This window comes from Akebia trifoliata, chromosome 13 (assembly GCF_017979445.1).
Source record: "Akebia trifoliata isolate Shusen 1 chromosome 13, ASM1797944v1, whole genome shotgun sequence".
Classification (NCBI taxonomy): Eukaryota; Viridiplantae; Streptophyta; class Magnoliopsida; order Ranunculales; family Lardizabalaceae; genus Akebia; species Akebia trifoliata.
Genome location: NC_141387.1, coordinates 31891850 through 31961879, shown reverse-complemented (window position 1 = coordinate 31961879; position 70030 = coordinate 31891850). Strand labels below are relative to the sequence as shown.

Here is a 70030-nt window from a genome sequence, read left to right as displayed (position 1 = left end):
GACTTGATGTGCATTAGTCTGGGCATCTCAACGACTGCATCACTATTTGCTTTGTTACTCAACTATGCTTATTGCCAAGATGGACCCTCTAAAATATCTTTTCGAGAAACCAGCGCTAACAGGTCGCACTGCAAAATGACAACTATTATTATCCGAGTTTGACATCACCTATGTCACTCAAAAGGTCATAAAAGGACAAGCCATTGTAGATCATTTAGTTGAAAACCCATTGTCCAATTACGAGCCATTAAAGATGAATTTTCTTAATGAAGCCATACTACTCACCGAGATTGAGCACGATGACGAAGAACCAGGTAGGAAAATGTATTTCGACGGAGCAACAAATCAGAAAGAAAATAGAATAGGGGCAATCTTGATCAAACCAGATGGGTCCCACGTGCCAATTGCAATCACACTGAAGTTCCAATGTTCCAACAACGAGGCTGAATACAAAGCATGCATAGCAAAGTTGAAAGCAGCACTAGAGCTCGAGGTAGATGAAATCCATGTGTTCAGAGATTCAAGCTTAGTAGTTTATGAAACGACTAGAGAATGGAAGACCCGAGAACATAGATTGATCCCTTACCATGAATATCTCGAAGAATTGAATTTAAGATTCAACAGGATTTCATTTACATACATGCCGAGAGCTAAGAATCAATTCACAGATCAGCATTTCAGAAAACTTAGTCATCGACCCCATTGAGATTGGAATTCAAGATGAGCCGGCCTATTGTCTACCTGTTGAAATAGAAAAGCCCGAAGATAAGCCTTGGTACTCAGACATTAAGGCATACCTCGAAGATCGAACCCTCCCATCTGATGCAATGCCAAATGATCGAAGGACCATTCAAATATTGGTAGGATAATTCTTCTTGAGCAATGACATTCTGTACAAGAAATTGCATCATGAGGTCTTACTTCGATGTGTGGCAGAAGTAGAAGCGAATCGACTAATCGAAACTATACATGGGGGAGTCTGTGGACCCTACATGAATGGTCACATATTTGGTAAAAAAATCATGCGAATGGGATACTATTGGTCAACAATGGAAAGTGACTGCTATCAGCATATTCGCAAATGCTATCTATGTCAAATTTATGCCAACAAAATCAATGCTCCACCTTCAGAATTGTATATTATGACCACCCCTTGGCCCTTCTCACTTTAGGAGATGGATGTCATTCGGCAGATCTTGTTGAAAGTCGCAAACGGGCATCACTTCATCTTAGTTACTATCGACTACTTCATTAAATGGATAGAAGCTACATCATATGCTAATGTCACGAAGAGCAATGTCCTGAAGTTTGTCAAGAACAATATTATCTGCAGATATGGGCTTCCCAACGGATTAGTAACGGACAATGCCAAGACCTTCAAGAACAAGGATATGATCAAGATATGCGAAGACTTCCAGATCACTCATCACAACTCTGTACCCTACAGACCTAAGATAAACGGAGCAGTCGAGGCAGCCAACAAGAACATCAAGAAAATTATCCAAAAGATGGCAATCACGTATAAGGATTGGCACGAGATGTTGTCTTTTGTATTTAATGCTTATCGATCCTCGTTCAGAACTTTGACTGGGTAAACGCCATATTCATTGGTGTATGAAATGGAAGCAGTCTTACCAGTCGAGGTTGAGATTCATTCCCTCCAAATTTTAAAAGAAACAGATTTAGATGAAACTGAATAGATTCAAGCTCAATTTGATCAACTAAATCTGATCAAAGAGAAATGCCTTGCAACTATTTGCCACGGATAATTTATCAATGACGAATAGCTTGTGCCTATAATAAGAAAGTCAAGCTTAGAGATTTCTCACCAGGAGACTTTGTTTTAAAAAAGATTCTACCAATCCAAGAAGACGTAAGGGGAAAATTTTGACCAAATTATGAGTGACCATTTATCGTACAAAAGTAATGATAGGAGAAGCTCTGATTCTTACAGAGATGGACGGACGAGTCTTCCTGCAATCGATCAATGTCAATACTGTCAATAAATACTGTAGATACGTGGATTTCGTCATTATAACGGCCACACCTACTATGATTTGGAGTCGCCACCATTTATGTTGTAAGTGGGTGTGAATGGTCACCCGATATACATTTTCCAAAAAATGTCATTTTTGGCATGTAGTGACTCGCATTGGATAGGGATTGATCAAACTTAGGGATTCGGGTAAGCGGCTCGGTTGGAGAAAAGGGAAGGTGTTAGGCATCATTTTCTCCCCGCCAAGTGACGGTAACCTCTACGTAACTTGATCATTTTGATTTTTTTTTTAAAGGTAAAAAATAATGTGCTACGTAGGTGCATTTGTACCCTAAGTAGGGATTTATTTTCGGCTTGATCATATGGTCATTTCATTGAGGGAAATGACCTTATAGACCTTTAGCCTTGGGGTCCATTTATCCTAAATCATCTAAAATAAAATGAAAAGGAGGGGGATGATAGAAGAGGGATGAGGAGAGGGGAGGAGTACACTTTGAACCACCTTGAAGCTTTTCTTTTCTTTCTTTCTTCTTCTATGTCTTTGAGTCATCTTGAGTTCTTCTTGAGTTTTTAGTGAATTATGAGAGTGAAACTTTCTTTTTTAGAAGATGATATGAGAGAGTAGTGGGGATAAGTAGAGAGAGTAGATTTTTTTCTTAAGAAGACTTAGTAACCATTTTTGGGATGAGGAGAGGGGTATTTATAGATATTTGGAGGAGGTTTAAGGGTATAATGGGGTGAAAGTTTGAAAGGAGGGATAATGGCATAGGTTTTAGGGGTGGAAGGTATGAAATTTAAAATGAAAGTGAGGGTATTTGTATACTGAGGAAAGTGGGTTGTGTTTTAACCCAAATGGTTTGGATCTTGCCCAAATCCATTTGGGTAGAGTGTTTGGTGGGGTGAGATGAGTTATGGTTGATGGAGAGAATGGGGGGTGTAAGGTGTTAGGTGTTTGATTGAGTGTTGGATTGATGGAAGAGGTAAGGTGTTTAGATTTGGAGGGATGGGTAGTGTAAGAGATTGGTTGGTTGGATTTTGGGAGAATAAATGAGGGAGTGACATGTGGCATATGTGATGAAAGAGTGTGGTAATGAGATTGGTTGATTGGTTAATGGTGGTTATTTGATTAGAGAGAGAGGTATGGGTTAGTTAGTTGATGATGATGGGAGTATGGGTTGAGGTGATTTTATTGGAGTGTTTTAAGGAAGATGATAGATAAAGATATTGGTTGTGATGTGGGTGGTTGATGATGTTAGAGAATGGGGATAAGTTAGGGTATGTAGGGTATGGGTTGTGATGTGGGTTGTTGATGATGTTAGAGAATGATGATGGGAGTAGGTGATTAGATAAGGGAGGTGAAAGGTAGTGATGACATGTGTCATCTTTTGATGTTTAAGAAGGTGATTGGTTGATGTGGCTAATGGATAATGGGTTAAGGTTGTGGGTTGGAAAATGAATTGGATATGGGTAGGATTTTATGGGCTTTGAGGTGTTGGGCTTGGGTTTTGGAAATGGTTTTGGTTTTAAGAATTGTTTGGGGCTATTTTAGAAATGGTTTTGGGAATGTAGGTTGGTTTTAGATTTTAGATGATGTGGGATTGATTTTAAGTTAGAGTTAAGGTGAGAAATTAATTTCAAAAAAAGGTTGAGGGTTGGTGGGCTTTGAGGCGTTTAGGGTGTTTGCGGATTCGGTGGTGGAGCGGTGGAAGTAGAGGAGGGGTAGGCATCCCAAGTCTCACATTTTTTAATTTATTAATTTTTTGAGATTTTTGTAATTGTCGGTTTGATAAAAAATGTCACGTGTTGACAAATCGGACTTTTTAGGCCCGCTGAAGGATTTTATTGATTTTTTTGGATATAAGTGTGGAGCGGTGGAGGTTGGGATAACATAGGATGGGTCTGATCCCTTTGGTGGGTCCCTTATATCATTGGGTGGTCTTAGAGGCCTTGGTTCAATTAAATTGTCACTTTTTAACTATTTGGGCTTTTGAGGCCCGTTGGCCTATTTTGTTGGAAAACCAATATTTTGAATTGAGCGGAGCATGCCGAGCTTTTTGGTGGACCTACTAACCCATTGAGAGGTTTTAGGGGCTTTGATTTTGGCGAAAATGTCATATTTCGATGACTCGGGTCATCAAGGCCCGTTGGCCAAATTTATTGAAAAATTACTATTTTTGGGCCCTTTTCTAGCGAAGGCCCGTTCAAATTGGGGTGTCTACAAATACTACACTTGAGATCTGACTCTTAGATGAAGAAATGTCATATTTGTTATCTTGAACAAACTATCTAACCCTAGTCAACCCTTTTGAGTCATCATGTTCATTTCTTAACCTAAGACTAGGGCAAGTCAACAATTACAAAAAAAAAAGTGACAAAAGAAAAGAAAATCAAAGAGAAACAAAAAAATCAAAAGCATCAAAATACTCCTGACCCACATCAGGATAACTGTGAACGGCTAAAAAATACAAAAAAATTGAAAAAGTCAAAAATTCGAACACTTGATCTTGAGTTCAACCCAAATCTCCAGCCTAAACAAGTTCGAGAAACACTAGGAGGAGACATAGATCACCTTTTCAAAACAAAAATAGACGAACCCCATGTCTAGCCCACTTTAGATAAACTAAGGCCCAGATGTTAACATTTTTGTATCCTTCCACTACCATTAGCCCAAGCCAACGTTTCGTCCCAACAAAAGTCATTTCTGATCAAGGAATGTTCTAGGACAACACAATGACAATAGCAGCACCAATGATCTTGCGACTTGGTTCGGACCTCAAAGTCTCATTAGTCGTTGGAAGACTCGAGAAGGGAACTCAGGTCAGATATTCGGAAAAAAAAAGTATTTAAAGTGTAGAGTACCCGATCTCGCAGCTCAACTTGAGTTGTCAAACCACGAATAGTCGTCAACAAACTTGAGAGGGAAATCTAGATCTATTACTCAAGAAAAAATGCCACTACAAGAATAGAGTCGCCGATCTCACAGCTCAACTTGAGTTACTAAGTAACAAAGACGCAGGGATTCCAACCAAGAATTGTAATATAAAAATCCAAAAAATACAAACATAGTCTGAAAGGGCATAGTGAAAATCTAAAAATGGCTCTATGAGTAAAAGAATCAGACTATGGCAAGATCAAAGCCACCGGCACGATGAAAATTCCAAAAAGGACATCTATGCGCAAAAATGTGGAAATCAAGTCTGGTAAAAATCGTAACTCGTGCCAGGGGCAATAAGAGTAAAAGAACAAAAAAAAGAGCGAAAAAAAGAACTTCTGGTCCGCAAGAGTATAAACTGTGAACGGCGAAATCTTTCCAAAAATCTTGAGATCCGAACAGAAAATAGTCTTCCAACACTAGGGCACCGGGGATGACTCTAAAAGAACCGAAAGAATAATTAACGCTTGTATCCCTTGTGTTTAGCAAAAATACTAATACCGTCACATCTAAAGATTTTACAAACTCTAAATTTTATCATACTCATTTGATAACGACATTTCATAAAATTTCAAAAGAAAAACTACTATTTTGGCTAATGACGACAAATCTAGGACATATTTAACAAAACTTCGTGTTTTCAAGAACAATAGATACACCTGAGGCCAAGTAAGTACAAAACCTATTTTCTCTGCATTAATCTTCCAATATTTTGCATAAATTCAGATAATGACAAGAAAATACAGAAAGTGGGAATACAAAGCAGTCAGTCAAACATCATGGTAAGAAATGAAAAAGGAGTCAAGGCATTCCTCCAAAGCACGGATCCGAGCAGTTTGGCTCATCTCACTTTTTCAGCATCAGAAGCATCACGATTTACCAAATTTGCTGCAAAGTCATCAAAATGAGGACACTGGGCAAGTCTGTCTCTCAACTCAACAACTTCGGCTAGAAGCTTAGCAACTTCACCACTATCACTAGACCCCTACTGTGAGTGAACGCATCCGCGAAAAGTCTGATCATGACCGAACTTACAAGCCGCGAGAGATTCGAACATCTCACTCAAAATCATGGGGGCCAACCGATGTCCTCCTCGAATTTGTTGAATCACATGAATAAGTGAAAGCTCCATGATATATTTGCCACCCGGAAACAAGAGTTGACTCATCACCATCAAAGTGAGGACATTAAAATGAATCAACGGCTTCGAGGGATCTGTAAGACGTTCAATCAAGAAGGATTTATACATTGTCTTTAAAATCGATCCATCATTCGGAATCTTCAAAAAACTTACGATTTATCCCCAAGAAGTCGGAAGCCTCGCCTCGATAACCATTACGCAAAGGCGGAATAACAACCACACCTGACATCTTGAGACCCAATAATACTTCAAACTCCTCAATGGTAGGAGTTATATCGTATTTCCCAAATCGAAAAAGTTTGAGTTCGGGAACCCAATACGTCAACAAAGCCTCGATCAAGCCTTATTGCAACCGGACCTTAGGCAAGGAATGTATGAACACCAGCTTGTTCAAACCCCATTAAACCATCTCGCAAAAAAAATATGAAAAAATACAAAATCAAATATCAAGAAAATACAAAAAATCAAAAAATATATATATACAAAAAAATAAAAATCAAAAATCAAAAAGAATTTCAAAAACCTTTCGAGTTGCACTCAACTCCAATTTGTCAAAACACGACCGAAGAAATATCCAAATTTCAAAACTCATTGAATTTTTGTCGAAATCTGAGATCTCACACGAGCTTTGAGCCATCGAGATCAAGGAATTAATAAGGTAAAACTATGTCAGACCCCATGCTTGAGTAACCATTTTCTACAAAAGTCATCGATTCAATCGATAATTCAAAGTTGTGTTTTATAAAGTTTTCTGTACCCGTACAAATAGGGGTTTAGTTTATTCGTTGCAATTCTTTGCATGCAATGCCTATAAAGAAGGATAACTGTAGACATCCCAATTTGAACGGGCCCCCATTCGAAAGGGCCCAAAAATACCAATTTTTCAACAAAATTTGTCAATGGACCTCAAAGGCCCAAATCATCGAAAAATGACATTTTGATCGAGCCAAGGCCCCTAAGACCTCCTATTGGTTTAGTGGACCCACCAAAGGGATTTAACCTACCCTACACCTTTCCAATCTTCACCGCTCCGCTCTCGAAATAAAAAATACATGAATTCTTGATAAAATCCACCAATGGGTCTAAAAGGCCCGACTTGCCAACACGTGACATTTTGATCGATCTAATAATTTTAAAAACCTCAAAAAATGAATAAAATTAAAAAAATGAGAGTTGTGACACCTATCACTTCCTCTATCCTTACCGTTCAATCTCTAAAACTAAAAATACTTCAAGCCCATCTACGGCCCACCAACCTTCAACTCTCTAAAATCAATCCCTCACCTTACTCCCTAACCTAAATCCCAAAATATCTCCAACACACCCAATCTTACCCTTAAACAAACCTTACCCAATCTCAAAATACTTACAACTTTCCTAAAGCCCAAGCCCAATACTCCTAAGCCCAAATCTATATCCAATTTATATCCAACCCACAATCCTAACCCATAAATCACTACCCATATCAACCAATCAGCCTTGTATCATCACAAGGTGACACATGTCTTCATCCCCTCACACCTCCCTCATCTAATCACCTACCCCCATCATCTTTCTTTAAACTCATCTAACCTCTCACCTCTCTCCAAAAATCACTTCAACCCATACCCTTCCCTAACTTACCCACCTTACCTTTCTCTAACATAATCAACCACCCACATCACAACCCATATCCTCTACACCCTAACCCGTCACATTTCCCTAATTACTCCACCAACTCACATCACAACCCACACCTCCCCTCATCATTTCTTACAAAAACCTATTATCTTAAACCTAACCAACATTCCTCCTCTTCAATCAAATACTTACCCTCACCAATCAATTCATCTAATCAACCCATCTCTATTTCTTTATGCCACATGTCATCATCTCCTTAATTCTCCCAAAATCCAACTAACCAACCTCTTACACAACCTATTACTTAAATCTAAAACACCCTACCTCCTCAACCAACTTAATACTCAATCAAACACCTAACCCCTTACACCACCATTCTCCATCACTCATCTCATCTCGCCAAACACTCCACCCAAATGGTTTGGGTAAGATCCAAATCATTTGGATCAAAACACAACCCACTTCCCTCATTACACAACTACCTTCATTTTCATTTAAAATTTCATATCCTTCACCTCTAAAACCCATGCAATTATATATTCTCCCAACCCTTCACCCTATTATATCTTAAAATATCCTCTCAACACCTATAAATACCCCCTATCCCTTTCAAAAAATTGTTATCAAGTCTTACCAATTCTCTCTCCTTAAGTCTCACAAAAAAAAAGACTACATTCATCTCAATTCTCTCATCACCTCTTCCCTACTCTTTTAATAGCACAAAAAAAAACAAAAAACAAAAAAAAGGACATTTCCTAAATCATTAAGGACCTTAAAAGATATTGAAGAAGAAGAAGAAAAGAAAAATTGAAGCTTCACGGTGGGTTAAGGCAAATTCCTCCATCCTCTTCTCTATCCTATCTCCCTCTTCTACTATCCCCCTCATCTATTTAATTTTATTTTAGAAGGCCTCTAAGATGTAATACTCCCCTCCCTTATCTCCGGTAGATTGGGCTTCGGTCTAGTCAAAAGTATAAGGTTGTAACCCATTTCAAAAATAAAATTAGTTTTAATCCTAAAAAACTATTTTGAGACAAGTTGGAATTCGGATTCTTCTCAACCCATGAAAATGAATCCGAAACCTTAATCAACATTTTTTTAATATCAACTACATCTAAGGCTAATGCCCTTTAGAATCATCTCTTCCAATGAGATGATCCTTACAAACTAAAGCCAAAAACAAATCCCTACTTAGGATACAAACGCACAACACGTGGCACTTTATTTTTCGCACTTTTTAATCAAAATGATCAAGTTGTGTTGAGATTACCGCCACTTGGCGGGGAGAGAATAGTGCCTAACACCTTCCCTTTTCTCCAATCGAGCCGCTTACCCTGATCTTAAGGTTTGATTAATTCTTATCTATCATGAGTCGCAAAATGGCAAAATGTCACTTTTTCGAAAAATATATATTGGGTGATCATTCACACCCACTTACTATATGAATGGTGGCGACTCCAATCCTTAGTAGATGTGGCCATCATAATTGAGAACCACGCATCTACAATGATTAAGCTCATAAAAATTTTAAACCAAAAAAATATATAATAATCTAGCAAAAAACATAAAGAGTTTCTATTGGCACCACAACTTTTATTTATGATTTTTTTCTAGGGTGTAATCAATAAAAGTTGGGGTACCAATAGTAAATCTCTGTTTTTATTTATAAATTTTTTTTTTAAATAATTTAAGATTAATTAATTATTCAGAAATTAAAAAATGATTGATTAAGCTATTTTTTTTAATAAAAATAATTAAGTTTTAACAATTTAAATATTTATTTTTTTATAATTAACCAATTTAAATATTTATTTTATAAATAAAATATAATTTTTAATGTAGACACCCCAATTTGAATGGACCTTCACTCGAAAGGGTCCAAAAACAGTGATTTTCCGATAAACTTGGCTAACGGGCCTCGAAGGCCCGAAGCATTAAAATCTGACATTTTTGTCAAAATCAAAGCCTCTAACCCCTCTCAATGGGTTAGTAGGTCCACCAAAAGGATTCGGCATGCTCCCTTCTACCTCGCTTCATTCAAAATATCAATTTTCAAATAAAATACGCCAACGGGCCTCTAAGGCCCAAAACATTAAAAAATGGCAGTTTTGATTAAATCGATGCCCCTAAGACCACCCAATGGTCTAAGGGATCCATCAAAGGGACCAGACTCATCCCACGTTGTCCCAACCTTCGCAGCTCCACACTTACATTCACAAAAATCGATAAAATTCTCCAACGAGCCCAAAAGGCCCAAATTGCCAAACACGTGGCATTTTTGATCAAACCGACAATTAAAAAAATCTCAAAAAAATTAACAAATTAAAAAATAGGAGACTTGGGATGCCAACCCATCATTCACCCTCCACCGTTCCACCTCGAAATCCACAAACACCTTAAGCCCATGCAAGGCCCATAAATCCTTAACCTTCTCCTAAATCAATTTCCCACTTTACATCCTAACCTAAAATTAACTCCATGTCATCTTAACCCTAACACCTATCTTCCCTCAAATATCCAACCCAAAACAAATCCTAATCAAGCCACAACCCTCCTAAACCCAAGCCCAATACTTAAAAGCCCATAAACCTATCCATATCCAATTATCCAACCTACAATCCTAATCCATCAACTACTACCCACATCAACCAATCACAATCTTCACACCAAAAGATGACACATGTCATCACCACCCTTCACCTCCCTCATCTAATTACCCATCCCCATCACCATTCTCTAAACACTCCATCTAACCCACATCACCTCTGTCCAAAATCACCTCAACCCATACCCTACCCTAACCTATCCTATCCTCATTCTCTAACATCATCAACCACCCACACCTCAACCCATACCCTAATCCATCACCATTCTCTAACATCATCAACCACCCATATCCCTTACATATCAATCCATAACTTTCCCTTAAAACACTCCAATAAAATCACCTCAACCCATACTTCCACCATCATCAATCAACTAACACACACCCTTCTCTCTAATCAAACAACCCCCATTAACCAATCTCATCACCTCACCCTCTCATCATGATTGCTACATGGCATCATCTCCTTTTTCCTCCCAAAAACCAATATACCCACCTTTTACATAACCCATTTTCCTAAATCTAAACACCTCACCTCTACAACCAACTTAACACTCATTCTCTAAACAACCCTCTTACACCCCCACTCCCCCCATCAACCATCACTTATCTCATCCCACCAAACACTCTACCCAAATGGATTTGGGTAAGATCCAAATCATTTGGGTTAAAACACTATCCATTTCCCTCATTACACAAATACCCTCACTTACATTCAAAATTTCATACCCTTCACTTCAAATACCCATGTCATTCTCTATTCTCTCAACTCTTCACCCCATTATACCCCTCAAACCATCCTCCAAACACTATAAATACCCCTTCCCTCCTTCCAAAAATGGTTATCAAGTCTTCCTAAGAAAAAATCTACTATCTCTACTCATCCCTATTACTCTCTCATATCATCTTATAACAAATAAGTTTAAGAATTCAAGAGAAGAAGAGAAGTCAAGAAGAAGAAGAAAAGAAGATCAAGAGTACAAGGTGGGTTCGAAGCACACCCCCCTCTTTCTCTCTCTATCTTCTCCTTCTCCCTCTTCTAACATCCCTTTATCCTCTTTTATTGTTATTTTAAATAAGTGGACCCCAAGGCTAAAGGTTCATAAGATTCATTTCCGTCAATGAAATGACCCTATGATCGAGCTGAAAATCAATCCCTATCTAGGGTACAAAATGCACACACGTGGCACTTTTTTTTTATATTATCAAATGATCGAGTTGCGTAGAGGTTACCGCCACTTGGTGGGGAGAAAAGGGTGCCTAACACCTTCCCTTTTCTCCAACCGAGCCACTTACCCGAATCCCAAGGTTGATTACCCCTTATCCATCGTGAGTCACTAAAATGCCAAAAATGGTAATTTTTCGAAAAATATGCATCGGGTGACCATTCACACCCACTTATAATTTGAATGGTGGCGACTCCAAACTTTAGTAGATGTGACCGTCGTAATGACGAAAATCACGTGTCTACATTTAACATTTTAATTCATTATTTTAAAATTTTAATGTTACGTGTGGTGGCAAATCATGTTCCTAAGGGGGAAGGTTAAGAAAATGATTTGCCGCTAATGAAGGAAAATAACGTGTGTTGGAAAATCATAATTTTTAAATTTTTAATGCATCAAACACTTTAAAATAATAGTTTTCTATGAAAGTACAATTTTTTCTTGATTTTTGTACAATCAAACGTACCCTTAAGATATTTCTTACTAGAAAATTTGTATAGAAGTCGATTGCTCGACTCCATGTTTGGTTATTGATTAGCCTAGGAAGCATCACCCTTGATCTCAACTTTGGTTTCTACTTTTACACTTGAGATGAGATGAATGTTATATGTTCCCACATTTGTTATCTAAGAGATTGTTTCTAATTAATATCTCTTTTCCCCCGATGTCTTGTTTAGTATGGGTCTGTGGTGTTGTATTTGTTACATAACAAAAACGGGTGAATCAATATAGTCAATTGATAAATAAACAACTTGTGAAGAAGATGAAACAAAGAGTCATAAATTAAGTCACTAAAAAGAATATAAAATTTGTAAAAGAAAAATGAATAATATTGAATTATTGAATTTTATTTTTGAAGCTCCTTAGATAGACAATTACATCATAACAACTTAAAACATTTTAAAATATTAAAAAGTAATTTTTTAAATCTATTTATAACATAATATCAACTCCCTAATCCGATCATAACTCAATTTGGACTCTTCAAAGCTCTTCTAATTATAACCTAAAAGATAAAAATGAATTTAGACAAAAAAAACTAATCCGAGTAGAAACTATCGAATTCCTTCTGGGAAATTTATATCTATCATATCGTAAACTAACTAAATCAGTCCTATTATTAAATAAAGACTAAAATCGAAGTGGCCTAATTCTTGTCCAACCCAGTAAACTCAACTTGACAAGTCAAATCTGAGTTGACCAGGGTTGATCGAGTAAACTCAACATGAAAATTTTAGTTATATTCAATTAGCATGCCTTTCTTCCTCTTTTCCTTGTCCCTTTCTCTACATACTCAAGTGCAATGTCATCTTCCTCATGTAAATGCCTTACATTAAATAGATGTTTTACGTCATCTATTTGTCATCCATTTGGTGATGCATGTATGCTCAAATGAAGGTTTGTATTTTTTTACTCAAATTAACATAATAATTTTTCGATTGTTGGCTAAATAATAAAATTAAAGATAAAGGTTTATTTCCTTTAGTAGCGTTGTTCGAAACTAGGTTTCCTCCTGACTTACATTGTTGCATGTTGGAATCCTTCATAGGGTTGGTGTGTGCAGCCACATGGATCCCATAGGAGGATACTTGTGTTAAAAAAAAATAGTGAGCACAAGAAATATAATTGTCAGTACTAAACACTAAAGCAACTAATTTAGTCCATGATTTTAAAATTCATCCGATATCATGATGATTCATACAAGTCATCAAATTTTAAAGTCAACTAGGCAAGATGGTTATTATGAATGTCTATAACATTGACTTGTCAAATATCCCAGATGAATCGTACAATATATCAACTTAGTTTATAAGAAAACGTCCAAGTAAATTAGATTTTGTCTTTTGGTGTCCATAATTATTTTTTGTTGACTTAAACAATTGTCATTATACAAAATAAGATTTTATAACTAAGCATATATTAACTCATATTTCAAATAGAAAGATTGTAATTATGATTAAAAATAAATGCATATTAATAATTAATATTTTATTGTTTTAAATGATTTGATCGTTCAAAATGTGATGATTCAGGTGAATCTAGTTGTCATTGGTAGAGAATGAAACAATACGAAATTATCAATTTTAAAATCATGATTTAGGCTTGTTTTTAAAATATTTTAATTTAGTTTCAGTATTGATTCATACAATATATGCTTATAATTATTATTATAGATGTGGATGAGGCTTCCAATGTGTGTAAGGAGGGGGGGGGAGTGAGGTGGATCCAACTCATTGCGCAAATTAAGAAAACAACCATTCATGGTCCATTTTTTCTGTTGGAAATGAGGAGATGACAGTTAGACATGGAAGAGAGACTTTAAGGGTATGTTTGATTGGGCACAAAAAATGGGTTCAAAAACTATTATCCTTTGCATTTTTCATATATTTGATTGCATTTTTCTATAGAAAATGGTTTTTACCTCACAAAAATTCAGAAAATTTGGATTTTATTTTTTCACCGATACTTGTGGGAAAAATGAAATAAGTGAAAAAATAAAATTCCCCGTCAAATTAACCCCAAATTAAAACCCTAACATCCTCCTTCTCATTCTTTTTCTCTTAAAAACCACCATTGTCGTTGCCACTGTCATCATCGTCTGCCACCATCCTCCTCCTTATATATATATCATTATATTCTTCTTCTTTTTTGTATTTTCCAATCTTGCTCTCCTCGTCATTTTCTTTTTATTCTTATTATTTCTCCTCTTCCTCCCCCCTGGGTCTCCACCACCTAGTTCGCCCTCATCTCTCTTTCTCACATCCTCATTCTCTTTTTTTTCTAATTTTTACCTAGTAATTTATTTTCAAATGCAATCAAACAACATAAAATGATTTTGTCTCACCTTAACCATTTTCCCCAATCATTTTTCCTAGGAATTTCAAAATCTATGGAAAATTAATTTACATGCAATCAAATAGGTCCTAAGAGATGAAGTGGGTGAGAAATATGGGTTGAACCTTCCAAGTGACGGAAAAGGTAATGGTTAAGGTTAGAAAATGAATTTATTCATTTTGTTGTCGTATTAGCATATGTATAAACAAATAAACATGAAATTACATAAATACCATTATTCCCCAGGGAGCAAAGGATGAGGTGGGTTTGACTTATTAACTAAACTGAAATTTTGGCCATTCAGAAGTCATTTTTCAATTAAATAGGAAGATGGTGATGGGCATGGAGGAGAGGCCTTCTGAGAAGATGATGGAGAAAAATGAATGAGAACATTAAGGAATTAAAGATCATTTCGAGAAAGGAAAAAATATAACGATTTTGGTTAAAAATGAGCTTTATTTACATTATTTTCATATTAACTTGTTTATAAACAAATAAAAATGAAATGAAATTCTATTATTGAGAGTACGGAAGGCCTAATTTTTTTAGAGAATTTCATTGCTTGGGTTTGGGGATACATCTCATCTCTGATATACATAGTCTCCATAAGGGTTACATCTAAGGCAAGAGATGGATTAGACAAGGGGACTCTCTCTCTCCCTACTTGTTTGTAATAGTCATGGAGGCTCTATCAAATGTCTTGGAAGAAATATGTAATAGGGGGAGATCGAGTTGATGTCTATATGCAAATGACCCACTATATCCCACCTAATTAATGTTTGTCGATGACTTGATATTCTTCTTGAAAGCTATCCATAGATCAATAGAAGCTATTAATGAGACATTGGGATGGTTTGAAGAGTATACAAGGCTCCAAATCAATGAGGGGAAAAGTAATATTTTTTTCTTTGGAGTTGGGACAATTTAAAAAAACCTGATTAAAAATTAGCTTGGTATCTAGGAGGAGATTCTGCCTATGAGGTACTTGGGTCTTCCCTTTATAACAATACTCAAATTTCAAGATTTTCAACTGTTGATAAAGAAGATCATAGAAAAAATTCAAACCTAGAAAGCCAAATTTCTATTGTTTGTTGGCCACCTTGAGCTAGTAAGATCAATATTGAGTAGCATGCAGGTTTACTAGATCAATATCTTCCTCCTCCCCGGGAAAGTTTTAAAAGAAATCGAGAAAATTTGTAGTAGATTTTTATGGACTAGAGCCACCATGGGGCAGGAAAATGCACCTCATTAGTTGGATGAGAATGACAAAGCCCAAGGAGGAAGGTGGGGGGGGGGGCTTGAAAATGTTTAACATCAATAATAGTGCAGAAATGACTAGACATATTTAGGCCTTGGCAACAAAGAAGAATGACTTATGGGTCTAATAGGTATACAGTAACCTCATAAAAAACACTTCTAGACCACGAAGATCCCCGCTGAAGCATCTTGGATTTGGTGGAAAATGCTTCAGAGTAGACAAAATATAGAAATGCTAATCATCCATAAAGTATGAGATGGAAGACATACATTTCTTTGGCATGACTTGTGGCATCATGAAGGGATTCTCTATGATAAATTTCTTCCGAGATATAGATATGACTCGTAAGTCAATTTGGAGGCTACACTAAGCAATTTTATAAGCAATAATCTATGGCCCTCTTCTAATGCAAATTTAAATATGAACCAAATTTGGATGGGTCTACTCGACATAGATATGAACTCAACTGAAGACAATGTGGTAATTTGGAGGCCAGATAGTAAAGGTTTATTCACAATGACTTCCGCCTAAAGGGAGCTTACTCACAAAAGACCTTTTATTCATTGTGCTAACCTTGTTTGGTTCCTTAAAAAAATACTAAGACATAACACTACTACGTGGCTGATGATGCTAAAAACTCAAGATAAGCTGATGGAAAGGGCTATCCTAACTTCATCTCAATGTTGTTTTTATAAAAATGCTCTTGAAAATGAGAATCACATATTTCTGAAATGCAACTAAGCTTTCTTTCTATGGAATGCCATTTTGAGTAGATCTTTTAGCCGAAGAGACAATAAGGACCTTCAGACAAAAGTAAAGAGTCTGAGCTGTAGGCACAAAAATTTTGAGGAGGCCTTTACAAATTTTATAAATAAAAATCCCTAATTTTATTAATGGACCTCAAATCCAAATCGAGTCTATTAAATGGGAACATGCCTCCTACAAGCCTCGATTTTGGGTTTTCACAGGTAAAACCCATGATCTAAACAAAACCAAGTGATCCACATGAATATTGGGCCTTATACCCAAATAAATGAGTTTGGGCCAATAATAATCCATAGAATCCTTGAAAATTGGATTTGGACAATTTTAGCCTTTAAATAAATCAATTAAACCTCTTTAAGTTGGGGTATAGTTAGAAAGCTAAATTATCTTTAAGTCTATAAATACAAGAGCCTCTCTCATTGAGAAAGGATTTGGATCACTTTCTCTCAGAAGACAGAATCCCTCCCTCTAGAGAAGAAAAAGCTCTCAAGCACTCCTCCAGAGACAAAGCAAAGTTTTTCAAAGATTCGGACTTCAACTAAAGAGAAGATCAAGCATAAAGTCCTTCTCCGAAAGTCAAGAAAACCTTTCTCAGCCGATAAAGTGCGAAATCTGGAGAGAAGAAAATCTACAGAAGGCTTTACAGAAGATCAAGCACAAAGCAAAGCCACCACCCAAGCAACTTTCTCAACCAATAAAGTACGAAGTCCAGAGAGAAGAAAAACTACATAGGTTATCATCATCTTTTTGTACTTAACTGTTAATTAGATAAAACATTGAGATTTGTATCTCATTTTCATAAAAAAATCAATAAAATCATTTGCGATTATATTTCACAAATCTCGAGGTAGATTTGTTGAAATTTATTGTCGACATGAGCCATAACCTTAGAGAAGTGTCTATGATCACCAGCATCAAGAGGGTTGTTTTTAATGCTTATATCTATCACATGTGGCTAGAGAGATGCAAAAGAATGTTCTAAAACGCTTATAGGCCTTGATAGTCCTTGGAGGGTGTCGTTATATTTGATGTGCACCATAAATTCAATAGGGGTACTTCATAGTCGAAGACAATGGGATAACGGAGATTTTGTCAATTCGAGGGGCTTAAACGTGGAGTTTTCCCATAAAATTCCGATTCAGTGTCACTGGATCAGACCTCTAGAGGATTGTTTTATGCTCAACATGAATGGGTCATCAAAAAACTTAAGTAGTGGGACTGGAGAAATTATTAAGGACAACCAAGGTAGGTTTGTTATTGGCATGGCAACCTATTTGTTGGGGTAGTCTGTCCTTGTTCACGAGTTAGAAGCCATTCACAGTGGGCTGGTCCTAGCTATTCAACATGACATCTCTATCTTGAAGGTCATAGTCGATTAAAAAATTGTTGCAGATGGATTAAATGGTAGGTGTGAAATTCCATGGAGCCTAAGAACTCTTACTAAGAAGATTAAACTCCTCTTGTCCGAGTTCCAAAGGGTAGACATTGCTTTTTGTTATAGAGAGGCCAATAAAACTACTAACTACTTGGCCTCCTTGCCAGGGGTAGAGCCGAGATTTTGCTTATGTGGGGACAACCAATAATAGAAATTTTTTTGTGGGGACAACTAAAAGTGAAAAAAAATAGTTGTGGGGCAACTAAGATTGGAAAAAAAAAAATTGTGGGGGCAATAGTGGCATATTTTTTTATCTGCCGCTAAAATCTATTGCAATGTCTCACTAATTTATAGACTTTAAAAATTCTTGCGGGGGCAAGTGCCCCCACAACCCCCACTCTAAATCCACCCCCGCTCCTTGCTTCCTTCTTATGGGTGTGTCATACTAGAACCAAATGTATTTTCCAATGATCTTAAGGATATTACTAGCAAGGATACTGTTGGGCATTATTATGATATGTTGTAACCTTTCTGGTAGGGGTTCTGCCTAACTCCCATTTAATCTTCAAAAATAAAAATAAATTATAACCAAAATACCCCTATTTCATGAAAAGTGTGGGGGTGAGGCGGTTCCAATCCAATTCTTCAACTAAACTAAAATGATTGTTGTTTAGAATTCATATTTTAGATGGAGGTAAGATGATGATGGACATGGAGGAGAGACTCCGAGAAATAAATGAGAGAAGGACAAGAGAACTTTTCACACGTGGGTGAAGATATGGTTAGGGTTAGACAAAAATAATCATTTAGCTCATTTAAATGTGAACTGACTTAAAAATGCCTATCTCAGCCAATTAATGTAATGCATTATAAGTTTTAATATAAAAGGTGCCAAATATGAAAGTTCGTGTCGCGATAATATTTTTTCCTCTAAACCTCCGTCGTCTGACCAACAACATTAACTGTACTTTCTACCATTTATCTGACAATGACATATATGTGGACTAGTTCATTTTGTATAATCTTAAATTATTTTTATCCTTATTATAAAAAGCATGGATTATAATAATAGAGTTATTCGACAGGGTGTCGGTTTGGACAATTTAGATAAATTTGAAAAAAATTAAAATTTCGGGACATACATTTTTAAACCTATTTTCAAAATAAGTGTGTATCATGCACATGCCACAAATTAAAATCAGATAAAAAAATGTATCACAATAATAAAAATATAATACAAAGGATTAATAGGCATGTATTTCAATACAAGAAGCTAAATAATAATAAAAGAATTAAACAATATAAAGCATGTGAATTATGAATCCAATTTTATAATATTGTAAAATTATTAAAAAAAAATAATCGATAGAACTATCCCCTCATTGTAAGAAAGTTGGGATTTTTGATAGGGAAATATTCAGTACCAAACATTTTGCCCAACATGTTTTGTCCTACACGGGTTAAAAGTTTTGGAATGGGTTGATTTTTGGTGAGGATGATCTCTAAGAAATTTTGGAATGGACTGATTTTTGGTGAGGATGATCTCTATGGTGAGGAGATCATCCTCACAAAAAATCAACCATTCCAAAATTTCTAACCCATGTAGGATAAAACATGTTGGGCAAAATGTTGGGTGCCGAACGGGACCCTTTCTGATAATTAAAATATTTACAATTAAATTTTTTATTTATATTTATTTAATTTTATAAAAAGATTAACTCTTAAAAAAAACAAAAATTTCAATTTATTTAGCTTATTTTAAAGGAAAAATACAAGCTCAAACGAGGTTTGAGGGTTCTCTTTCAATCAAACGGCTGAAATGGGAGGATCATCCCTAAAGAAATCGCGTCTGAGAACCCTCTCCTCTCTCTCGTCTCTCTCTGCAACTGACCATTCTCTCTCCCCTCTCCATCTCTCTTGAAATTTACTCCCAATTTCGATTCTCTCTTCGAGATTTCGGTCGAAGAAACAGGAACCCTAATAGATCTGTTTCTTCTTCAAAGTTCAAGGAACCCAAAACAGATGCCCTAACCCTAACCCTAACCCTAGTCCTAGCCCTAATTCACATTCTCTCTCTCTCTCGTCCTCCTCTCTTTCTCTCTCTCGTCCTCCTCTTCCTCTCTCTCTCTCTCTCTCTCTCTCGCGTCTCTCCCTCACTCTCTCTTCTCTCTGCATGTTTTAAGAACCTTCTCGCTCGTCGACTTCGCAAACAACTAGGTCAGTTTCTCTCTCCCTCTCTCTTGCATCTACGAAATTGTGATAATGGGTTTTGCTCTGTTTAGTTTTTGAATTGTTTTGTTTTTTTGTAGATGTTTGTGATTAGGGCTTTGAATTAAACCGTATTCTTCTTGTATAAAATGCGAATTTGATTGAACAATTTGATTAAACAGGGCCTGCTGACTCATCCATATGTAGAATTTGTAATTTGGTAGATAATCTCCTGAATGTCTCATAACCCCAAAAATAATCATCTTAACTTTCTGAGGTATAAGAAGTTGAACAGTTAGGGCATTGATATGGTTAATGTTTTAGGGGGAAAAAATCATAAATTGGATTGTTATTAGACCATAAATTTATATTTCTCATATAGAACAGAACCTCTTAGTGTTGGATCCCTACATTTTCTTTGCGGACTTCATCTTTAGGTGGAAGTTTGTTGTCTCTTTGACCTCCCACTCTTATACTTTCTTCGCTCTTGCCTTTTATGACAATTTAAACTCAACAAAAAAGAAGAAAGTTCGTTAATTATCAAAGCTTAATTTTGGGTGGTGTTATCCTTTGTTGAGTATATTTGTCATTCTGTTTTCTTCAGTTGTCATTAGATTCTTCATGGTCTTGTATGAACTTTGAACTACAAAGGTATCAGTCAAAAAGAAGATTGATGAGTCATGCTTTTGAAAGTAGTGGAAGCTGTGGTAAATTTCTTATAATATTGTATTCAATTTCAAATTTCAGTCTATCACCACCATCAAATATTAATCAAGATTTTTTAGAATAAAATAGGATCTTTAGGGTGAGGCTTTGATGATGGGTTTAAATCAACCATTCCAAATAAAATAAAAAATAAAAAGTTAAAATTTAATACCAATGCTAGATACTCATCAAAAAAGAAAATCAATATTAGATGACTTCTTAATCTACTTTCCCTATGGATTGTGGTCAATCTAAACAGTAACCCTGTGCGGTTAAGATTGATGATTTAATGTAGTTCATTTGGTTGGGGCTAGGGCATTAATTCGTTCTTGCATTGCCTCCTGGAATACTCCCCACATCTCTATTTTCTCTCACTCGCAAATTTAGCATCATTTTATCATCCTTGCATTGCTTCTAGTAATTCTTCTTAAACAAAACCTATCATCACCATGTGATCTACAATTACCTTGTACTGAATTGAAGCGAAAATCAACCTAAATACGTTGTAAAGATTTGGTCTCATTTTCTGCTGTTATTCAAAATTAGTTGGGTTATCCCAAATTCTTCGTTGTTCCTTTATGAGCTGCAGTGCAGTTGGTTTCATTGGTAGGAAAAAAAATCTTTGGGCCTTGCTCGCTTTTGCAATTTGTTGGGGCATTTGGCTGGAGAGGAATCGGAGAATCTTTTCGGCCATAGAAAGGCCTCACCATGACATGATTTTGTTCATCCTAAGGGGGTTGTATTATTGATGCAAAGGGGAAGTTGCTTTTAGAGAAGTTTTCTTTAAGGAGTTTGTTTTTGTATGGGATGCCATGTACTCCTTGTAAAGTTTCTGTTTTGTTTTCTGTATTTGATTTGTTGGTCACCTCAACCGCTTTATTTATATTATCTGTTTTACCTAGAAAAAAACCTAAATTTAATTCAAATTCAAAACGAATTTGGCGGATTTACAATCTATTGTTTTGGTTTGTTTCTAAAATTGACGTAAATATGGAAATTCAATCAAATTGAATAAAAATTATATCTATAGATGAACTTATGAAAAAGAGAACAAAATTTGTTTATGGATCAAAGGCGCAAATACATGGAATTTAAATAAAATAAAATTGAAAGAAACTATGGTACGAATGCAGAGAGGCTTCGAAATCTAGCGGTTGATATATAATCATATGTGGAAGAAGATAACTCACTAGAGTTGCAGAAGATAATGTGTCTGTTGTGGTGGTAGTTGGTATCGAGGTTTCGACTAAAAAAATGAGTAAAGATTGTAAGAAGAGAATGAAAGTTCTATTCGTTGCTCTAGCCTTATACAGGAAAGAGAATTAATGGACAGTGTCTAGGTCTTCAGAGGGCTCAACGTGGTAGAACATCATAACAATGCTAGTTCTGAGCACGACCCATTAAAGTATGCTGGACTAGATTCTCCACGATCATTATAGTGAGGATATAAATTTTTGTAAATGGTGCAAAAATGAACCAGTCCACGTATAAGCCATCGTCATTATAATGGTAAAAAATACTATCAACATATAGGGACACATAAATTTTTGTATATATATAACTTATAACTTTTAACATTATGATTGTCTTTGTAATTTGTATACATGCTTAAGCATGTATAAGGGTATGCTTGATTGCATGTAAATTCAATTTCCTTGGATTTTGAAATCTATGGAAAAATGCTGGTGGAAAATGGGTGGGGTGGAAAAACAAATATTATGTGTTTATTGATTACATGTGTAAATGCTAGAACGAAAAAAATCAGAAAAAATGGGGAGGAGAAGAGGTGAAAGAAGGAGAGAAAGAGAGAGGCGGAGGAAGAGAAGAAGAGGGAGGATGGTGGCCGGTGGAAATAACGACTGTTGGAGGAGATGGTGACGACAATAGTAATGATGGCGCCGGTCAATCGTGCGGTGGGGGTGGGGAAGAAGAGATGAGATTAGGGTTTTGATTCGGGGATGAAATTGAGGGTGGATTTCATGACAAAAATCAATCAAATACTGATTCATTAAATTGACAATGGCCTATACGTAGACTGGTTCATTTTGCACTATCTACAAATATTTAGATCCTAACTATAAAGACCATGGATAGTCTAGTCCAGCCTATTTTTATGGGTCATGCTTGAGCCTAGTATTGTTTTGCAGCTCAATCGTGTCGGGGCCTCTGAAGTCCTGAAAAAGGCCCATTAGCTCCCTTTCCTGTATAGGGCTAGGGCATCGAACATAATTCCCATCCTTTTCTTATGATCCCTGCTCATCTTCTTTGATTGAAATCTCGATACCATCCACCACCGCCACAGACTCACCATATTTTGCAACTCTGGTGTGTTATCTTCTTCCACATATGATCTTATCTCTTCCGTTAGATTGTTATATCGTCCACATGGATTTGGCATGTAATGCTAGTGACTGATTTCCATAACACTCTAGTCCCACTTGAAGTTCCTAGCATTAAAGGCGTGGGTTATATGGGTATTGTTTCTTTATGTTGTTGCATACTATAGTGAGCGCAGTGTACTGGTATACAAATAGTTGCTCGGTTAGTTCATTTTTTGTTTCAATTTGTTCAAATTCTTTAATTTGAAGTAAATAGTCCTTCTGGGATGGTTCATAAAGAATTGGATAGTCTGTTTATTTACTTTATACAATACATACATGTCTTGTTTGTACAAAACATATGTATAAATGTATATGGGTATGTGTATATGTGTCTTGTAACAACTGTTCCTCTCTTAGATGCCCGTAGTGGGTACACATACACAGTTTATGTATGCATGCATAATTTATTGTTAATGAACTAATGATGGCACTCAAACAGATATCTTAAATCAACCTCCTATTGGACGGCACTCTCCTTGGTCAAAGCACATGGACTAATGCAAACTCAAGTATTTCATATTTATACATCATCTAGCTGTTCGTTGGTGGTATGTTTATAACGTTGTTTACTCAATAAATTGGGAGAATGTTTCATTTGATCTTGAGTTGCTAAAATAAAAAATAAAAATTGATTTTTTTAAAACTGTATACTTAGCTCATTGTTTGTATTCTTTTTTCCTCCTCATCTATCTGTTTGTTCTTATTAATTTGCCTTATAGAAATCTGAGGGAATCTTGAATCTAGAGATGGGAAAATTTTTTAGGGACTGAAGGGTGAGCATAAAAGGAATGCATGGGCATAGCCCAGAATCTGTTCTCTTAGTAAATGCAGAGGTTGATTCCATGGGAGGAGTCATTGATGGTGGAGTTGGTATTGATAGCAAAACCTCTCCACGCCGAGCAGCAATTGAAAAAGCTCAGGCAGAGCTGAGGTAAATTGGCATTCTCTGTACTTTCTTTTGATGTCCATTTAATGTAAAAGCAACAAACTATCATTTTGTTGGTGGCAGGCAAGAGTATGATGTTCGCGAAGAACGGAGAAGAGAGCTGGAATTCCTTGAGAAAGTATGACACCTTGGTGCCTATTACCTTTTTTATGCTCATGCTTAGAACTGATATTAATTTTGCACATTTTTGGGTGGTTTAATGCTTTTTTTTTTGCAGGGGGGCAATCCATTGGATTTCAAACTAGGGCCTGCAACTTCAATCAGTGTTCAGTCTACTTCACTCACGGACCAGTTTGTGACTAGGTATTATTATTTTTATTTATTATGACACAACTAGATTATCAAATCAGAAACATCACAAATATTGATGTATTTGTGGGGTTTTGGTTAACTTGATTGTTGTGGTCGGTATTGCAGTGAAGCAAAAGGTAGCTTTGCATTGACTGCCTCACCTCGTGGAGATTCTGTGGAAAGCAGTGGTAGACCAGGGGCACCTCCAAGTCGTGAAATAAATAGTGCTGATAATCTCTTGCTTTTTGATGGTGATGGTGAAAACGATATTATACTTGAAGGGGAGAGAAATTCTACACATCATAGAAGTAGTAACATAGTTCCATCAGAACAGTTGTCCCAATCTGATGGCTGTCATAATAATAATAATACTAATGCAAAGGAATCGGAAGACTCTGTGATGTTGCGCTTCGTGGTAAAAAGTCAGGCATATCGAAGGAGGAACAGGTCCAGATCAAGTCGTGATAGTGCTCGGGTGTGCTCAACTGAATTAGCTCCAGTTGTCGGTGGCGGCGGTGATGGTAATGGATCTTCAATTTTATCTTCTTCTCGCCACGTCTCAAGGGATGCAAATACTCACAAGGACCGAACTGTATCATCCATATCTAACTCAAAATCAACCAGTCCGAATGGAAATTTGGTTTGTAAGACTACTACTGTGGCTTCTGGTAATAATAAGTCGGATGCTCCTCAGGTCCATGGATCTGCTTCTGCTGGCCAAGTTTCAAAACTTGGTAGGCCGGATGGTGAGATAGATGTTGTCACTGCTTCCAAAGACTTGCGGGGTGGAGGCAGTGATCATAATGAACCTCCTCAAGTGGATTCTGGGGAAGTACTTCCTAATAACACCACATTTCTGGCACCCGATTTGGTTGGAGAAGAGGAGGGGGAACCGAAAATGGAGAATCTCAGTAGCGTTGGTCAGCCTAATGGGTTCAGTGTTGCTAATATAGATGGGAGTAGAAAGGGTTTAGACTCGGAGTCCTCTTGTACTCGAATTAGTCTTAGGTTAGATGAAAATACTTCTAGTGAACAGTTTCCATGTTTAAGAAAAGTAGATTCTCAAAACCAGATGTTGGTTACTGAAGAGAGTGCTCCTGATGTATCGATTGTCAACGTGGTCAAAGAAAGCTCTGAGACCAAAGCTGTTGAAGAAATGCTTGCTATTAGCAATGATGATCATACTTCTGTCAAAGCCATGGAGGAAATGTGCAATAATAGATCTGGTTTGGAAAATGAAGTGAAACCATCTGCAATAAACCTTGAGGGGATGATGCAACATAATGACAATGTGGTTTCACAACAAACAGAGAGAAAGCTTGATAGATTATCAGATGATAATTCTAATAATCTTAAATGGGCAGGTGCATATCCTCAAGGTCGACCCCCTAGTACTACAATTTCCACAAACTGCGAGTCTCCAGTGGCCAACTTTTCTGAGAGGGTTTCCACAACAGCTCCGGAGCTTCAAACCTTTACAGGTAGCCACTTAAAACTGACTAACAAAGCGCATGAAGATTCAATTATGGAAGAGGCACGAAGTATAGAGGTCATTTCTGAATGCTACTCTATTCTGATTTGTTAAATTTTGTAATTTTTTTTGTTTTAAAGTTACACTTCAAAGGTCTCATATGTTTCTGTGAACAGGCTAAACGTAAGAGGATTGCTGAGCTATCTGTGGGCAATTTCCCTTCGGAAAATCGACGAAAGTCTCACTGGGACTTTGTCCTTGAGGAAATGGCATGGTTAGCTAATGATTTCATGCAGGTCTGTTTTTATGAATATTAGATCCACAATGTTTATGCTTCTATTTCCTTATGTTTTTTTCCCTTTAGGAATCGTGTTTCATTCTGGTGATTATACTGCTTTTATTTAGAGGATTGTTGATACCTACTTTTGTAGATTTAGGGCATCCTTTTTTTTATAGCAAAAGATGCATTTTTTATCCTTAGTATCCTCTACCTTACAACTTCTGTATTGATTCTTTGAATAGGAGCGTATTTGGAAGTTAACTGCTGCAGCCCAAATATGTCAGTGGGTTGCTTCTAATGGTCGGTCAAGGTTTGATAAACAAAATCTATGTCAGAAGCAAAGAAAGATAGCTCACACCTTGGCAAAGGCCGTCATGCAGTTTTGGCACTCAGCTGAGGTGCTCCTAAACGGTGATGATCTGAGCATTGGCTCCAAGGACTGCGAGTCATCTTCAGTTGGATCACAGATGGTTAATGAGGGTGAAGCTGTGGCTGACAGGATTGGAGAAACAAATGTGGTGCTGGTATTTATTTTGACCAATTTTATTATATAGGTTGCAAGTGCTAGCTATATTTTGGTTTTGCTTTTAAACGTTCAAAGTTAAAAGTGCGATATAATCTGGATGATGCAAGTGCTTATTTTATGATCTTTAACATAAATTTTGTTGATAGATTGGTTCATTTGCATGTTGAGTTGTCAAACTGTGCATCTTATGACTTTATCATATATATTACCGAACTATTTGATGGTTCTGGTAGGATACAAGCAAACAACTGCAGGGAAAGAATTACGAAAAAAGTGTCCGACTTGCTGTTCAGGGATATGCAGTGAGATTCTTGAAGTACAGTAGTTCCCTTGACTGTCCTCCTGTCCAAGCTGAAGCACCAGTGACTCCTGACAGGATTTCTGATTCAGGCATTGTGCAAATATCATGGGAAGATCGGTATTCAGAAGTATGGGTTCAATCTTTTTCTAGTTTTAATCTTAGTGAAGCTCTAACTATGTCTTTCTTCTTCTTCTGTATGTTATATTTATTTTCTTTAAAGAGCTTATATGCTTGTTTCAATAATTTGTAGATGTTAAGCTTTGCAAGGTGAACTCATACATTTTTATTATTTGGTTCCGCCTTATTGCTGCATAAAACGCTTCATGTAATGGGTTTTCTCTTGCCAGGAAACCCTCTTCTATACAGTTCCCCCTGGTGCAATGGAGGACTACAGAAAATCTGTGGAAATTTATTGGTCTCAATATGAGGTATTCATGTGCTCATCAATGTATTTCTATATGTACATCTTGGTAATTTACTTATCCAAAAAAAAAAAAAAATGTCTGGGTAATGTGAGAGATGTGCCAGTAGCAGTTGCTTGTGACATCTATAGGGATTTTTTTTTTCTTCTATTCATTTTGTTCCACATATTTTGCTTATATTTTCCGACAAAGAATTGTTATTAAGCAAAACTAAAACGAAAAGGCTGTTTGTGAATGACATTCCGCACCTGGAACCATCTATAGCCAACAATCTGGCACAGCCCAAGTATACAATGTTGATAGTAACATTAGCAAGTCTCCATGAAATATTGGCCTTCCTAGGAGACCTTGATTCTGTGTTAAAAGAACCTTCTTTCCGCTTACCCATATCGAATGAATGATCTTCAACTTTTCCAGTAGCAACCCACTGACTCTTGCTCATTTTGATATTGTGATCCAGTTTTTTTCCCCTTGTGTTCCAGTATTTTGTAGCACGTAATTGTTTGATCAATATTTCCTACCAATCCTGTTTCTTAAGCGACGAATATTTGGAAAACATCGCTTTTAGTTAACATGCCAGCTTATGTCTTAAATTGATATTATTTTCAGAAAACTGGCAGCAATATGCACCAAGAAGAAGTTGAGACATCTATATTTGACGCTGTAGGAGGTAACTATCAGGAATCTGTGACTTGTTCTTTCCTTTCTGGTTGAGTAATCTCATTGTTCTTTGACAACGTGTTTTGGGATTCAGAGTTTGGATCTCAAGAAAATGCATATGAAGAGGATGAAAGAGAAATAGGTGCATATTATTTGCCTGGAGCTTTTGAAGGTAGCAAATCCAAATATGCTCAGAAGAAACGGAAAAATTTACACAAGTCGTACGGTGCAAGGTCATATGATGGGGGGGCTGATTCGCCTTACGGGCAGTTTGTGGAAAATAAACTGGGGGCCCAGCCATCCTCATTGATTGGGAAAAGGTCTTCCAACAGCCTAAATGTTGGCTCAATTCCAACAAAGCGTGTGCGTACTGCTGCGAGGCAGCGGGTTGTAAGTCCCTTTAGTGCTGGAGCTACCGGGGGTTTACAGATACCAAGTAAAACTGATGTTTCAAGTGGAGATACTAGTTCCTTTCAGGATGACCAAAGTACAGTACATGGTGGATCCCAAATCAGGAAAAATTTGGAGGTTGAATCCACAGGAGAGTTTGGAAAGCAGTTACCATTTGATTATACAGAAGTATCAATGAAAACTAAAAAGAAGAAGACGGCTAAGAATTTGGTGTATAAGAATTCAACAGATTCTATGGGCTTCATTGTTGGAAAAGTATGGTCATTCCTTTTTTTTTTTTCCTTTTTTCCTTACTGTTACTGCTCAATTCCCTGACACTCTATTTGGTTGCAGAGTTCTGCATATGAACAGAGATGGCAACTTGATTCCATGGTTCAGAATGAACAGGTGATTTTTTGTTCTGTTTACCGAAATGAAAAACAAATTGCTTGCTATGTGATGCATCGACTTTCTCCAACATTCTACGATTCTACATCGTTGATTAGAGTTTCTTAACTTCAAATTATATATAAAAAATACCGATCAAAAAAAAAAAAAAATTATATATAAAAAATCTAGGTTCATCATTTTATTTAGGCTGTTTAGAAGGTTATTGTGTATGTAATGTTGCAAAAATTAATTTTGTTGTGTCTTCTTCAAATGGTTGTTTTATGATTTCCATATACATATCATCTTATGATTAAAAATATGTAGTCATCATCGTCTACACTTTATTCCAACCACAGGGATCGGCAACATGAATCTTATTTCCCCACTTGACTATCGTGAACAATACCTTCAGTGAAGTTATGTTCCTTGCAGACCCAGGTTTAATTGGTGTCTTAGGTTGGGGTTCGAGTTTGTATTGTTGCTGGTTTTGTAATTGGCTTGTCATCTCGGCCTCTATTTTCTTTAAAAGGTTCCCATGTTTAACTTGTGCACAATTTCTAATAAGAACTCTCCGGTTTAGAATTTATTGGATTGGACAGAATGTAAAATCCTTTCGGGTTTTGCTTTTTAGAAGAAGTTTCAATGACTGGGAGGTCGATTCTTTAGTTTTCTTGTTAGTCACATATTTGGGACCCTCTTCACCGGACAAACACATTAAGGTATGAAAAAAGAGTCTCAAATGAATGGAACCTTTTCCATCAAATCATTTTACCATTCCCTGGATTATTTGATTAGTTATGTTTTCTCAGCTTCAATCATTTGGGGATCAAGGACGCCCTCTTAGGTGGGTTTCTTTATTTGGATGTCTTCCTTAGATAAGATTCTTTAATGTAAACCACTTCGTTTATCAAGATATTATTGTCATAGATTTTTTGCTGCTTTATCAACCTAATGGCAAATCTGGGAATCCTATCCCTATTCGTTGGAGCTCTGCTCAAGCTATTTGGCCCATTTCATCAATCTCTCTGGGGTACGAAATGCCTTAAACGCTACCTTTAAAAAAAAAAAACCTCTTTGGTACAGAGTGGACTTCTGCCAATTTGGTTTCCTCCTTTTTTCCAAAGTTGGCAATCCATAGCCTTTAGGTATTAGGTCCGTTTTCTTTCCCCCTGCCCTTCCTTTTTTCCCCTGTGCAAGCTTTTCAGAGAACTTAAGAGGCATTTTCTTTGCAGACTTCATCTTAGGTGTGGGAGCTTGTTGTGTCAGATGACATGTAGTTTTTTGTCCTCTTTCCTTTTTTGCAGATCTCCTTGACCTCCCACTTGTATGCTTTCCCTATTTGCTTTTACGAAAATTTAAACTCAACAAAAAAGAAGAAAGTTTGTTAATTATCATAGCTTAATTTTGGGTGGTGTATCCTTTTTTGTGTATTAAGATAAATTCTTTTGTTTTCACATTTGGTCAACCAAGACTGTACATTCCATTCAGTTGTCATCATATTCTTCATGGTATTGTTGAACTGCAGAGGGATCATTCGAAAAGAAGATTGATGAGTCATGCTTTTGAAACTGATGGAAGCTGTGGTAAATTTCTCATCTTGTATTCAATTTTAAGTAGCTAATTCAACCAATTCCATAACTTGTTCATCTTTTCTCTTTTACATTATTCTTATTCTTATATGCTTGCTCTGAAGGTATACTCGGCCAACATGCTTCAAAGAAGCCTAAGACCATGAAACAATTACGAGACACTTCTCCTGAAAGCATGACTCCAGTAGTTGGGTCAATTCCTTCTCCGGTGGCTTCCCAGATGAGTAATATGTCCAATTCAAATAAGTTCATTAAAATGATTGCTGGCCGGGATCGTGTCAGGAAGACTAAAGCACTGAAGGTTGGTTCTTTATTCTCGACCTGGTTCATTTTTACTGGTCGATTAAGAGGATATAGTCTGCTTACTCATATTATGCATCTTTTGTTATCAATGCACAATCCAATCAAAACTAAACGGTGTTGGATTACTTTTTTACTATCTTCATTCAAACTAACAAATTGGAGTTTCATTTTCACCATTAAGATTGATGGTGAAAATATGATTCCTTGCATCGTTCATTTTTGAGTATAGGATATGCTATAATCTTGGATACTTTATTTTTGCAGATGTCTGCTGGGCATTCAGGGTCTGGAATTCTGTGGTCGCAATTTGAAGATCAGGTTATCGTTATCGTCCTCCTCTTTTAGCTGTATTATCTTTTTTTTTTTTTTGTTTTTGTTTTTTTTTTTTGTGGGGGGGGGGAACTGACAAGCAGTCTGAAATATTTTGAGTTTGTTATCTCAGGCACTTGTTGTCCTTGTACATGATATGGGTCCAAACTGGGAGCTTATAAGTGATGCTATCAACAGTACTCTGCAATTCAAGGTAGATTTCTCCCTCATGAATCCCGAGTTTAGGGTTCTAACTTCAATATCTTTTTAATGGTTTGCAAAACTTCTTTTGACTATCTACTATCCAAAATAGGTTTACTATTACTTTTCTTCCTGAAGGTTAGAGATGCTGACATGATTATCTTGTTCAATTCTTACAGTGTATATTTCGTAAACCTAAAGAATGCAAGGAGCGCCACAAAGTTTTAATGGACAGGAATGCCAGTGATGGGGCTGATAGTGCTGAAGATTCAGGGTCTTCCCAACCTTATCCATCCACTTTACCTGGCATTCCAAAGGCATGACTTTTATTTGAATTCTAATAATTCAAACTCCGTGTTGGTCAAATTGTTGTTTTAGATTTGGGAGAACTTTCTACCTGCCTAGTTCCGAGGTTGAGCTTGCCACTTCAACTGACTTGTTTTGGTGCTGCACTCCACATCAGGGCAGCGCCAGACAACTATTTCAACGTTTGCAGGGTCCACTGGAAGAGGATACCCTTAAGTCTCATTTTGGGAAAATCATTTTGATTGGGCAGAAGCAGCACTCTCGTAGGACTCAGGTTTGTTTCTTGCCACATCTGGGAATGTACCTACATATCTTGCATGTTATGAGTTGAATTGTGTGTTTGGAACCGAGTTTGTTTCTTGGCACATCTTGGAATGCAATATCCTATCATATCTTGTATGTTTCAAGTCAAAATGTGTGTGTTTGGGGTTCAGTGGCGTAACATAAAAATATGCTTTCAGAGCCTTCCTCTTCTTAGGTTGCACACTGTGAGTTTAAATTTAATGTCATGAGCCAGTTTCTTTCTGCAATTTTGTGTTTGTATACTGGTCCAGAGTATGTCCAATCTAGGTTGTGTTTAAATAATTTCTTATTGACCTTATTTTGTGACATCTATATAATAAATTATTTTCAGAGTTCGAATTGGGTAGCTTATGAGCTACTGGTAGTAGTGTGTAGGGTTGGGGTGTTCTCTCTTTGTATGGTTTATTGAGTCATAAGCCATATGCATTTGTGGCACTCGTCAACATGGCTCAAACATCATGAACTGTGGGATCAATGGTTTTTGGTCCCACAGGCTACTTGGATAAGTTAGCCTGTGAATTATTTGTTGTTCCCCTTTTATACTTTTTATGCTAGTTTATGACTTCTTTGTTTTGTTTCAATTTATTTTTGTGAAGAATGATAACCAGGAAATGAAACAAGTAACGCCAGTCCACAATTCTCACGTTCTCGCTCTTTCCCAAGTCTGCCCGAATAACTTGAATGGAGTAACTCTAACGTAAGTTCCTTGCGTGTTTTTTAGTTTTTTGGCATCTAGAATGATGCAGTCTTCCACTCATTTTGTCCATTCATATTTGCTTATACTTTCATTTTTCTCTTTTTTTTTTTTTTCTAATGATATGTGATATTAACTTCTTGTATTTGATTTAACGAAGGCCTCGTGATCTTTGTGACGCAATTGCATCAAGCTCAGATGTTAGCTCCATTGCATACCAAGGGCCTCATACTAGTGGTTTAGCAATTTCAAATCAGGGTTCTGTGGCACCTGTACTTCCCACTTTGGGTACAAATTCCATGCTACAAGGATCTTCTGGCATGGTCGTTGGGAGTAATTTGCCATCACCATCTACAGCTCTCAATGTCTCTTCCAGGTATGAGTTGTGTGATGTAGCAGCCATAAATGATCGGTCACTTGTATTCGCTCACATGCTAACATGGATGTGCTTTTGAAAACCAGGGATGCTCAGAGACATGGTGTGCCAAGATCACCATCTTTACCGATGGATGAGCAGCAAAAAATGCAGCACTACAATCAAATACTCTCTGGTAGAAACATACGGCAGCACTCGAGCTTGTCTACTCCCGGGTCATCTTCATCTTCGTCCATGGATCGTGGTGTTCGTATGTTACCTGGTGGAAGCGGCATGGGCATGATGTCTGGGATGAATAGAGGCATGTCAGTGCCCCGATCAGGATTTCAGGGTATAGGCTCACCGGCTATGCTGAACATGGTTTCCTCTGGAAGTATGCTTCCCTCTAGTGGTGGCGTGGGGATGCCTAGTCCTGTAAATATGCACAATGGGACTGCTTCTGGTCAGGGAAACTCGATGATGAGAACACGTGAGGCTTTGCATATGATGCGGGTGAGTTTATGTAAACATTAAGGAGTGCTATATTGGTTCCATTAATATCCCTTTTGCTTGATTATATTAAGGAGAAAATTAGTATTCTGAAGTAGAATGAAATGGAATTTAAAGGTCTGCACAATATATTGAATTCTTTAAATTTAGATTTTGAAGATAAAATTTGTCAATGTAATTGGTTTAGGTTAACCACATTGTTTAATCTCTGTTGAGTGACCTGTCTTCAAAACTAGTCCTCGCTTTCAGAGTTCATTATCAGCACTGCCATCTGTTGGCATGGCTCGCTAAGCTGCCTAAAATAATATGCTATAGATCCTTCACTTATATAGCTTTTAGGAACAGTTGACAAGCCTCCCCTAAATTCCATCAAGTGATTCTCCTTGACTAATGACTTTAACCAATTCTAACTAAAAAATGACAAAATTACTCCTCATGTGAGACAGGTCAAATAGAACGTTAAAAAAAGTGAGTTTTGTTAGTTCAAGTTAGACTTGGTTCAATTGTCTATTGGAGACAAATTTACATTTTTGAATAGGCATAGGCTCCCTCTGCCTCTTTGTTTGTTGTTTTCCTTCTTTGATCAATTTATTATACTTTTCAAAAAAAAAATAAAAATAGGCATGTCATTTGCCCTATCAAATGATAGGGAGGTAAGTCAACATACCCTAAAAGAAACAGTTAATTTTGCATATTTGCAGTTTTGTTCTCCCAAACTATACTGAAAACAAGTGTCTTGAAATATTCATTCTGTTGTTGCTGTCCTACACTTCCCATTTGGGTTCTGGCTTTCTGATTTTAGTCTGTATTTGGTGTGTCATCATAGCCTGTTCAGAATCCAGAGGATCAGAGGCAGCAGATGATGATGCAGGAACTTCAGATGCAGCAGCAAGTTACTCAGGGGAACAGCCAAGGCATTCCTTCTCCCTTCAATGGGGGTGTGAGCACAGGATTCTCTAATCAGACCACCACGTCTCCACCCGTTCAAGCATTTCCGGTCCAACAACAACATCAGCAGATGCCCCCGCAACATGCTGCCGCCGCCCATGTGCTCAGCAACAACCCTCACCACCACCACCCTCATCTCCAAAGTGGTAACCATGCTCCTACCTCACCACAACAAGCCCACATACTTCGACTTGCTAAAGAGAGGCAGCTCCAGCAACGATTCTTGCATAATCATCATCATCATCAGCAGCATCAGTTTCCTGTCCAACAACCACAGCAGTCCCAGCATCATCATCCGATATCATCAACATCATCATCATCTCCTCCTATACAGAATAGTTCCCAGATTCCACAACAACATGCATCTTCACTACTGGCCTCTCCCAACTCTCAGCATCATCATCCCCTAATAACATCGTCATCTTCTCCAATGAATCCCATATCTTCGCAACCACCCCAACAGAAACAGCAGCAGCAGCATCACTTGCCACTTCATGGGCTTGGTCGGAACCCACAACAATCCTTACCGAATCAGATACTGAAGCAGCGGCAGCAGCAACTTCAGCAGCCAGGCGGCAGGCAACATCATCCTCAACAACAACGTCAACAACAACCACAGCAACAACAGACTAAACTTGTCAAGGGGGGAATGGGTAGAGGAGGAGGGAACATGATGATGATGCATCAAAATAACATCCCACCACCCATTGAGCCCCCCTCTTCCTCCTCCCACATGAACAACGGTCTTTCTACGACTCCTCCGGGAAACCAAGTAGTATCTGAGAAAGGTGAACAACAGGTCCTGCATCATATGATGCCGTCCCAGGCCTTATTTTCTGGCTCAGGTTCGAGTCCAGGTAAATCATTGGTGCCTCATCAACCCTCAAATCAGTGCTCACCACAACAGAAGTTGTTTTCTCGTTCACCGCCGCCCCCCTCTTTATCGAAGCAACTTCCTCAGACGCCTTCTCATCCAGAAAGCTGCAATCAAGGACAGGCCCCACCAGATCCTTCTGGTCATCATACGATATTGGCATCCCATCAACCTGTTCTTCCATCCCAGCCACAGCCACAACAAAGACAGGCGAGTCAATCACAACCGACCACCGTTCAGAGAATTCTTCAACAGACTCGTCAAGTCAACTCTGACCAGTCAATGCAGTCCTCTGTTGATCATGGGCAAGTTAATCTGCAGCAGCCTGTGAACAGTGCTTTTCAGATGGCCACGAGTCAATCAGAATCGACCAGTGTCATGCCACCTGTTGTTTCAAGTGCCTCTTCCCAGTGGAAAGGGCCAGAGCCACCATTATATGATTCAAGTACATCAAATTCAGCCATTGGAGGAAATCCTAACCCTACCTTACCAAGCCCAGCAGCAAGGCCTGAGCCAATGCCCTTGCCCTTGCCCAACCAAGTATTAACCCAGAGGCAGTTCTCAGGCAGCAGCATGTCAATCCATGGACATAATAATGTAGGGACACAGTGGCAGCCACAACAAGCACCAACACCATCACCTCCCCCATCTACACAACAGCAGCCACAACAACAGCAACCTCAGCAGCCCCAACAACAGCATCTGCAATCAGGGCAAAGTGGTCTTTATGTGAAACCCACAAACTCTGGACCAGGGTGAAGCACCACCAGAGAGGTTCTTTAGCAGTTCTCGAAAGCATTTGGGTCATTCAGGCTGGGATTGGCAACACCAGTGTGTAACATTTGTGTACAGGCAAGTTAGGAGATGCCTGACATTTTGTCCGGTTGACTAACATTCATCCCATATATGTATATATGCTTACATCTCTAAATCATGGGCATGAGATCGTTTATTTGGTGGGAAGAAAAAATGAAATTGACTGTGATGTGGGTTCCATGCAGATGGAAGCACGCCCCACTTCTAAATGATGATGTTAAGGTCCTACCCGAGTTGAAGGGGGATTGATGAAAGAGAGCCGTCTTTCTGTGCCTTGTGCTTAATTGTACATTTACAACTGTGATCTTGGCAAGTAGTGAGAGATATAGAGATAGAGATAGAAGTATGTACAGGGATCTCATCCATTCTGTTTGCCTCCCCTCCCTTGAATTGTTTTTGTATAGGGTAGAGAAAGGGGATGCGCTCATTCTGCGCTGTTGGTGAATGTATTATTATCATGTTTTTGGATTAAGCTGGTTATGTACAGAGGCTAGCATTTTAATGGGCAAAGCCATTGGGCATTTTGTTAAATGTAATCTTTTTTATTGCATACTCCTATGAACATTGATGTTGATATGTGATATAACTTGATCGGATAGGTTTTCAGATGAGATTCGACCCATTGGATCAGTTATAGATCAATCCAAGGGGAATCATCAAACAGGCTGATCGGTACATTATGCACATTTTCTTCTCTAAATCATAGTTATAGACCCAATTTAAAATACCATCGAAAGTTTTGAAATTGTTGGAGATAAAAGAAGATTTGCTGGAGGCATCTTACTTTATGATATGCCGTAGTCGAGGAATTAAGTGTTGCATGGGTCAACAATCTTAACAGACAGGATTGAGTGGGATGGTGAGCATTTAATGCTCATTCGAGAAGGTGTATGCTAGTATCTGTACTGTAATCCTCTCCTCTTATTGTATTGTAGATTGCTTACACAATCTTTTGTTTGTCTTTCCTGCATTGTTAATCAATATTTTGCTTGCATTTGTGATTGATTGTAATCATCATGCGTAGACTGGATGAAACAAACACCCCGATAAGGTTAAAAAAAAAAAAAGAAACAAAAAGATCCCTAGTCCATGAACGTTTCAATGGTCTACAATCTCCAAATGTCCTGCATGTGACCTTTTTAGAGTAAAAATCCAGTTAATTGGCACCTTGATCAAGCTAGCTGGCTAGGCCTTTACCCTGGCTTTGGTTGTAAACCAACTCTCTTTTTAATAATCTGCCAAGATGAGTGTATATGTATGTCAACCATCTCATCTCAGTCTCACCCTAGACTTAACCCCAACTTTTCATGTGTAATTTTTTCGAATTTGGGAATTTCAACGAGTTTTCCTATTAATTGGTGGTCTTTCTTCTGAGTAGAAAACTTTGAAGCAAGAAATGTTCTTGGTGGAATTATATTCCTTAGAATTTTCCCAAATTAGCGATCATCATGCGGAAGGAACCTTATAACATCTGCTGACGAATGTTTTGTTTGTTTGTTTCTGTTTTCATATTGTTCATCTTCATTATGATTTTGTGGAGTGGAGGGGAGAAATGGACCCTGCAGATGTCAAATATGCCAAGAAATGTTGGTTTGTAGTTGCATCGTCAGGCATTCCAACCAGTTTTTATTTTGTATTCATTTGTGTGATCCAACCACTTCTTTATAATGCTGCGAAACACTTTTCTCATTTATATAAAATTTCAGATTTTCAAAATGCTTTCAACAACTGTATCTATGGTTGTGCAACTGAAGAGGAAAATTATTGCATAATTATGATTTGATAGGAAATAATTGGTTGGATGATCTATTTAAGCTATACTGAGAGATGGAGATGGGCAAGATACCTTTTGTGGAGATATGACTACTACTCAGCGTAGTGAAAGTATCAATAAATTTCTTAAAAAAGTTTATGGACAGAAAATATTCTTTTGTTGATTTTCTCAATCGTTATGAAAAAAGATTTGCATCTCGATGATCAAACATATCCAAATTTGTACATTCTCGCAACACGCCAACTGCATTTGATCATCTCCAAATTTGTACATTCTTGCAACATGCCAACTGCATTTGAAATGTTTTAGGATGAGTACAAAGAACACATATTGTGTAAAATCGGAGAAAATTATAAGGGCCCGACAACTTGCAAGTATGAAGTTACCCGAGGGAAATATGAAAAAAAATTAGAAAAGAAAAGATAAAAAGCCTTATTATTGTCATTTCCTCCAATTGTTAAGTTCTATGTAGCTGAAGGAAGTTTGAATTTGTTGGAATTCTATGTCGGCATATATAAACTTTCTATGCGACATATTCTAACCAACTTTATCATATAGCTAGTCGTATTGCGATCAAAGGTGCAATTACAGAAGAAGCATAATTAGCAACTAATCATGGATTGGATAATCTCTTGGAAGAAGTACAAGCTATCGTTGAAAATACACAAAAAGCTCATGAAAATGGGTTGAAAATTAAATAATTTCACTATCTCAGTCTCCACATACTCGGATTAATGTTGGAGAAGAACTCATAATTGCTCAAGGAAGTGAGAAAGGTCGACCACCAAATCCACAAAAGGAAAAAGTTAAAAAAAAATGGTAGTAAAATTTATTATTATTGGGATTTTATTTTATAAAATATATTTTTTTATTAAATAAAAATTTCAAGAAATGCAAATGATTGATTATTTATGGAGAGTCCTGTCTTTTGATTTTTTTTTTTATCAATGGACACATCTTTTGTTCCATTGATGGATGCATTCTTTGGGTTTCCATGAATGAATAAACCTTTAGGTTATTTATAAATGGTCATACCTTTTGACTTTTCATACATAGATACATCCTTTTGTTCAAGTGTCTTTATGGAGAGGCACTTAAGAATTCATTTGTTTTTTATAAATAGGATTTGTACTTAGGCCAAATCAGTTATGTTTTCTAGAATTTAACTTGAGTTTTCAACAACAAATTAAAGTGTTTTCGTTTTATCCAATTATTAAGTCAGAGAATACATATTGTTTCATAAGAGATTCATAAAGAGAATTCTCAAGATTGTTATTTGCAAATTCTCACTGTGACTTTGTTATATCTTGAAGGTTATTTTGTTGGTAATCCATCAACAAACTCGTTTATAAGTGGGGACAAACAAAGTCTTAAAGAAATCAATTATTTCATCCCTCAAAGTCCCTAAAAAATTTTAGTTTCTTTATTATTTTCTTCCCAAGACTACATTTTCCCAACAATTACGACATTCAATTTAATTTACATCGTTATGATTAGATCAAATCTCATTATCTGTATTCTTAATGGTACGAAAAATGGATAGCGTACTTATTGTTGGCGAGAATAATGAATCAACTGTTCATCCAAGTCACCACGACGTGAAAATTAGAAAATTAGACAAGAAAATTCGATGGGCCAAGGTCCATGAATTTTAGAAATCTAAGTTTGATGGCTTAAGACTATCGAAATTTATGATATTTCCCAATTTGGTGGCTTAGAGCCTTCAAATTCCCCCATCCTCCATTAATTTGATGATTTCAACCTGTCGGAAAAAAAAAAAAAAATCGATAATAAATATTCAACGGCCTTGGACCGTCGAATATGAGTTTTTTTTTTTTCACGTTGTGCAACTTAATAACAGTACCACTCCAAATTCGAGGATTGGCGGTATATCACACGCTCCACAAATAAAATTATTCATCCTAACCCATCTTATATTCCGAGTCAATACAATCAGGCATGACTAATAATTTAAAATTTAATGGGTTTTGTCAATTCAAACTTATTTTGATGTTGTAGGAATCTACTCTTGTTAGTTTTGAAGGAAGTTCATGTACTACTTGAAATGCATCTAACATGTGTTTTAATCAATTATTTAGTAAGGTAATTCTCTTTCAAGTTGTAATCATTATAACGTGAAAGGCATCCAACATGACTCTTATCAATTTTTTATCTCTTACAACTTGTAATCATTATTTTTGTTAGATTCTCTCTCTCTCTCTCTCTCTCTCTCTGTCCTATCTGTGGCTCACCTAAAATGGAAAATTGATTTTATGAGAAATCATGCATTATGGATATAAACTGTGTTTAGGTCAGTGAACTTGGTAACTCAGCTGAGTCAGCTCGATAAGCATATCAAGTCAGGTAAGAAATTAAACTGAGTTACACTGCAATGTTTCTCTCTATTTTTTCGGGGAAAAAAATAAATGTTGTTATTTTTTTTTTTTATAGTAATAAAAAGATATTTCCAAGTATTAATTTGTAAATATAATAAATTTTTATTTGACTCATCTGAGTCAACTTTTGATTAAATTCATCAATTTGAAACTTTACTATGGTCTAATATGTATATCAAACGAGTCGTGATAATCTGACTTAGGCACGAGGCATACTCAATCGACACCCCTGATGTGACAGGCTCGGATACCGTAGATTTGCTTTCCTCATAATACAAAACTGCACTTTTTTTTTACCCACTCATAGGTTGCCTAAGTGGTAAGGGCGAACATGTGAAGTGTGGGTTCGGTGTACGTCACGGGTTCGATTTCTCTCTTGGATTTTTCTCATGATTTAACTGGGGGACCATGGCAGTGGGTTGCTGTGGTAGTCCTCCCCGAGATTAGTTGTGGTGAGCGTAAACTGACCCGGACACTCGGTTAGCAAAAAAAAAAAAAACTGCACCTTTTTATAGGAAATTGTAGTTCTCTAACCTCAGAAGAGTAGATGTACGATTCCAAAGCCTATCACGTCAGAGATGTCAATTAAGTATGCCACATAGGTAAGTCAGATTATCATGATTCATATCAAACTACCCGAGAGTGGTAATGAATGAGTTGGCAACATCGTCGTGATCATTATCATCATCACCTATGTCTTATCTTAATCGATGGGTCGGGCAATTCAAATCTTACTTCTCTATTTAATTATATATTGCCATATTTGATGACGTGGTATGTAAATTGATTTAGTGATGGTCTCTATCACTGACTAAGTAGCTAAGCTAACCAATTATATGGTGTTTTTTTGTTTTTTGTGGGAACTATTAATTGGATCGTCCATTTACACACGATTAATAAAAATATAATTATTTTGTTATAATATTCTAAAGTAAACTTCACAATTTTCAAAATTTAGTCAACTTTTAATGATGTTAAGTTCATCAAAATGGAGGTTTGGACCCATAGCTTGCTTGCTAAATTACAATACATGCAACTTTTAGATCACGAATTCATGTTACAAGTATATTAAAATGGATTATAATTTTGTGAGGATTTTTCTTCATGATATGCCAGATGGGATTTTCCAATATTCATCATGTGTAGGTCCGTCCCAAAAGTAAAAAAAATATAAATAAAGAGTATATACGATGCGTAGACAGATAAAGTTACTCATAAAGTTACAATGTATTTTGTCTTATATGGGTAAAAAGGTTTGAAATAGGTTGATTTTTTGTGAGGATGATCTATATGGTGAGGGGATCATCCTTGCAAAAAATCAGCACATTCCAAAACTTCTAACCCCATCAAAAGTGGTTTACAAAAAATGGACGGTTTAGAATTCTTCAACTTGTAAACATGGGACTAGAAGTTTTGGAATGTGCTGATTTTTTGCAAGGATGATCTCCAGACAAACAAAAAATCAAGTTGTAGCTTTATGTGTCTATGGATCATGACCCATATAAATATATTAGCATTGGAAGGTCCTAAAGAGAGCCAAACATTGTGCCAAACATTTCTTCAAAATAGGGGTTAGAAGTTTTTGAATGAAATATATATTTCATTTTCTTTAAGAATATAAATGGCATATAATTGAAAAAGGGTTCGGATATTTATAACCACGAGTGATGGAAAATATTAAGAATCATCCTTTAGCGAGCAAGCGAGTATGTGGTCTAGCTAGGGAGACGGGAAGATACAGGAAATTGAAGCAAGACAAGTTTTTGATTCAGCTATCACATGTTTTGGGTATGTCTAAATGTCAACTAGTTAATCACACGTCTCTGTAGATCATGCCAGTGTGATAGGTATCATGTATTAAGGTATAACACGATGGGTTCTAATAAGATGCATTTTTGATGTACAATAATATCTTCTCATGAAGATTGAGATAATATAAGACTATATTAGATTAGGTTAAGATTATATTTGATTACGTAAAGATTGGAATTAGAAGAACACTAATAGAAATAGAATCGTGATAATCTAACTACTCCACGTGGCAAACTCAATTGACTACCTTGACGTGACAAGTTCAGGAATCGTAGATCTGCGCTCCTTAAGATACACATCTGCACTTTCCCATTAAAAAAGTGTATCTCGAGGGAACCGTGTATCCCGAGGAGCTCAAATCTATGATTCTCGAACTTGTCACGTCAGGTAGTTGATTGAGTGTGCCATGTGGTATAGTCAGATTATCACGACTCATAGAAATAATAAATCATGTGTAGAGATAATATTCATCCCCAACAAATCAAGCTAGTCCCACTCTTTCACTATGTGAAAATTGAAAAATTCGATGGGCAAGGCCCACGAATTTTAGAAACTAGATTTCGACAATCCAGGGCCATTGAAAATGTTATGTTCTTTAGATTCAATGGTTTAGAGTTGTTGAATTTCTCTCATCCTCCATTAATTTGACAATTTTGTCAAAAAAAATAAAATAAAATTTGACAACGAAAATTTTGACGCCTTGATCTGAAGAATTTTATGAAATTTAATGGTCTTGGACCGTTTAATATAGACAAAAGACAAAAAGAGGTGTAGAGTGTAAAATCGATAACTCATCAAGACTTTACACGCATCTCGTTGAGAACATGAATTGGAAAGTAGAGGAGATTTCGAAGAGCAAGTGGTACATAAGATGGGCAAATAGTCCAGCTTTGCCTTTTAGAAGAGCAGGGCATGGATTGAAGTCTACCCTGACTAGAAGTGGATCGAAATCTATCCTGACTAGTAGGACAGACCAAATCTAACTTTCCGTACAATCCTTTACCATACTCTCCAAGATTCAAAATTCTAAGAAGAATCACATGATTCCTGGAATATGCTAAGAAGGTTTCATTTACTAAGTAAGATCCTCATGATTGTGGGATCTTACAAGATCAAATCCTTAATAAAGGGGAAATCTTGATTTTGAGGGTGGGATATATAATAGAGGTAAGATCAAGGAAGAAAAGATCTTTTGAGGGGATCTCTGGAGATTAAGAGAGAAAGAGGAGGAACATCTTTTCAAAAATTCTAACTGGATCATTAGAGAATTATTGGCAAGTAACACACCGATGCTACCAGGATCGAGGAGCATCTTTTGACCAACAACAAAGTAGATCAAGGTAAACCCAAATCAACTTCTAAAAATTGACACTGTCCATGAGAAACTAGAAAATTGATTTCAGTCAAAATAATGGTGAGACCTATTCAATCTACTAAAGCCAATGCTACTCCACCTGCAGCCTCTACCATGGAGTCCATTTTGATGAATCAGATAAATGAGATGAAGAAACAACAGAAGATGGATGAGTTAGCTGAACAAAACCAAAGGTTAAACCAACGCATGAAGATGCAACAGAGAGAAAGGCAAGACCCACCACCCCCAAAAGAGGACGAACGAGATTGAAACACATAAGGCAGTTTTGGGTCGAGGACTCATAGAGGAAATGCCAAACTTCTATTGCCCAGAGTAGAAGATCAACACTTAAAAGCTTTTTATTATAATTCATTGAGTTAAAAGATGGTCTTTAACTAGAGAAAGTGAGAACAATATATTGCCCAGAGTAGAAGATCAATGCTTAAAACTTTTGTTTTTAAGGGTTTATAGTTCTGTGAGTTAAAGACTAAAGTTAACTCTTTAACCAAAGAAATGTGTCATCCCAGGAGAACACTAGAGATGACATCTGGAAGAGAAGAGTACACTTAAGCAAAATACAAAAAATAAGGAGATCAAGAGTGGAAAAATGAAACTTTTTTCATTCGTAAGGAAAGAACTTACATTGGTAGATTACAAAAAGAAAGAAGAAAATTACATGTTATAAAGAAAAAACTAAGGAACATAAATCGTTGATTAGGAGGCAGGCGGATCATCCTGTTTAGTCTGCTGAGGAGCTTTACTCTGTTACTCCAGAAGCTTAAACCGAGCAAGGGGAGAGAAGAGAGGCTGCAGATGTTGGATCAGCTTGATCAATCTCCTCCAGATTAAGAGGAGGAGGAAATCACCCAAATCGGCCCTAACATTTTGGACAATTTTCAAGGGCTGGAATCACAAACCTCTCGTCTAACTCCTCTTCTTCCTCCATCCCATATTGGAAACAACTAGCTTTGAAACAATTATTGTATGCCTTGTTAGCGGACTCCTCTATGGTTTGTGCATACTGAGCCTTCAATTGGCTGAGTAGCTTCTTCGTTGCTACCTCATCTTCTTTAGCCTGCTTGGTCCTAGCCTCCTAAATGGCAAGCTCAAATTGAGAAGCAATAGCATAACTAGAGGCTACGTGTACGTGCTATTCAAAATCAGCCTTGAGAGAATTCAATTCTAGGTCCTTCTCCTCGAGCCCCTGTCAAATCATCAAGCTTAGTATCTCTTCTCTGGACACGCTCTTTGAAACCTTCGTGCTGCCAGCTCCAACTTCAGGTGCTTAGCAACCAGAGCATCGTTGGCCTTAGTGTATTCTATCAGATTGACTTCCACCTCTGTGATAGTCTTTTTGGAAGTAAGAGCATAGGAGAGGTGTTTTGAAGTTAGCAACTTCCCCAAGTTCCCCTTCATCTATTGTATCACTTCCCTGGGGGGTAGGCTCTTTCCTCTTGTGTAGTTTCCGCCACCTAGGCTTTTGTGGCTCTCCAGAGGGGGTGATCTCTAGAACCTTGTCATCATGGGTCTGCTCAGCCTAAGTAGATGTTTGCATAGGCAGGGCAGCCCCATTGTTGCTTAACTTATTCAAAGGGACTTCAGGGGAAACATCCCCAGGAACTTGTCCATATTAAGGGTTTTGGACACAGTTCTTCTTGCTTTCACTCTCGGCCAGGGAGAGCGGTTTGGGACAAGGGGGGGGGGGGGGGGGGGGGGGGGGGGGGGGGGGGGGGGGAATGTTTCGAGAAGGGTCAAGAAGTGGAAAGGACAAATTCTAATAGGTCGACGTTCATGATGTTGAGCTGGAAAGGATCTATAATAGAATGTGAACTGGGGAAAGGAGAAGCAGGTTGTCTAACCTGATCAATTGGAAATGGGAAGAATTACTGGAGTAAAGGCAAATTGTAGGAGAATGGCTCTCTGCAACTTGCTCTGTAGGGTGAGCTGAATGTGGTTGGATGAGGAAAGGTGATTGTGTTAAAAGAGGAACGGGAACAAAAGATGGCAGAGTAGGCTAATCAGCCTTGACCATAAACTACTCCTTGCTAGCCTTATTCTTCTTTTTCTTCACAAGTTGTTTTTGTTCCCTCCTCGCCTTGACAACATAAAAAGCATAAGAATATGAAGGTCAGGGAAGGAAAACAAAGTAAGTACCAAGAAGAAACCAAACAATAAAAATTCAAGCATAGAATACTACTTACCTGAAACGTTTGGGGCACTCTAAACCCTTCACGAAGAGCACCTGGAGCAAACTCCCAATCCCCATAAACGATTAAGGGGTCTTTGTGCCATTCCTTATCAATGCTAGGAAGGGAAGGCACTAGGGATAGTGCCACAATTTTGGCCAACAAGGAATAATGACCAGGTCGGTAGAAGTTGAATTTCAGGTTATACCTAGGGAAGAAGTCATTGGGGGTTACCCCCAACTCCACTCAGTCAACTAGGTGGAAAACTTGCATTACATCTAGCCAAGGAACTTGATTTATTTTGCTAAAGACCTCTCAAAAAAGGGGAAAGGAAAAAACTCAGGCCAACCTTAATCTGATTAGTATACACCATTATTTTCCCCTGGTGACGCTCATTAGGATCATTAGGATCAGTACTAACCCTAAGAGACACTAATGAAGGGATTAAGTAGTTTTTGCGAAGTTTGGCAAGGTTAATGGCCATTGGGATCTAAAGTTCGAAATAAGAAAAGAAAAAAAAGGAAGAAGTTACCTTTGAACAAGGAGTGAAAAGGCTCAAAGCTTGGATGGCTCAGAAAGTTCAGAGGCAAATAGAAAAAAATTCAAAAATAGAGAAATAGGCAATAGAAAGAGAGAAGTTTCAAAATGACGACCTATTTATAGCCTAGATGTGGGAGAGCATATACACCCCTTAGTGAAAAGCCATCTTACCTAATCGTTGCAACCCTATGGTTTATTATGACACTAAGTGGGACTTGTGTATGACCAGCAAAAAAGAACACACCATCTTAGTAGTCCGTAACTTGAACTACATTCCATTTAATGGGATAAGGTGTTAGAGGCAAACAAAATGATTCGAGTTAAAAATTACAAGCTATTAATGACACTCATTTGGGAGAAGGACCGTTTCTCGAGATGAGGAACGAGCTTCGCATCTTCTCGAGAGGGAGTAATTATAGAGGGTAAAATTGGTAACTCACCAAGACTTTACACATGTCTTGTTGAGAACATGAATTGGAAAGTTGAAGATATTTCTAAGAACAAGTAGTACATAGGGTAAGCCAATAGTCTAACTCTTCTTGTCAGAAGAGCAGGGCATGGATCGAAGTCTACCCTGACTAGGAGGGCAACATGGATCGAAATTTACCTTGACTGGCAAGGTAGATCGAATTTAAGTTTTTGTACAATCGTTTATCTCGCTCACCAAGATCCAAAATTCTAGAAAGAATCCCATGATTCTTGGAATATGTTAAGGAAGCTTCCATATACTAAGTAAGATCCCCATGATCATGGGATCTTACAAGATCAAATCCCAAATAAAATGGAAACCGTAATCTTAAGGGTGGGATATATAATAGAGGTAGGATCGAAGGAGATGAGATCTTTTGAGGGGATCTCTGGAAATTAAAGAGAAAAAGGAGCAACATATTTTCGAGAATTCTAATTGGATCGTCAAAGAATTATTGGCAGGTACCACATCGGTGCTACCAAGATCGAGGAGTATCTTTGGAGCAACAGCAGAGTAGATCGAGGTAAGCCCAAATTAGCTTCTACAAGAGGTACAATTTTAATAAATGGATTATGACACTTCTAAGACCAACTTGCCACAATATAGGAGGAACGTCACAATGCAAATCTCCTCAAAGCCCCTAACGCCCAAACCTTCATCTATGGGTCAGCAATTTTAACATGATCCGAGAACATGACTCCAAAATGACATGAAGTTAACCAATGCATTTGGGTTGAGCCTATATGTTTATGGGTCATAATTGTGTTGACCATCTAACCTGTTTATTAAATGGGTTATGTCTAGGTTAGGGACATCAACCTGCTTAATTCATTTTGATACATCTAATATATTTGTAAAATAATTAACAATTAAGCTTTTAGTTTACGAAACCATATCTCTAAAAGATTACTATGATGGCCAAAAATCCTAAATCCTTATTTTATTGATTGTGATTTTCTCAGGCTATACGAGCATCTCATCCTTTTTATCTCCATAACTTGAAAAGAAGAAAAACACAACCCCACAGGTGGTAGTTACTTCTCTGTCTCCATTTCTCTCTTATAACTTTTTTACTTGTAAAGATGGTAGGTGCACATCAAGATCCTTGGCAACCTTTTTTGGGGATACACATGCCTTCTCTCCCTTGTGTTGGTTCTAGTTTTACAATAATTATGTATTTGAACTTAAATCCACAACATATTATTGGTGGTGGAAATGAAACCTATTTTTTTTTTCCATTTAAAATTATACAATTCTAGTGATTGGTGTAGACACCCCAATTTGAACGGGCCCTCACTCGAAGGGCTCAAAAACAATAATTTTTCAATAAAGTTGGCCAACGGGCCTCGAAGGCCCGAATCATCGAAATATGACATTTTTGTCAAAATCAAAGCCTCTAACACCTCTCAATGGGTTAGTAGATCCATCAAAAGGATTCGGCATGCTCCCATCTACCCCGCTCTATTCTAAATACCGACTTTCCGACAAAAAGGCAACGGGCCTCTAAGGCTCAAAACGCTAAAAATGACATTTTGGATTGAACCGAGGTCCCTAAAACCACCCAATGGTTTAAGGGACCCACAAGAAGGGTTGTGACCCATTCCACATGTGTTCAACATCACCGCTCCATGCTTACATCTAAAAAATCGATAAAATCCTTCAAACAAGCCCAAAAAGCCCGATTCGCCAACACGCGGCATTTTGATCAAATCAATGATTTCAAAAATTTCAAAAAAATCAAAAAAATAAAAATGTGAGACTTGGGATACCTACCTCTCATCTACCTCCCGTCGCTCCACCTCGAGATCCGCAAACACCCTAAGCCCCTTCGAGGCCACACCACCCCCATCACCATTTCTAAACACTCAATCTTACCCACATCACCTTCTCCAAAATCACCTCAACCCATACCCTACCCTAACCTACCCATCCTCATTCTCTAACATCATCAACCACCCACACCTCAACCCATACCCTAATCCATCACCATTCTCTAACATCAATAACCACCCACATCACAACCTATATCTACACCCATTATTTTCTTTAAAACACTCCCACAAAATCACCTCAACCCATACCCCCTCATCATCAACCAACTAACCAACACCCTTATCTTTATTCAAACAACCACCATCAACCAATCAACCAATCTCATATTTCTCATCCTCTCATCACATATGCCACATGGCATCATCCCCTCTCTCCTCCCAAAAATCAATTTAACAACATCTTACACAACCCATTTTCCTAAATCTACACACCTCACCTCATCAACCAACCTAACACTTCTTCTCTAAACAACTCTCTTACACCGCACTCCTCCCATCAACCATCACTCATCTCATCCCACCAAACACTCAACCCAAATGGATTTGGGTAAGATCCAACCCATTTGGATTTAAACCTCACCCATTTTAACTCATTACACATATGCCCTCCATTACACTTTAAATTTCACACCTTTAACTTCAAATACCCATGCCATTCCTTATTCTCTCAACTCTTCACCCCATTATACCCCCAAACCTCCTCCAAACATCTATAAATACCTCCCCTCTCATCCCAAAAATGGTTACTAAGTCTCACTAGAAAAAAAATCTAATCCTTACTCATCTCTCTTCTACTCTCTACTCTCACAATAACTCTCTCACATTCCACTAAGGATTCAAGAAGACATAGAAGTTATAAAAGAAAAAGAAGAAGAAAAGAAGATCAAGAGTACAAGGTGGATTTGAAGTACAACCCCCCCTTCTCTCTCTACCCTCTCCTTCTCCCTTTTCTAAATATCCCCTTCTTCTCTTTTATTTTTATTTTAAATGAGTGGCCCTTAAGGCTTAGATCTACAAGAATCATCTCTATCAATGAGATGATCCTATGATCGAGCCAAAAACAAATCCCATCTAGGGTACAAATGCAACCACGTGGCACCTTTTTTATTTATTTTAAATCAAAATGACCGAGTTACGTAGAGGTTACCGTCACTTGACGGGGAGAAAAGGGTGCTTAACACCTTCCCTTTTCTCCAACCGAACCACTTACCCGAATCTCAAAATTTGATTAGTTCCCTATCCGTTGCGAGTCACTAACGCCAAAAATGATAATTTTCCAAAAAATGTGCCTCGGGTGACCATTCACACCCATTTACAATTTGAATGGTGGCGACTCCAAATCATCGTAGATGTGGCCGTCGTAATAACGAAAACCATGTGTCTACAATTGTTACACAAATGGGAAGGGGCAGAGTTAGTAAGGAGCTAGTGGGGTAATTGCCCTTACGTCGAGGTTACCGTCACTTGACGGGGAGAAAAAAGGTGTGCTTAACACCTTCCATTTTCTCCAACAGAAACCCTTACCCGAATCTCAAAATTTGATTAGTTCCCTATCCGTTGCGAGTCACTAACGCCAAAAATGACAATTTTCCAAAAAATGTGCATCGGGTGACTATTCACACCCATTTACAATTTGAATGGTGACGACTCCAAATCATCGTAGATGTGGTCGTCGTAATAACGAAAACCACGTGTCTACAATTGGTTACACAAATGGGAAGGGGCAGAGTTAGTAAGGAGCTAGTGGGGTAATTGCCCCCACAAAAGTTTGAGACACCACTATGTTTTCAACTAATTACATACTCCATTTGACCCCACTCCCTCATCTCTCTCCCCATTTGCCCCCCACACACTCACCTCCATCCCATCCCCCCCCCCCCCACCCCCCCGACCCTTCAATTTTTTTTTGATGACATTGCCTCTTGATCGGGCCTTCTCATATACTAATTGGAAATGATCTAAATATCATTTTCTTCAACTTCTAACTAAAAACCTCCGAATTTCTCCCTAAAACCATTTATATTCAAGTTCTTCAGGTTAATTACCTATTTAATAAATGTGCCACTTTCAGGTTTAAGATTTGAGAGAAGCTATTGGCACCTCAACTTTTACTAAATTACACGCTAATTAAAAAATAAAGAAAAAGGAGTGAATGGATGGTATGTTCTAGTTTTTAATTAATTGAGGTGTAATAAGTAAAAGTTGGGCTGCCAATAGCATCTCTAAGTTTTTGACACTATTATAGGGGAGAGAATGGGAGGGATGTCACATGACAATTCTCCTCAAAACATGTTCAAGAAGTCATCATTTGGGAAGAGACATTAGGAGATCGATTGTAATATTTAAAATTTAAAATTTTGAAAAACATGACACCTGACAGAACATACTTCTCCCTATCAATAATGTGAGTGATTCTGTCGCAGGGCCACACCATTGAAGGTCCAAATTTTACTAGGTCCTTGAGATTAGGAGATAAAATCTAAAGGACCAATGAAGTAGTCAGCAAAATCACTCCATGCCCGTCCATTTTCAAAGCCTTCAGTCTAGTTAGAAATAATAATAATTATTATTTTAAGCCTTTAGATGAGTATATCTAGCTGACAAGGCAAGATCAAACTTCAGACCTAGTCATGAAAACTAAATGATGCAATTTGGATTAAGCTTTTTTTGTTGTGGTAAAGCTAAATGATGATATATTAGTAGTGTAACCAACGAGCGGGCCAGTTCAAACATGATTTCAAACTAATCTCATCGAAAATGGTTATAATCATTGTTGAAAAATCTAAGTATGAGAAGAAGATGAGAAAATGATAATTTGGATACTCAAGAAATATTATAAGGGGAGGAGATAAGGTTGAGGATTATTTAGATATGAAAAATTAACTAAATGGACTATAAAAATACCCCTTAAAAATTAGGAATTATTTAGAAAGAAATCCTTCTCATAGGATCTATTAATTTAAGAGAGTTGCTATTGGCACCCCCAACTTTGATTTATTACACCCCAATTAAAAATAAAGAAAATGAATAAGTAAAAATTAGGAGTGCCAATAGAAACTCTCTCCCTCTTTTTCTTTATTTTGTTCTATATTTCTAATTTTTGCATTAGGATTTTATACGACCCTAATCATAATTGTAAACAACTATTGAAGTTGAGATTATAATTTAAACCAAACCTTTGTAATTAATGTTTGAAGGGTGTGTTTTAATCTTTAATTGGGCTGAGATAAATAATTTAAGAGATGGGGTGTAATAAGAAAAAGTTGGGATGCTAATATCAGCTCTCTCTAGAAAATGGGTTATGTCTCTCTAGAAAATGGGTTATGGCACTTTTCCAACCTCGACACAATGGTAGGGATGTCACGCGATTCACAGATCTCTTTCAAAGCCTCCTAATTCTAAACATGCCATGTAACACACCACAAGTGTCTTCAAAGCCTCCAAACTTTCAGCCATGTGAGTATCTGTAGGATTTCAAGCATTAACCTTTTTGGGATGAGACATGATGAGATAAACTGTACCACTCAAATGACATTAGCCAAACATGACACTTGTAAGAACTTACATCTCCCGAACAATAGTTTGAGTGAATCCCGAAAATAAGATACAACATGGATGGAAATAAACCAAATCAAATTTTATAAAAAAAAAATGTCAAAGAAAAATGGAATGGTCCTTGCAGGGAGTGGGTATTCTGTAGCACATTTTAATTTCTTGTAGTTTGGTGGTGTTTTTAAACTGTCGAGAGAATGTCAAGTTGATGAGACACTAAAATCATTGTATTTAAATTTGGGAGTTCAATGACCATCCATTTTAAAAAAACCTTTGATCTAATTAAAAATAATTCTTCTTTTTAATATGATCTCGGCCATAAAACCTAAGGTTAAAGTGCTCTTTTTTTTTTCTTAATGGTGATTGTGGGAGTGGGAGAAGTGCCGAGAGTGGGTGAGTACTATTATTTTTTTTATGATTGAGTGATATCCGTCCATTTTGATAAATATCTGAGATGCCCCTTCATTATTCAATTAATGACAAATATCTTACTAACAAAAAATTAGCTAAACACCCTCATCTTCAACCTATAGCATAAATAATCTTGATTTTGCTCTTTAAAACCGTTAAAGACGATGAGCCTAACGCATCCCTGAAAATTGATTGGCAAGGAGAGGGTTGCCCTCGTTTTATACATTGCACTTCTCGAGAGTACCCAAGCATTGTGGGACTATGTTGACAGTCCCCCTCAGCGCTAGGGTTGAAGATGTTCACTCGGTTCTCCCCCTCTACATAGAACTGGAGATACCAACCTGACCCATCCTTGAGGTACACTTGTTCTAATACCATGTTAAAATCGATGGGCCTAACTCATCCCTAAAAATCGGCTAGCAAGGAAAGGGTTGCCCCCACTTTATACATTGCACATCCCGAGAGTATCCAGGCAATGTGGGACTATGCTAATAGTCCCCCTCAATGCAAGGGCTAGAGATGTACACTCGGTTCTCCCCCTCTACATAGGGCTGGAGATAACCCGACCCATCCCTAAGATACACCCGCCCTAATACCATGTTAAAGTTGATGGACCTAACTCATCCCTTAAAAACAGCTTACAAGGCGAGGGTTGCCCCCACTTTATACATTGCACATCTCGATGGTACCTAGGCGATGTGGGACAATGCTAACAAAAATAAAACCTAATAATTTGTCTTAAAAGCAATCAAATGGACACGACTAGTCTAAAAGTTTGGACTTTCAACCTAGTCATAAAAACTAAATGATGTTTTTGGGATAAGGCATTGTTGTTGTTGTTGTCGTTGTAACGTTAAATGATTTAATTAGTAAAGCTTCAAAAACAAAACCTATGATCAGACCACATATTCGTCGAAGAATGGTGGACCCTAATTCAATTTGGTCAGACCAATAGATGTTTATTAATAAAAATAAAAAATATGCATACCTATTCCTATTTATCTTTATTTGTATTCATTAAAAGATAATACTCACAAAAATCCTGGATTCTTTTTTCTAATTGATTCTATTACAAAATATGGTCGAACCACCAGTTTGGTATGATTTTTTAAAATAATGGTTGTTAGTGTAACAAACTAGCAGCCCATTTTAGACATGGTTTCAAGAGTGTGTTGAGGATTCCGTCAAGTCTTAATTTGACTTAGTTGAATTTTTTAAGGTCAAGAAATCTTCTTAATTACTTGATTCTGCTAAAAAGTATTTGTTTGGATCTACGTCCTTTTGGGTCCTATGACACCTCCCAACGATTTATGATATTTTTTTATTGGGTTTTCTTGTAAAAGAAGTTAAGTCAACAACATGAAGATACTAATTAAGAGTTACATTTGATTTGAGAAACCTCTATTATAGAAGGATTATAATTCTTTAATGGGTTGAATTCTAGTCTTACAGGATCTAGACCATCTACTCTTATCTGTATATGTATGTATCAACTCCCTTATAAGGTACATATGTTCTTTAGAAAATGGAGAGTATTCTCAAGAACACAAAAAAAAAAAAGCACATTAAAGATATTCTCTAAAAATCAAAATAGAGAAAAGAAATTCATTAAGAATCCAAATTGCATCACTAAAGCTATTACCTATCCAAAGAAAGAAGATCAAGGAGCAGAAGGACAATGACATCGATTTCAGAAATTTAACGATTCGTTCTAATTAGTTGAAGGTGTTGTGGTCAAGGTACCATGAAATACAACTAATTGTTTATAATAAAAAAATTATAAATTAACAGCTCACAAGCACTATGATACAAAATTTTATCAGAAAACACTCACATATTCTATAAAAATTATTGATGACTTGATTGTCGAAATGCAATCACAAGATCATCAATGATATTAAAATATCATCGATGATGTTAATCTAATCGTCAGATACCATAAAATAAAGAGTAAGTCATATTCAAGGTTAACCAATCCAACTTCTTCAGCGCAAGGAAATCAAGTGGACTTAGAACCAAGATTTGAAGTTTGTACCCACAGTTGGTATTATATAAAGTTACAATTGAACGTGACATTTATAATTAATAAACTAAACAATAAGATGAGAATCTTTGCCATTGATAAAGTTACAACCGAATGGGACAACTAAACACTAAAGATAAGAATCTTTGCCATGTAATTTCCAAGTCATGATACAATGGATCTGGATCTAGTGTTTTGTACAAAATGAATCAACAAAAAACCATGAAATCTCAACCGTCGAAATACTAAATTCAACTATTGAGATAAAACACGCATCCTCTAGTTGATATCAACCGTCTAGATTTCGTATTTCTCGATGAATAGATGATTCAATGAATCCCAACCCATCATCAAATAATAGAGATGGCCACATTTTTTTTGAGTGTGAACTCTCTTACTAGAAGACAAGATGTCTTGACTGTATATACTTAATGTGGGTCCCATATTTGGTCAATGGGCCCCACCAAATTCCTCCCCTCACTTCACATAAAACCCTAACTCTCTCACAGTCTCATTCCCCATTTAACGAAGGAAGGAAGGAAGGAAGGAAGAAAGGAAGAACCACACACACCCCAAATGGCCGATTCATCATCCCTTCTCTCCAGATCCGACTCGGTTGAGTCCAAACCTCCTAAGCTCGAGACGCATATCAGATCCCTAGATGACACGATCGAACGGTGTATCGGTGATTTTGGGTGGGCCCAATTCTTACAAGCCGTCATTGTATCTTTTGCATGGGTCTTCGATGCACAACAGACTTTCATCAGTGTGTTCACTGACTCGGAACCCAAATGGCATTGTACTCAACCAGGAAATGAGTCATGTAACTCGGCACCAAACCAGTGTAGTCTACCCAAGACTGCATGGGCTTGGGATGATCCAGCAAGAATCTCTATAATTTCAAACTGGGATCTAGCATGTTCTGAACCTATCATCTTAGGCTTACCCACTTCATCATTCTTCATTGGTTGTCTCGTGGGTGGACTCGTTCTAGCAACCCTAGCTGACTCGTCACTCGGTCGTAAGAATATGCTTGTTATTTCATGTCTGATTATGTCTTTAACAAGTGTTTTAACAGTTTTCTCTCCCAACATATGGGTCTACTCTGCCTTGAGATTCGTAACAGGTTTCGGACGAGCGACGATTGGCACGTGCTCGCTTGTCCTATCGACTGAACTCGTGGGGAAACGATGGCGTGGCGAAGTGGGTATTGTTGGATTCGTATGTTTCACTATTGGGTTCTTATCTTTACCAGCCATAGCTTACATCAATAGAGGTTCATCATGGAGAATAATATATCTCTGGACTGCCATTCCAGGAATATTTTACTGTGTATTAGTTCATTTTGTAGTGCATGAGTCACCTAGATGGCTTTTTGTTAGAGGAAGAAAAGAAGAAGCAATCAACACGTTAAGGTGCATCGGTAGTAACTTAAGCTCTAGCTTCTTTGGTGATGTATCGATTGAACAAGAAACGTGGAACGTCGATCTATACTCGTCAATCAAGATCTTATGGGAGAAAAAATGGGCTTTTCGAAGATTATCTATGGTTATGATCATGGGTTTTGGAATTGGAATGGTGTACTATGGTATGCCATTGGGTTTAGGTAACTTGGAATTTTCAAATCTTTATTTGAGTGTCACACTTAATGCTTTAACAGAGTTACCAGCATCTTTGATCATTTTCTTCATTATAGGAAGATTGAATAGGAGAAGTGGTTTGCTTGTGTTTACTATTATGAGTGGTGTGTGTAGTATAGCATGTGTGGTGATTGAAAATGGACGGCAGGGATTGCAAATTGGGTTCGAAATGTTGTCATTTTTCGGTGCGACCTCAGCATTTGGTGTGTTGTTGATATACACCTTAGAATTGTTTCCCACGTGTGTGAGGAACTCGGCACTTTCAATGGTAAGGCAAGCACTCGTGTTTGGTGGTGTGTTTAGTCCTATGTTGGTGGCTGCGGGTAGGAAGAATGGTTTGTTTTTGTCTTATGGGGTGTTTGGGGTGGTGATCGGGTGCTTTGGGTTGTTTGTGGTTTGTTTGCCTGAGACACGTGGAGGGACCTATTGTGACACTATAGGTGAACAAGAGTACAAGGAGATCAAATCATCCGACGGTGATGATGGTGTGTGAAGATAACTATGTGTTTGTGTTGTTGTACTTAATTAATTAAGAAAAATATTGCATTTCCCTCTTTTGTCATAACTGCCTAAATTGTCACATGTTTTTTTTTTTTTTTGATAAATAGCTATTCATAAATAAAATAGAACTAGGTCAGTCGAGGTGATCAACCTAACAAGACCTTACAAAAAAAAAAAAAAACGCTACAATAAATCCCATCCCAATTATAAATAAAATCCTCGAAAAAAATCCCTTAAATTCTTTATAGACTTTAGACCAACAAAAAATAAGACCCATAATAGATATAATCATATCTATGCAATCTTTCTATTTTCCCTCAAAGATACTCCTATTTCTCTCAAGCCACACCCTCCAACAAATTGCGAATTGTGTAATACTCCACAATAGCCTCTCTGTGCCACCTAACGAATACCCAATTGATGACTAACAAGTGAAGAGATCCCTTATTATTTTAGGCAAACAAGTTAATACTCCATACAACTTTAAAAAATGAGCCCAATGATGAATAAAATAAAATAATTGGGGCCCCCATCGACATTCTCCATATCTTTTTCGAGTCTTTTGAAATCTTAATACACTTACGACAATATTTCGAGTCTAGAAACCATCTGTTTAGGTTCAAATAAAACATTATTCGATTTGAAACCATTTATTTAGATTCAAATCAAACATTATTCAATTTGATTCCATTATCCATTGAGTCAATTCAATGAATTATGAACAGGAATTTAAAACTAGTTCGAGACCAAGACAATTTAGACAAGTCATTTTGGTCTCAAAGACAATTGAGTGAGAAAGTTAATGCCAATTGTTGGTAACATTGGTTTGTTCGAGATTCGAGATGATAATAACTTTGTCTCACATTTTCAAGAAGGAAAATGTTGATGTGACATTAAAATTGACATAGTTTCACACATTGTTGACGTGGATGTGTATTGAATCATAGATGTTTTTCATTGAGATTGGAGGGAAAAGCATTTATAGTTGTGCACACCTCCACGTCAACAATGTGTGAAACAATGTCAATTTTAATATCACTCCAGCACGATTCTTTCAAAAAACCACATTAGTTTTGATTAGGGTGACACTATTTGCAGACACCAAATATACTCTATGTACCCACCTAACCTTAAAATGTAAAAAAATTAAAATTCACGTTTTTAGTCTTTTAAAATTCTTTATGCACACACCCTAACATATCGAACAAAAAACTCAGTCCTTCTTCTTCCCCCGCCCCCCCTCTTTCTCTCTCTCTCTCTCTCTCTCTCTCTCTCTCTCTCTCTTTCTCCTCTCTTTCTTCATATTTATTTCTTTTTTGAGTTTTTTGAGGTTGAATCAATGAAGATTAGGTTTTAGGATCGTACTTTCAAGTTCTCTTATTTCTTTAATTTTTTTTTTCTTTTGTATTTAATCATTAAGGAAGATGGAAAAATCACTATCAAAACCTTTAAAATGATTATTTTGAATCGAAGATTTTTGATTGATTTTGTTCAGTAGGTTTAGATTGAACTTATTTTAACAAATTTAGTAGGTTATCTAGAATTAATATTACTAAATAGATTCGGTAGGTACCCAATGAATGTTACAAAATCGTTTCGATAATAGGTACCTACCGAACAGAACTTTCTCATGTGAATGAGTGAAACTCGATTGGAGTATTATAGTAAGAAAATAAGTAAAATCAAAGCTTAAAATCCTCATTGAAACCTTAAGAAGAAAAAGAAATGAGAGATAGAGAGATAGAGAGAGAGAGAGAGAGAGAGAGAGAGAGAGAGAGAGATAGAGGAAAATAAATGGGTTCGATTTGCTATGGGGTGTGTGCAAAGAGAATGACGTTCACTTAAGTGTGAGTTGAGAAATGTTTGTTTTTAGGTAGGTGTGTGTGTAAGCGGGTACGTAGAGTATATTTGGTGTGTGCAAATAGCAGCACCCTTTTCAATATACATGTATTTATATTTAAAATAATAACTTTTTTTTACAATCAATATAATAAAATGAGTCACGATAATCTGACTACCGATGCAGCAAATTCGGGAACCGTAGATCTGGACTCCTTGGGTTACATGGTTCCCTCGAGATACACTTTTTTTTATGGGAAAGTGCAGCCATGTATCTTGAGGAATGCAAATCTACGATTCTCTAACTTGCACATCAGAGTAGTCGATTGAATTGTCATGTGGGGTTGTTGGATTATCGCGACTCTAATAAAATACAACGAAGGGTCTAACTCCAACTACAGTTGCGAGTATAAACATCTCACTCCAACTATAGCGGAGTGGGGTTCACACTACCCCCACTTTATTATCTTTCATCTTCCCTTTCTTCAATTTTATTGTCTTTCCTCAAATTTATTATTTTTCTTTTTTTACTTCATTTTTCAATAATATCCTTCTAACTTTACTATCTTTCCTCTTTTACCTATTTTTTTTATTTATTATAAATACCTTTCTATTTTTACTTTCCTTCCCCTTTTACCTCTTTAACCCCAAGTGGCGTGCTACACTGACTTCTTTGGACACTACGCTGACATGACAATGCACAGATAACCATAGATTTCTTTTCTCAAGATACAAGTTAAAAATCAATGTTTCTTTATACGCAACGGCCACGTCAAGACAGTGTCCTACGAAGTCAATCAAGCATTTTCCTAATAGGATGCCCATGCCGTAGTCACCGGCAAACTCTAATATATTATATATATCATCACATCCTAAATAAATATATAAATATCAAAGCACACACATAAATTAACATTTAATTAAATGGTAAGGAACCATAAGAATACAAGGAGATAAAAGTATCTTATCAACACAACTTTATGTTTTTGTTGTTCAGCTCAATAAAGTAAATATTCGTTTTGTATTAATATTCGTTTTGTATTATTTGCTGTAGTTGATGAATTTTTGTTATTTTGCTCAATCAAGTATACCATTTTTTTTAGCATTATTTGCTTGTTTTAGATAAGGTAAGGTCTCCTTATTTTACGGGAAAGAACAAAAAATTAAAGCTTGCAAGGTTTTGAAATTAACTTAACATACATATATATATATATATATATATATCGGATCAGGATCCATGTACACATATATATCTACAACGTGTTTTGTCCTATGTGGGTTAAAATTTTCAGATTGAGCTAATTTTTGGTGAGGATGATCTCTATGACGAGAAGATCATTCTCATCAAAAATCAGATAATAACCTCGTCAAAATTGGTTTACAAAACATGGATGATCCACAATTCTTCAACTCATAAATATGGGGTTAGAAATTTTAGAATTAGCTTATTTTTGTGAAGATGATCTTCTCATCATAGAGATCATCCTCACAAAAATCAGTTCAATCCGAAACTTTTAGCTCACATAAGACAAAACATGTTGTAGATATATAAGTAGATATATGTGTACACAGATCCTGGCCCATATATATATAGGGTCCCATTCAGCAACAAACATTTTGGCAAAACATTTTTCAAAACATGGGTTAGAGATTTGGAATGGGCTGATTTTTGGTGAGGATGATTTCTACGGTGAGGAGATCATCCTCACCAAAAATCAGCCAATTCCAAAACTTCTAGCCCATGTTTACAGGTTGAAAAAACGTGGACCGTCCGTTTTTTGTAAACCATTTTTGATTGGGTTAGAAGTTTTGGAATGGGCTGATTTTTGGTGATGATGATTTCTACGGTGAGGAGATCATCCTAACCAAAAATCAGCCCATTCCAAAACCTCTAACCCATGTTTTGAAAAATGTTTTGCCAAAATGTTTGTTGCTGAACATTTCCCATATATATATATATATATATATATGGGGGAAATGTTTTAACACCCTAAGCTTTACCCTACACTTTAACAAACGTGTTTTGTCCTACATGGGTTAGAAGTTTTGGAATGGACTGAGTTTTGGTGAGGATGATTTCTATGATTAGAAGATCATCCTCACTAGAAATCAGCCCATTCCGAAATTTTTAGTCCCATGTTTACAAGTTGAAAAATCGTGGACCGTCCATTTTTTGTAAATCATTTTTGATGGGGTTAGAAGTTTTGGAATGAGCGGATTTTTAGTGAGGATGATCTCCTCAGCAAAGAGATCATCATCACCAAAAATCAGCCCATTCCAAAACTTCTAACCCCATCAAAAATAGTTTACAAAAAATGGTCGGTCCAAAATTTTTCAACTTGTAAACATGGGACTAGAAATTTTGGAATTAACTGATTTTTGGTGAGGATGATCTCCATCCTCACCAAAAATCAGCCCATTCCAAAATTTCTAACTCATGTAGGACAAAAATGGTTGGCTAAAATGTTGGCCAAAATGTTTGGTGCCGAAAGGTTAGCACTTTCTTTCAAAACTGAACTGTGAGTCGAATGATCAACTTGAGTCAACTGGATCATTTACAAGAGAGAGTTATGGGAAGTGGGTCTGATCTCTGATTTATTTTATTTTATTTTATTTACTTTGTTTTTTTGTCAACACCTCTTTGGATCAAGAGAGACAAGACAGTCAAACAGTGATACTTGTCAGCAAAATAAAATAGTAGTTCATGCATGATACATTGTATATATTCATATATGTATAAAAAACTTCATTTTTCCAAGGATGAAAAATAGGGTGAATTACCATTTCGTGAGTTGAAAATAAATTATTTACGATTCTAGCTAACTGTTTATTTTAATTATCAAAGCGTGAATGATCATGTTTTCATTAAAATAAAAAAAAATTAAAACGATAATGAATTCAACGATTTTAAAGTGCTTATTTCGCAGGTTTAAAGTGACTAAATGGAAATAGTCACTTTAAACCTGCGAAATAGTCATTTTAAAAATCTCTGAATACATTATCATTCACGTTTTGATAATTAAAATGAACAGTGAGCCAAAATTATAAATTCGTCAAAAGTTGATCAGTTTTTTTATAAATATCCCTAAAAAATAAATATTTTTTTATATCTTCCTTTATCTATTGGGGGTTGAGGACTCCTTCAAACTCTGATTCTTATTTTTAATATAGAAATCTCTAATCAAAGATTCTAAATTGATTTATAGATTTTTTGAGTGACTCAAATGGATAGACATTCGAGTTGAGTTGAGTAGACTTGATAAGCTTAATTTAAAGCATGCTTTCCTGCTGACAAAGGACAAGGCCATAAAAATCTAGAAAAGATCAATTAAGTGGGAAATTAAAAGTTAAAGTTATTTGTCAATTAGCTATGAGAGCAATAAGGAAATGAGTTCTCTTTCTATGGTGGAGATATTAAAGATTAGCTTTGTCCAATGAATATTGGACACTGGAAATGAGAAGTCATGTCGTGGTCTCTCAAGCTCCACGAACAATGGAAAGGAAAATGCTGAAATGACATCCATCATTGCTCATGTGGATATTTGTATGGAGTCATAGATGCTTTTCATCAAGATACAAGTGGAAAACATCTATGATTCAGTGGGACGAAGCCAGGATTTTTTTGTCAGTGGGGGTTAAATTTGAGCTCGATGACTTTATAATTGCATGAAAGCCCTACATAATCATTTAGATATATTTTTAAAATATAATGATTCCTACCTTTTAGACGAGTTTGATTATATACCATAAATAACTTATTATTGGGAGTTTCTACTCAAATTTAAGACCCTTCGCTAAAATTGTAGGGCAAAATTGAAGATAACATTCATGATTGGGGTGTTTCACATTTTAGATTTAACATATTTAATGCACAATCAAATTAGTCTGTAGATATTCTTATGTGAGATACTGGTGCTGAGTTTGAACTTATTTTAAGTTAGATTATTTTTCATAGTCTTAGTTTTGTTTGCTTCCACTTTAGTTTAGATAAAAAGAAATGTTCTTGCCCTTCCCTAAAAAATGCAATATCGAAATGATAGAAAACTTTTTCCAAGACAATGTAAAATAATATAATTGATTAAAGTATCTATCAATTGGCTGTCCTTTCAGTTCTCAAATTCAATGTGAAGCACCTTCATTGAATTAGTGATATGTTAGATTTGATCCATTCAAAATATTTAGTTTTGTTATAGATTTTAAATCGAGATTACCCACTTTTTAATATAAATAGAAAGATCAACTGATGTTTCGCTCCCTGAACATTTTAAAGTCATTACCCTTCATACATAGGTAGAAATTATACTCCTTGTTTTGATTATATATAAAATGAAGACTGTAGATACGTGGGCTTCGAAGTCTTTTGAGAGGTTTTGAGTTCATGTATATGAGTTTAGCTTGTAGTGACTCACCATTCAATCAAAGTGTGATTGGACATCATAAAAATTGTTTTGTGAAATTTTATTTTCTAGCTTGTAGTGACTCACATATTCAAAAGATGAAAGGAAATGGTCTACTTATAGATCTATGATAAGGAGGTTCGATTGAGGGACAAGGAAGATATTAGAAACCTTGTCCCACCTATTCTAAGATGGTTACCAATATATGACCATAAGTGTGATTTTAAAATATTAACTTGATTTTGAAAAACAAAGGAAATTATGAAGAACATTAAGAAATCAAACTACTATAGTTTGGTTTTATAAAACTAAGAATTTGGATCGATGGGCAAGTCAAAATAAAAAAATGTGCTTGTTGGAATTGTTTATGAGCCTAAGATTTTGGTAAGAATTCACATGGATTTTACCATTTTGAATCCAAAACTCTTTTGGGAAGCAATGTATTCCCTTGGGAACATCTTTTATTGATTTAACTTTTAGGAGGAGTCCATGAGTTGGACACCACCATGGAAAGACTATAAATCTTATGTATGAGATGTGTCCTCTTTGTGACTATTTTTGTTAGTTTAGGAAGTTAGATGTAGAGCTAGGAAGACCCCTACCTTTGACCCATAGTTATTTTAGAGAAAGAGAAAAGTGACGTGTGTGCATATATCATATTACAAGCACCACATTTTAATACTCTTATCATATAAAGAGACTAGTCCACTTGAAATAATCTCAGCCATTCAATGATACTTAAAAGGAAGTCGGTTCCTTTTCATCCAACTTGCAGGGCCTTGTTGGCTTTTAAGAACTATCCATCCTAAAAAATGATTCATGGTCGTGATTAGGGGCAGAGCCAAGATTTTTTTGTGGTGGGGACAAACTATGGTTAGTTGTATAATTGAAGAACTTGAAGATGAAATGTGAATGGCTTAAGGGAGAAATTCAGAGGTTTTTTTTTTGTTAGAAGTTGAAGAAAATGATATTTAGGTCATTTCCAATTAGTAAATGAGATGGTCCAGTCAAAAGCATTGTCACCCGCCCCTGATCTAGTTTATTGACATGTATCATATTACAAGCACCACATTTTAATACTCTTATCATATAAAGTGACTAGTCCACTTGAAATAATCTCAGTCACTCAATGATACTTAAAAGGAAGTCGGCTCCTTTTCATCCAACTTGCAGGGCCTTGTTGGCTTTTAAGAACCATCCATCCTAAAAAATGATTCATGGTCGTGATTAGGGGCGAAGCCAAGATTTTTTTGTGGTGAGGACTAACTATGGTTAGTTGTATAATTGAAGAACTTGAAGATGAAAGATGAATGATTTTAAGGAGAAATTCAAAGGTTTTTTTTTTGTTAAAAGTTGAAGAAAATGATATTTAGGTCATTTCCAATTAGTATATGAGATAGTGCAATCAGAAACAATGTAATCAGCCCCTCATCTAGTTTATTGACATGTATCATATTACAAGCACCAAATTCTAATACGCCTATCATATAAAGTGACTAGTCCACTTGATATAATCTCAGTCATTCAACTATACTTAAAAGGAAGTCGGCTCCTTTTCATCCAACTTGCTGGGCCTTGTTGACTTTTAAGAACTATCTATCCTAAAAATTGATTCATGGTCGTGATTAGGGGCGGAGCCAAGATTTTTTTGTAGTGGAGACAAACTATGGTTAGTTGTATAATTGAAGAACTTGAAGGTGAAAAATGAATGGTTTTAAGGAGAAATTCAGAGGTTTTTTTTGTTAGAAGTTGAAGAAAATGATATTTAGGTCATTTCCAATTAGTATATGAGATGGCCCAGTCAAAAGCAATGTCATCAAATAAAAATTGAAAGAGGGTGGAGGTGGGGCAAAAATTAGAGGGAGGTGAGGGTGTGAGAGCAAATGAGGAGAGAGGTGAGGGAGTGGGGACAAATGGGACATGTAATTAGTTGAAAATATAGGGGTGTTTCAAAGTACTGTGGGGCAATTGCCCCCACAAACTCCTTATTAACTCCATCCTGGTCATGATGGAGAAAGTTGGTTCAGCCATATGACGATTGAGACAACCGCCTAAGGCCACCAGTTGAGTGAAGGCCCCCAAAATTAAACTTCTTGACCCCCCTCTCACCTAATTGTAAGATTCGTTTAGGAAAAAAAACCTCTCTTAAATATTAAATTTTTTTTTTTTTCTAATTATAACATTATGTGACTCTCTCATAAAAAGATGACTCCAAAAATAATATTCTAAAGAGAAAGATTTTCCAATCCTTACTAAGAAATATTTCAAATCTTACAATGTGTCATTGACCTCAAATGGACTACCCAATTGGCAACCTAACACCACATGCCACTAGATTTCAAGGAAAACTTAGATAAAAGAAATAAAAAAATTTGATCTTGATTAAAGGTTGTGAAAATGAATTTCTAGTAAACTCTTCCCAAAAACCAAAATTTAGTGATGAAAAATAATCTCTTTTTTTTTTTTTCTTTTTCTCTTTTGGGTTTGTTTATTTTTAAAATTTTTTCCTTCGCATACTGGCATGGGATCATGTTTTCTGAAGAGGTCAACTACCCTTAGTAAGATTTCAAATCTTACTAACTCCCACTTTATATATTTAGGTCATTTCCAATTAGTATATGAGATGGCCCAGTAAAAGCAATGTCACCCGCCCCTGATCTAGTTTATTGACATGTATCATATTACAAACACCAAATTCTAATACGCTTATCATATAAAGTGACTAGTCCGCTTGATATAATCTCAGTCATTCAATGAAACCTAAAAGGAAGTCGGCTCCTTTTCATCCAACTTGCAGGGCCTTGTTGGCTTTTAAGAACTATCCATCCTAAAAACTGATTCATGGTCGTGATTAGAGGCGAAGCCAAGATTTTTTTGTGGTGAGGACTAACTATGGTTAGTTGTATAATTGAAGAACTTGAAGATGAAAGATGAATGGTTTTAAGGAGAAATTCAAAGGTTTTTTTTTGTTAGAAGTTGAAGAAAATGATATATAGGTCATTTCCAATTAGTATATGAGATAGTGCAATCAGAAACAATGTCATCAGCCCCTCATCTAGTTTATTGACATGTATCATATTACAAGCACCAAATTCTAATACTTTTATCATATAAAGTGACTAGTCCACTTGATATTATCTCAGTCATTCAACTATACTTAAAAGGAAGTCGGCTCCTTTTCATCCAACTTGCAGGGCGTTGTTGGCTTTTAAGAACTATCTATCCTAAAAACTGATTCATGGTCGTGATTAGGAGCGGAGCCAAGATTTTTTTGTAGTGGAGACAAACTATGGTTAGTTGTATAATTGAAGAACTTGAAGGTGAAAGATGAATGGTTTTAGGGAGAAACTCATAGTTTTTTTTTGTTAAAAGTTGAAGAAAATGATATTTAGGTCATTTCCAATTAGTATATGAGATGGCCTAGTCAAAGAAATGTAATCAACAAAAAAATTGAAAGAGGGTGGGGGTGGGGCAAAAATTGGAGACTAGTCCACTTGATATAATCTCAGTCATTCAATGACACTTAAAAGGAAGTCGTCTCCTTTTCATCCAACTTGCAGGGTCTTGTTGGCTTTTACGAACTATCTATCCTAAAAAATGATTCATGGTCGTGATCAGGGGCGGAGCCAAGATTTTTTTGTAGTGGAGACAAACTATGATTTGTTGTATAATTGAAGAACTCGAAGGTGAAAGATAAATGGTTTTAGGGAGAAATTCAGAGGTTTTTTTTGGTTAGAAGTTGAAGAAAATGATATTTAGGTCATTTCCAATTAGTATATGAGATGGCCCAGTCAAAAGCAATGTCATCAACAAAAAAAGTGAAAGAGGGGAGGGGTGGGGCAAAAATTGGAGGGAGGTAAGGGTGTGGGAGCAAATGAGGAGAGAGGTGAGGGAGTGGGGACAAATGGGACATGTAATTAGTTGAAAATATAGGGGTGTTTCAAATTACTGTAGTGCAATTGCCCCCACCAACTCCTTATTAACTCCGTCCTGGTCATGATGGAGAAAGCCGGTTCAGCCATATGACGATTGAGACAACCGCCTAAGACCACCAGTTGAGCGAAGGCCCCCAAAATTAAACTTCTTGACCCCCCCTCTCACCTAATTATAAGATTCGTTTAGGGAAAAAAACCTCTCTTAAATGTTTTAAATTTTTTTTTTTTCTAATTATGACATTATGTGACTCTCTCATAAAAAGATGACTCCAAAAATAATATTTTAAAGATAAAGATTTTCCAATTCTTACTAAGAAATATTTCAAATCTTACAAAGAGTAATTGACCTCACATGGACTACCCAATTGGCAATCTAACACCACATGCCACTAGATTTCAGGGAAAAGTTAGATAAAAGAAATAAAAAAAATTTGATCTTGATTAAATGTTGTGAAAATGGATTTCTAGTAAACTCTTGCCAAACTCCAAAATTTAATGATGAAAAATAATCTCTCTTTTTTTTTTTTTTTTTTTTTTTCTTTTTCTCTTTTGAGGTTGCTTATTTTTAAAATTTTGTCCTTTGAATACCGGCATGGGATCATGTTTTTTGATGAGGTCAACTACCCTTAGTAAGATTTCAAATCTTACTAACTCCCACTTAGTATATTTAGGTCATTTCCAATTAGTATATGAGATGGCCCAGTCAAAAGCAATGTCACCCGCCCCTGATCTAGTTTATTGACATGTATCATATTACAAGGACCACATTCTAATACTCTCATCATATTAATTGACTAGTCCATTTGAAATAATCTCAGTCACTCTATGATACTTTAAAGGAAGCCGGCTCCTTTTCATCCAACTTGCAAAGCCTTGTTGGCTTTTAAGAACTATCCATCCTAAAAAATGATTCATGGTCGTGATTAGGGGCGAAGCCAACATTTTTTTGTGGTGGGGACAAACTATGGTTAGTTGTATAATTGAAGAACTTGAAGATGAAAGATGAATGGTTTTACGGACAAATTCAAAGGTTTTTTTTTTTTGTTAGAAGTTGAAGAAAATGATATTTAGGTCATTTCCAATTAGTATATGAGATAGCCCAATCAGAAGCAATGTCATCTGCCCCTCATCTAGTTTATTGACATGTATCATATTACAAGCACCAAATTCTAATACGCTTATCATATAAAGTGACTAGTCCACTTGATATAATCTCAGTCAATAAATGATACTTAAAAGGAAGTCGACTCCTTTTTATCCGACTTGCAGGGCCTTGTTGGCTTTTAAGAAATATCTATCCACAAAATTGATTCATGGTAGTGATTAGGGGCGGAGCCAAGATTTTTTTGTAGTGGAGACAAACTATGGTTAGTTGTATGATTGAAGAACTTGAAGGTAAAAGATGAATGGTTTTAGGCAGAAATTCAGAGATTTTTTTTTTGTTAGACGTTGAAGAAAATGATATTTAGGTCATTTCCAATTAGTATATGAGATGGCTCAGTCAAAAGCAATGTCATCAACAAAAAAATTGAAAGAGGGTGGGGGTGGGGCGAAAATTGGATGGAGGTGAGGGTGTGGGAGCAAATGAGGAGAGAGGTGAGGGAGTGGGGACAAATGGGACATGTAATTAGTTGAAAATATAGGGGTGTTTCAAAGTACTGTGGGGGCAATTGCCCCCACCAACTCCTTCTTAACTTTGTCCTGGTCATGATGGAGATAGCCGGTTCAGCCATATGACGATTGAGACAACCGCCTAAGACCACCAGTTGAGCGAAGGCCCCCAAAATTAAACTTCTTGACCCCCCCTCTCACCTAATTATAAGATTCGTTTAGGAAAAAAAACCTCTCTTAAATGTTTTAAATTTTTTTTTTTTTTCTAATTATGACATTATGTGACTCTCTCATAACAAGATGACTCCAAAAATAATATTCTAAAGAGAAAGATTTTCCAATCCTTACTAAGAAATATTTCAAATCTTACAAAGAGTCATTGACCTCAAATGGACTACCCAATTGGCAATCTAACACCACATGCCACTAGATTTCAGGGAAAACTTAGATAAAAGAAATAAAAAAATTTGATCTTGATTAAAGGTTGTGAAAATGGATTTCTTGTAAACTCTTGCCAAACTCCAAAATTTAATGATGTGATGAAAAATAATCTCTTTTTTTTTTTTTTTCTTTTTCTCTTTTGGGGTTGTTTATTTTTAAAATTTTGTCCTTTGCATACCGGCATGGGATCATGTTTTTTGATGAGGTCAACTACCCTTAGTAAGATTTCAAATCTTACTAACTCCCACTTTGTGAGGAGATCCCTCAAAAACAATTACAATGAAAAACACCTGTGTTGGAAGCTCTTTCGAAAAAAAAAATCTCTTAAAGAAGAAAAAAAAAAAACTCATTAGACTTGAACATTATCTAGGTTGAAAATTTCCCCTCCACTTTTCACCTGAGGCCTCAACTTATATTAAGTGTCCCTAGTGATGGATATGTTATAAATGTACCATGCCTCGTTGTGGTGCATGTTAGGGTACTAAAATATGATGTATTGTATTAAGATGTACATTGATACAACAAATGTACCTTATCTCATCTTAATCTAATATGAATCATAATCTTATGTAAACATAGATACTTTGGTGTCTTACAATGCATCCATGATCTAATCTAATTACAGTTCGACATATCTCATATTATAAGCATCACATTCTAATACTCTAATAGTCCACTCGAAAATAAGTTTAATCATTCAATAATCTTCCTTACCAACATATTAGGGCTACACATTGTCTAATAAGATTGCTTATCAACATACATATAAACACTCATTTCTAAAAAGAGGAGATGGGCAGTCAATTTTTTAATCCTCCGTGTTACTTGAAAGAAGTTATAGTTTCTTGCCATCAGATTTGATAGAGACTTGTTGGCTTTTAAGAACAATCCATCTTTGGAGCACCTTCAGTTGTAGGGGTAAAACTTGGCTGGGTTTGGAGTCAAATCAGAACCCAATCAACCTTGTTCGGTTGTATTAATTAATTACTACAAAAAGAGACTTTAGATATCACTTTTTGTTTTAAATAAACATCAAATTTTAAATTTATAGTGTATTTTTTATGCTGGACTTTAGACATCGATTTATGTTTGATCTTTAAACATCAATTTTGAAAAAATCGATGTCTAAAAACAGTGTTTTACACGCACTTTGGAGACTTGTTACCTTTTAAGGACTATCCATCTGAAGAGCAACTCCAATCGTTGAGGTGTAACTTTGTTTGGTTTGGAACCAAATCAGAACCAAACAAACCTGGGTGTCGATTCCATTATTTGAGAACCAAAATCAAACCGAACCAAACCAAATGACCTTTATCATTCAACAAAAATCTCTAATAAATATTTTTTTGGACAAGTTCACCATTATTATAAGCACTTAACCCCCT

The 70030-nt window shown here is 36.5% G+C and overlaps 2 protein-coding genes and 2 long non-coding RNA genes across 4 annotated transcripts; 3 read left to right on the top strand and 1 right to left on the bottom strand.

The window, feature by feature from the left end:
• Positions 1–19544: 19544 nt before the first annotated feature.
• On the top strand, positions 19545–36463 carry LOC147388333 (chromatin modification-related protein EAF1 B-like). Its single transcript, XM_086421201.1, has 23 exons — positions 19545–19970; positions 23487–23595; positions 23811–23978; positions 24057–24111; positions 24211–24296; positions 24411–25833; positions 25932–26051; positions 26278–26559; positions 26795–26989; positions 27210–27290; positions 27894–27954; positions 28039–28610; positions 28689–28742; positions 30250–30307; positions 30418–30614; positions 30881–30934; positions 31059–31139; positions 31306–31443; positions 31590–31706; positions 32332–32432; positions 32590–32805; positions 32892–33297; positions 34121–36463. The coding sequence occupies exons 3-23, from the start codon at positions 23836–23838 to the stop codon at positions 35873–35875; spliced, it is 6195 nt and encodes a 2064-aa protein (XP_086277327.1). The 5' UTR covers positions 19545–19970; positions 23487–23595; positions 23811–23835; the 3' UTR covers positions 35876–36463.
• A 6606-nt stretch (positions 36464–43069) lies between these two features.
• On the top strand, positions 43070–43729 carry LOC147388332 (uncharacterized). The gene is made up of 2 exons (XR_015171143.1): positions 43070–43254; positions 43375–43729. It is a non-coding gene; the product is annotated as an uncharacterized LOC147388332 (long non-coding RNA).
• A 139-nt stretch (positions 43730–43868) lies between these two features.
• LOC147388331 (uncharacterized) lies at positions 43869–46344 on the bottom strand. Its single transcript, XR_015171102.1, has 2 exons — positions 45470–46344; positions 43869–45363 (listed from the first exon to the last, which is right to left on the bottom strand). It is a non-coding gene; the product is annotated as an uncharacterized LOC147388331 (long non-coding RNA).
• An 8451-nt stretch (positions 46345–54795) lies between these two features.
• Positions 54796–56486, top strand: LOC147388330 (organic cation/carnitine transporter 3-like). Its single transcript, XM_086421423.1, has one exon. The coding sequence runs from the start codon at positions 54858–54860 to the stop codon at positions 56412–56414; it is 1557 nt and encodes a 518-aa protein (XP_086277549.1). The 5' UTR covers positions 54796–54857; the 3' UTR covers positions 56415–56486.
• Positions 56487–70030: the final 13544 nt, after the last annotated feature.

Bases quoted from the DNA above. Each gene is read 5' to 3' on its own strand.
- LOC147388333 (XM_086421201.1), top strand. From the start codon at position 23,836: ATGCATGGGCATAGCCCAGAATCTGTTCTCTTAGTAAATGCAGAGGTT. The intron at 27,291-27,893 runs GTATTCATGTGC...TATTATTTTCAG, and splicing joins TTTATTGGTCTCAATATGAG to AAAACTGGCAGCAATATGCA. The intron at 32,433-32,589 runs GTAAGTTCCTTG...GATTTAACGAAG, and splicing joins TTGAATGGAGTAACTCTAAC to GCCTCGTGATCTTTGTGACG.
- LOC147388330 (XM_086421423.1), top strand. From the start codon at position 54,858: ATGGCCGATTCATCATCCCTTCTCTCCAGATCCGACTCGGTTGAGTCC.